At 42.3% G+C, this 72089-nt stretch overlaps 2 protein-coding genes across 3 annotated transcripts; one reads left to right on the top strand and one right to left on the bottom strand.

Moving 5' to 3' along the window:
* Positions 1-35392: 35392 nt before the first annotated feature.
* Positions 35393-40098, bottom strand: LOC133899531 (uncharacterized). 2 transcript variants are annotated; one of them, XM_062340520.1, is made up of 6 exons: positions 39777-40098; positions 39639-39694; positions 38499-38553; positions 38325-38405; positions 38010-38248; positions 35393-35790 (listed from the first exon to the last, which is right to left on the bottom strand). In XM_062340520.1, exons 1-5 carry the CDS (start codon positions 39991-39993, stop codon positions 38040-38042), a joined length of 618 nt encoding a protein of 205 aa, XP_062196504.1. In that variant the 5' UTR covers positions 39994-40098; the 3' UTR covers positions 35393-35790; positions 38010-38039. The 2 variants fall into 2 exon arrangements, with proteins under 2 accessions (XP_062196504.1, XP_062196506.1); XM_062340522.1 differs by having other exon boundaries at positions 38499-38550.
* Positions 40099-57499: 17401 nt separating this feature from the next.
* LOC133898712 (F-box protein SKIP1-like) lies at positions 57500-69098 on the top strand. The gene is made up of 2 exons (XM_062339388.1): positions 57500-57949; positions 68291-69098. Exons 1-2 carry the CDS (start codon positions 57570-57572, stop codon positions 68862-68864), a joined length of 954 nt encoding a protein of 317 aa, XP_062195372.1. The 5' UTR covers positions 57500-57569; the 3' UTR covers positions 68865-69098.
* Positions 69099-72089: the final 2991 nt, after the last annotated feature.

Raw genomic sequence — 72089 nt, 5'->3', positions numbered from 1 at the left:
CCTTTTCCCCTGTGATTTGCGTACGGATTCGAACCCGCCACCGTCTTTGCCATTGCCGCCGGTAAGATCTCGCCGCCGCCCAAAATTCTCCCTTGCTGAACCTCTTGTGACCTCATTTTTCCCTCCTACGGTGTCGCAGGACCTCGAGCTTCGCATCATGACACCTCTTGGAGCTCCTTCAGCTGCCGGACGCCATCCCCGCTGAGACCGAGCATCACCACCCGCCGCTCTCCATCGCCGGCCACCTTCAGAGCTCCTCCACCGCCGTGAGACCCATTGTGAGAACCCGTGTCCCCTCCTCTCTCTTTTGTGCCAAGCCCCGTCGAGTTTCATGGCCGGTGGCGCGTTTTTGCTCCACGCTGGTGAGGCTCCGGCCGCTCGCTGCCGTTAGCCACCGTTTCTCCCATCCCGCGCCGCCGCCCACCAGTCTTGTTTAATTCCAGCCACCCGATCCAAACCGATGGCTCGGATTAGACCGAGCTTACCCCTATGAGCCTCGGTCTACCGTGAACCATGGACCGGCCATAAGGCCGTGGTCCACGGGGCCCATTAACCTATTCCATGGATTTTCCAGTAGCAAAATAATTCAGCAAATGCTTTATTGCATCATAAATTGAATTTCCAGTATAAAATTAATTTGGGTTTTCTCTGAAAATCAACTAAAACTTGCAGTTTAGCCCCTGGAACTTCAAAAGCTCAATACTTTTTGCTCGTAGCTCCGATTTGGGTGATTTTTGCGCCCAAATGTTCGTAGCGATGTGTATTTATAGGGTTTTTATCTAGATTTAGCATTGTTTGGTGTACTGTACTTAGAGTTTTGTTTTGTGTGCTTTTTCCGGTATGTTGAATTAGGAGCTGAGCAGTCCGGTAATCTCCAAGACCAAGTTTTCGAGGAATTTGAGCAACACTCCGTCGAAGGCAAGTGTCCTTGAGCATCTTACACCTAGTTTTAGGATATTTATGTAGATGTTTTATCTACGATGCATGCTTGTCTAAATATGAAATCCCATGTTAGGGTTTATTAGTTTTGAATAAATATTCCTTATCGTCGTTGTTTTATCATGTTATAAAATGGGTAGATATGCTAGTGCAGTCAGGGTTGGGAGAAATGTTAACATTGAGTAATGAACAAAGCAACAATATTTGGGAAATGGTAATTTTGTAGCAAACTTGGTATAGGGATCCCAACAGAATGGTTGGTTTGAGGTGGTTCTGGACAGCAGGCTTGTGTTTGTTTCTGTATGGGGTCCTAAGGACCGGTTCTTGAAGCATGTAACCCGGCTAAACCGCACAACCACGAGGCCTATATGGGTATGGCCTGGCCAACTAATTAGCCACCCCTCTGGCTCTGTGGGCACCATTGGACGGTTAAGTGGCACAAGAGGGGGCTTCTGCGGCGATGGAATCATCTGTTAGCGGTGAAACCTCAGTGAGTGCCTGCAAGCTAGTGGGATATTTGTAAAGGTCTTGTAGTGAGACCCCGACTCCACACCCCAGAAGTATGGAGCAACATGGGAATCACGATTCATGGGGAATGCTGTGCAAACTCTCAGAGTATCAAACTGATCGATCAGCCGTGCTCACGGTCAAGAGCAGGCTTGGACTTCTTCAGGATTAGTTGGGATCTGGGTTTGGTATGGTTGGTTCGGTAGCTGGGTAATGGAATTACCTGGTTTGTCTTGGTAGTCGGATGGAATCCAATGAGTCAATCCTTTTGATATAGCAGTGTCCTCATACTTAGTAAATAGGATGCCTAATGTTGGAATCTTAGGATAAGTTGCTTAGTGCAGTTATCCGTGTTTAGCCGTTCCTTGACTTAAGCCCCATATCATGTTTTCCCTCCACTTGCAGAGTACATCTTTGTAATCACCCTTGTTATCCCCTTCCTTACATTCTTTCGCTGTTTAGAAGCCGTCTATGAAGCTGCAACCTTCAACGAGGACGACTTCGACCCGGAGCTGCTGTTCTAGGCTGGTCTGCCCCCGGTTGACGCCTGTGGAAGATGGAAGCCCCGCTGGCACTGAAGACCTCTTTTTAGTTCCACTGTGTTTTCTTTTAGACCCTCGGGTCCTTTTGTAGTAAGTTAATTAACGTTGTAATAATGGCACTGTGATGATACACTAATGATGTAAGCACATGTATGAAACTTGATCCTGGCATACATGTGTTGTGCCCGATTTTGTTTGTTTAAAACTGGGTGTTACAAATTTTGCGGACCATTTGTTGATGACCAACACATTCACCACACAACTCACAGTACAACATGCTTGGATCACGGGGTACCCATCCACCTCAGCCACCACGACCTCCACAGCTTCTACTGCTTCGGCCGCCGCAGGCTCCCCCACCTTGGGCTTACACAGACATGGTTAACCCTTTGCACTTATTCTTTTCGCTGCCTCTTAGACTCTGTTTCCTGATTAGAGCCACTAGTAATTGCCAAAACTATGTTTAAATCGTGGGTTACTGTGTTCACCAATCTGCTGATTTCTATGGGAGCTTCGATTGCAGACCTTGGCAGAGGGGGTGGGAGCGCTACTTGAAAAGCCGCCAACTGACCATAGGTTTGGTCCAGTGGGGCCGAAGGTGCTGGAACATATGGCTGCATCAAAGCCATTGATCACCATTGAGAGGTGAATGCCGAAGGGTTCAGCACGTGTGCTTGACCCTGGGTCTGCTGAAACTACCACGCGCTGCCCGTCTTGTATGGTGCGTCGTGATGCACTACCCTGGCCGGATCGAAGAGTTGCTTGCCTAGGCTTTTCTTCATGGCAACAACATGCGAACATTGCTTAGTTGTATGACCAACACCTTCGCCATACAACTCATAGTACAACGTGCTTGGATCACTGGGTGCTCATCCACATCGGCCACCACGACCTTCGTGGCCTCTACTGCTTCGACCGTCGTGGGCTCCCCCACCTTAGGCTTCGACGAACTCATGCAAGACACCGTCAGGTCTGGATTCTATGTGGTTGACTTATTTTTGCTTCAAGTTGTATCCGAAGGCCTTGCTTTTCTTCGAGTGCTTCAGCCTGTCTTTCTATGGGCCAAAGTTTGTTTCCTTGTTTGAGGGATAGGACTTCGATGTTTTTGACGCTGCCATTTCGCTCTTCCTTTGATGATGGTCCACCTCAGACCTTGTGTATTCCTCCATTTTATTGAATAATTCATGGACACTCTGCGGCCTTTCATAGCAGCTTTCCTGCCAGTAACCCTCCTCTTATGCCCTGGATAGCGACATCGATGATTGTGTCCTCACTTAAGCCCTTCGCCTGACAGCGCACATGTACAAAGAGGCACATGTACTCTTTTAGTGACTCTACCAGTTAGTTTTTTTACTGCAAAGAGGTTGTCGGCTGTGACTTTCTTGGCCCAATTGCCTTGGAAATTGCAAAAAAGGGTATCGCACAACTGGTCCCATGAGTAGATGAACCCTGGAGGTAAGGCGGAGTACCAGGATCTAGCTATCCCTTTTAACACCAACACAAAGGCCTTTGCCCATGTTATATCATCTCCACCAGCAGATTCAACTGCTGCCTTGAAGCTCATGATGAATTTCCTCGGATGTGATTCTCCATCAAACATCACAACCCTCGGCATTTTGAAACCCAAAGGCATGGCTGGCTTTGCAAGCCGGTGGAGAGCGATGAGTCTGGATCGCTTGAGCGTGGCCTATGCCGAAGATCTAGCACATACCATGTTGTAAATGACGATGAAGGGGTGATAATGTTCCATGTCTCTTCGCCCTCTAACTGCAGTATGTTGATTTGCTATTGCATTTGTTCCAGAGTTCTTCTGGCTTCGACCGCTCACCAGTGATATTCAGCCACCTTCCGACTTGCTGCCAAGCTCTCTCGCATACACTTCCTCTGTGCAATTTGCCTTTCTAGATCTTCAGCTTCTAGCCACGTTGCTCTTTCTGCTTAGGTTTCTTCTTCTTCATCTTCATAGTCTCAAAAATGCTTGAAGGTTTCATGTTCCTCAACACGAGGGGTTTTTTCTCTTGCAGCTGTTGAAACTTCGAAATGAGTGCGAAGGCCTTCTTCAACCCTTCTCACCGAAGCATCTGCATCTTCCTGATGAACTTGCTCTCGCGAACCCGACCGTCTCCATTGGCCAGCACAGCCACAACATTTTCTTCTTCTTGAACTTCCTCGGCTGCCTCAGACGAGGTGATGCTTGGAACCACCGTGGCTAAAGCGTTGGCCATGACTGCAGCCCCCTCCGAAAGCTGTGTTTGATGTGCCGCTGATTCATTAGTGGCCGTCGTCTTCTTTTTGGGTGGTATGGCTTCATGAGGTGTCGTTCCCCACGGATGGTGCCAACTATTGGAAACTTGCGTAATCGAACAAAGTGGTGGGCCTTCGGAACCCGAATGAGATCCAAAGGCTTAGTGGAAAACACACACACGCTAGGGAACTGTGCACTGTAATTAAAGTCCTTCCCTTTTTATTACAGTGCCGCCCTATTTATAGGCCGTACCCGACCGTTCTCCGTCACTATGTTCAATAATACGCCTCTAACTGCCACATTTCTAGCATATTCATGGGTATTTTGGTACTATCCTAAGCTCGTGTTTCCTATTTACAATCATGCCCTTCTCGGTCTTCAGTTGCCAGCGACGGTCCTCCCTTCGTCTGGGCTCCTGAAGGTCTATAGCCGATGGCACCTTTGGCACACCTTCACTCGACTTCCTCGTGGCATCTTGTGATGGTCCTTGACCGACTTCCAAAGGCCTGTCGAATGCTTCGCCTACAATGACACCTTCGGCACCCCTTCGGTCATTCCCCCACGTGAAAGCTCAACGAAGATCTTCGATCACCTTCCGATGGCTTGACACAGGCTTCACCGATCCCAGCACCCGTACATGCACCGGTGGTGTCGAGCGTTTGCAAGATACCTACAAAGTCCAAAGGGTTCCTACAACATCACAAATCCACAAAAGTCATACTCTTGTCATTAAACACTGCCACAGAGGCCTTCGACCCTACATCCAAATGGGCATGTGAGGCCATCCCCCAACAATATCCAAAATACCTCCCTCCTATGTAAGTGACTATACAAGCTACTGACGGAGGAGGAGAGAACTATTTTGAAATAAATATATGGGAACATAACCACTTTTGCAAGTTGAAGAAAAACCAGTGACTCGCACTTCTAGGCTGGATTAATGAAATTTAAAAGTATCTTATTCTGATATGGTACTTTCGGCATAAAGGATAGTTCTGAAATTAGATTTTAGGAGGACATTTGGTTGGGCAACTCACCATTGAGAGATCAATTTCCTTTACTTTATAATATCAATCGAAATAAACAAGACTCGGTAGCAAAGGTGATGTAGTCATTTCCCACAAATATTTCTTTTAGGCGGGACCTAACTAGCACGAAATTGGTCACGTTGAATGAATTGATGGCATGACTCACCAACATCACTTTATCCGGTGACCGAGATGAGCTCAAATGGAGTTTAAACCAAACTGAAAGGTTCACAATTAGCTCTCTATACAGGGCCCTAGTTTAAGAGGATGAACCAATCCATAATAGTCAAATGTGGAAATTAAAACTACCATTAAAAATTAAAATCTTCCTTTGGTATTTACACAAGGATGTTCTATTAACAAAGGATAGCCTAAGCAAAAGACAATGATTTAGAGATCAGAAGTGTTACTTTTGCCAAAATCTGAGACAATTAAGCACCTCTTTTTTTATTGCAGTTTCGCACGTTCTGCACGGCTAATAATTTAGGTAGCATCGAATATTTACTAACCGCGAAGTGTCCAAAACATGTTTGGGAATTGGCTGCGGGGTCTTAGTGAAAAATTGAAAGGATATATACTACTGGCGGCATCCATATTTTGTTGGTCTCTATGACTATGCAGGAATGACATTGTCTTTAACAAGAGGAAATATGTTTCTCCTTTACATCTTATTTTTACTTGTACACACTAGCTCTATTCGTGGTCTATACTACATTGGCAGGAGCATCGCAAAATGGTTACTATGGCATGTAGGCGACTGGAGCAAGCGGCCAGGGAGCTATTTACTTGGTTTGGATGGCAATCTAGACTCTGGATCCAAGACTAAGCAGAATAACCTCAGCTAAGGAGATATCAAGAATATCAAATGTTTGTGCAAAGACGCGGAGAATTTTTTGATGCTATGTTTGCTAGGTTTGATGAAATTGTTAGTAACCTCAGATCCATTGGTGTTTTATCCTACTCTGATCATGAGAGGGTGATCAAGCTTCTTTATGCTCTTGACCGTAGCATATGGGAAGTGAAGATCTTTAGCATTGAAGAGTTATCAAATTATTACACATTGACTTGTGATGAACTCTTCAGCAAGCTCAAATCCATCGAGATAGCCAAGGCAGCTAGAATAGGCCTAGGAAAACCCTTCTCTCAAAACATAGTGTTGGTTTCAGGACTAAGTGGTGGTAGTTAGGTTAGAGTTAGTTTCTCTTGTGCTAACCTTTCACCTAGCGGATTTGCTTTGTCCTCTTTGGTCTCCATCACAGAGGAGTAGGTGGATGCATTATATGTTGAAGATTTGGCTTTGATAATGAAGAACTTCACCTTCTTCTACAACAATAGAAGATACTGGAGGAGAGGCGGTTCTCGAGCTAGTTTTGAGTGTGATGACACCACTCACTTCAAGGAAGATTTCCCATGGCTCAATAAGAAGGAAGATCACGGCCCCGACCATGACAAGCACAAGAAGAACAAAAGCCCTTCTTCAAGAACCATGACAAAATGGCCAAGAAGGTGGCCAAGGTGGCATCTTGAGTTTTTGTGGTGGTGCTCAGCGACATTGACACCTCCTCAAGTGAGAAGGAGAGCTCAGAGGAGGAGCAGCCATCCATGAAGAACAAGAAGAAAAACAAGAACTTCACTGGCATTTGCTTCATGGCGGACGACAATGACAGTGACCTCAAGCTTGACTCTTTCAAGGTATCACCTTCCTACAACCAGCTCTCTATTCAAGTCGATATCTTGAATGATGCTCTTGTTAGCTAGGATAGATTGCTCAAGAAGATGGTTAGGGAGGTTAAGGAACTCGAGTCTAGGCTAGAATGTTCACCTTCTAAGCTTGAGTTGCTTAAGTCTAGGGTCAATGATGAGAAGTGTGATAGTTTCCTTGTGATCATGAGTGATCTTGCTGAGCTTCAGGCTTTGCACGCTCAAGTCGTCAGTTAGCTTGAGACTACCGAGAAGAAGCTCTATGAGGAGAAGGCTAGACCTACTCTCTTAGGCGCTTGTAAGCATTGCCCTTTGCTCTTAAAGGATGTTGATGTGAAAGCTATGCACATGAAAGATCCAAGGTCTAGATTGGAGAGTGCCGAGAGTTCTAAGGATGTGCAACCAAATTGTCCCACTTTCATAATCCTTATGGACAAGCTCAGTTGGGTTAGAGGGCAGGTTTAAAAGCTTATGGCCGAGAATGAGTATCTCCTTTCTCTTGTGGAGAAGTGCTCAGAAGGCAAGAGCAAAATGGATTTGATTTTTTCCAAGTCCAAGATGTGTGCCGATAAGGCGGGTTTAGCCTTGGGTTTGGGTTTTGAGAGGGTGGCTTACAATGAGGTGGGTAAGACTATTTTCACCTCATCTACTACCCTAGAAGCCGCGAAGTCCAAAATCAATACCACACCACAACTCACCAAGAAACCCACTCCACAACCCACAAAGAAGAAAGCCACATCACAACCCAAGAGAGCTCCACAGCCAAGATGAGAGCCCCTATGAGGGAGCCTAGAGTGACCGGCAGTCGAGTTCTTGAGAGATGCTACCATTGCACCTACTGTCGGAGAGTGGGTTACCTTGTTGGGTTTTGCTTTCGCCGTACAAGAGATGAGCAGCGTGAGTGGGAGTGGGTACTCAGGACATGTATCACCCCACTTTTGGTATACATGACCTTTTTCTCACTCTCGCTCATGAGTTTCTGATGTTCTTCCGTTCTCCTTTAAAGGTGTTGCCCGATGTGGAATATACCATGGCTCATATGATTCTGATCCACGTGAGAGAGGCTTTGTGTCACAGCGCTTTGGCGGACCACATTTTTCTCATTATGGTGCTCGCCCTAGTGTACTAGAGCTGTTTTGCCTCCACCTATTTTCACAACTTCTCCTCAAGCGACTCGGTGTTGGATACCTAAGAAGTTTTTTACTTACCCCACCACTAAGCACTCGTGTTCCTCTTACTTGATGTAGGTGGCAGGAGGAGGCCTGGAGAACAAGTGGCTCATTAACTTTGCTTATTCACGCCATATGACCGGAGATTCATCAGGGTTCTCCAACCTCCCCCAATGAAACAACACGAGTACATCACTTTCGGGGATGATCAAAAAGGAAGGGTGAAAGCTAAAGGTATGGTAAAGGTGAATGAGAGTTTCACTCTCAAAGATGTTGCTTTGGTAGAGCATCTGGAATACAATTTACTTTATGTATCTCAGTTGTTGGATAAGGACTTGGAAGTTCGTTTCAAACACGATACTTCTCGAGTTCTTGATTCTTCGAATGCTTTGATTTGTCAGATTTCCAGAGTTGGGAGAGGTTTTAGAGCTGATTTCTTTGAGTCTATTGGTTCTTCTCATTGTTTGATTGCTCAACCTTTTTCTGAGCTTTGGATATGGCATAAGAGACTAGAGCACATGAGCTTTGATTTGCTTACTCGTTTGAGTGCCTTAGGCTTGATCTGAGGATTGCCCAAGCTTAAGTTTGAGAAGAACCTAGTTTGTACTCTTTGTCAGCATGGCAAGATGGTTGTCGTCTCCCACCCATTAGTCAACCTGGTGATGACTGAACGACTAGGAGAACTTCTCCATATGGACACTATTGGTCCTTCCCGGGTTTGTTCGATGGGTTGGAAGTGGTATGTACTTGTCATTGTTGATGATTTCTCTCGCTACTCTTTAGTCTTCTTTTTGTGAGCAAGGATTAAGTGTTGTCACACTTTTGGAGCTTAGCTTTGTGATTGTTCAAGAAACTCACTAGTGCATTGAAAGCAATTCACAGTGATAATGGCACCTAGTCAAGAACTATCTCTTTAATGCTTTCTATCTTGAACATACCATTGAGCATCAATTTTTTACCCCCGTGTTCCTCAACAGAATGGCGTAGTTGAGAGAAAAATTGCACTTTGGTGGAGATGACTATGATGATGCTTGATGAGCATAGGACTTCCTAGGAAGTTTTGGGCATAGGCTATTAGCACAGCTTGCTATACTTCCAATTGGATTTTCTTGCACTCAATTTTGAATTTGACATCTTATGAGTTGCACTTTGGGAAGAAGTTGAAGATTTCTCATTTTAGAGTTTTTGGCTATCGACGCTTTATCCTAAAGTGTGGCATCTTGATAAGTTCGAGTCGTATTTTTCCGATGAATTTTCTTGGGTTATTCTCTCCATGGTCATTCTTATAGAGTCTTTAATCTTGACACTAACAACATCATGGAGTCCTGTGATGTGACCTTTGATGAATCAACCCCTTATGCTAGCCCTATTCCTGAGTGTGCAGGTGATCAGGAGATGAGTGAAAGCATCTTTGTAGATAGCGACCTTCCAGTTCTCAGTGAGGATGAGGATGATCCACTACTTCCTTTCGTCACACCTGCTCCCAAGTTGGCTCCTACTTCTTCTACACCGGTAAAGGGTCCTGTAGCATCTACTTCTACTTCAGCTGTTTTCGAGCCTGCACCAGCTACACCGGTAGGTGATGCATGCAACTTGGTGGTCGATGGCGGGATGACCGGAGCCAAGCGGGGTGCTTGGTGTTGGACGATCAAGGAGACTGGGCAGGGTTAAGAGTGATCCTAACTGTGCACATGAAGGCCAAGAAAAGCATGTGAAGATGGATGGAGACGGCGTGTTGACAAACTCAAGCGAAGAGGATGCTGGTACAAGTGACAAGCTGGTCTGAGGAATCGGGAGCGGGAGAGACTTGTAGGCAGTTAAGATCACAAGACGAAGTACATGCATCGACATCGGGATACTTGCTTGAGGTGATAGCAAGTAGCTATGAGTCACGCTTTGAGAAGCATGCGAGGTAGTTATGCTGCTTGGCCTCAAAACCGTGGAAGGATGGAGTGCACGTGGCATCATCACGAAGCTTGCATTGAGGTGAAGCTAACTCATGAAGAAGCTACGTCTATTCAATGGACAGAGCGAAAAATAGACCAAAATACCTCGGTGGTAGGTAGGAGGCCATTGAAAGAGATGGGTATTTTGGAAACAAGAAAACTTAAGAGGTAAGTTACCTCCCTAGGCCTATAAATAGAGGGGTCAGAATGTGTGGGATGTTTTGAGCTAGCCATTGGGGCCTTGAGTGCTAGGTTTTAGAGGAAAGGAGAGAGGTGAGAGTTTTTTGTGAGAAAATACCTTATAATCTATCGAAAAGAGGGCTAATCTTTGCAAGAAATGAAGTACACGTTTCCTCCGATGCTTGTATTCATCTCCTTCTAGTTTCCTTCTATTGGCTCCCTTGTTTTGTTACGAGATTTTTCTTTTTGGTTGTGATTTTCGTTTTAGTTTGAAGGCTGAAATTTTTTCACCTTGGGAGGTTGTTCTTCTTATTACTAGAGGCATAAAATTCACATACAAATGCGTATAAGTGGGTCTTGAATTCTCTTACCTCTAGATCATCAACTTGGAGAATCTCTTCTTCCAGTGATCTGTCTTTGGATCAAAGGCTTCTTCCTTCAAGTTGCTATCTTTTGTTGAGTTGAGTTGACTCATGTGATGAATTTCAATGGAACCTAGGTTCATATATACCCACAAGAGCCATGTGTTTTTCTAGACATTTTCATAACAACTTGATTCTCTTCGGTTTTGCTTTTGCTTTTGTATTTTAGGTGCGTTAGGTGATAAAATAAAAGAAGGCCATTTGTTTCAAAAGAAATTGGTAAGGCACATATTCACCCCCTCTAGTCACCATTCTCGGTCCTACACTTCTGCTCCGAGAAGGGCCGGAGAGCTAGTCGTGACGAACATCCGGCAGATCTGCAAAAACTTCATCACGTTTAGCTTTCTTGCCCTTACCTCCCTTGACGTTCTTCTTGCACTCTCCTCACTGCCCCCGGGTTGAGGACGCTTTATGCCCAGAGTCTTTTCCTTGGCGTAGAGGAACACATCCTCGGACTTGGCAGACTTATCAACAATTTGCATGAGCTCCTTAACAGTTTTGAGCTCTTTTCTACTGATGTCTTCAACGTAGCACCGGCTCTAGACCCCATGAGTGAACGCCTGGATGACATCGTAGTCACTAATCTTGAGGATAGTGTTCCGGGTGTTGCTGGAGATCGTTCTTCTTGCTGGGACGAACATATGTACCCTGGAAGTTAGCTCGAAATACGTCGCAGAGCTGCTCCCACGAGTAGATTGTCCCTGGCATTAGATTGGTCAACGGTCCTGGCTGCCCCTTCTAGGGCCGTGGGGAGGTAATTCGCCATTACCTTCTTGTTCTCACTAGCTGCTTGCATGACCGTGGTATAGATCTGAAAAACTCAACGGAATTTGTGCTTCCATCATATTTCTCGATCATCCAGGGGCGGAACCTTGCCCGCCAGCTTAAGTTCCGTAGATCTGGAGAGAAGGTCAGGAATCAATTTATGGTGTTTTGCTTGGTTCCAATGCCCCTGGGAGTCTTCTCCACGGCAATCAAAGATTGGTCTTGATTTGATCGATGTCGGGACATTTCCCGATTAAATTGATGGGGGTATAAGAAGCTTATTCAGAAGCACCAAGCATCTTCACCAGTTGTCGATGAACTGATACAAGTCATTGATTGGATAACCTTTGACCGGTGAGGTACGATGGTGATTGTTTGCCCGATTGTCATCCCGGGAAGTCATGTTCCTAGGGTTATGCCTCTCTAGGTTAGATGAAGGTGATATGCCCTAGAGGCAATCATAAAGATGATTATATCACACGTCTATGTTAATGTACTTTTGAATAATATGTTATTCGAAGAATGACTATATTTTACATTGATTGGCAAGTATGTGACTTGTTCATGAAACTCTTTGTTTATATCATTATGTTATTCTTAGTCAATCCCTTATCGCATATCATTGTGATGATACATACGACCAGCACATGTATTGATTGATGATCACATTTCAAGGATCATAGGTATAGAGATACCGAATCAATAATGTGGAAATTTATGTTAGACAACATGATATTGGATAGACTCACCTTGACATACTGATGGGATTGTTATTTATGATGTACCATCAGTTGTTATCTCAGATGGTGTACCAATAGAATCCTTAGACCTGAGATCGTCATTGATTCATAGAATGTGTAGTGATATACTTTGAGGCTGTCAAACGCTATTCCGTAACTGGGTAGTCATAAAGGTAGTTTTTGGGTTTGTCATGAAATATGTCGTGGGGTGTGAGCGATCAAGATGGAATTTGCCCCTCCTTAATAACGGGAGAGATATCTCTAGCCCCTCAAGGTAGTTGGATCGAGAAAGTGCATGGCCATGCCAATATGATTAAAGAGTTAGTCATGATGAATCCACTACTTGATCGAGTGAATGGTTGAGCTATCATAATGATTGCATGTCTCTTGCCTTTACCTTGACTAGTATTGTGAGGCAAAGGGATCGGTGCATGTGTATATCAAGGTTCAGCCGATATGATCTTTGTGTATACTCGAGAGTCAACATCTCCTGCTAGGGATCGCTATTGACTTCGGATTGGAAAGCATTTCTAAGTCATAGCCATTTGTATGTGAACATAACAGGTCACACACTTAATGTGTTGGAACAAAACATATGAATTGGATTCGTATATGGGTTTGATTGGATTGTGATCCATGAGGAATTAGAGTCCTAAAGGGCTTCCAACGTGGGAGCCCATTAGCAAGCTCTATATAAGGAGAGACATGGAGTGGGGTATGTAGAGGTGAGCCACTCCAAAACCCTAGCCGCAACTCTCCACATGATCTCCCAAAACCCTAGCAGCGCGCCGTGCTAGCACATTGGTGCTCAGCAATCCTACCTAGTATGTGTGGATACCATAGAGGCGATGCTGCTATTGCGGCACTGATCTCCTCGGCGTGAAGGATGCGATAGACCTGCTCGAGGAACTAGTCGAGGAACTGGTCGAGAAGTATGACCACCTACTCAGAGTTGGTCGAGGACAGGACAGACCTGCTCGAGGGAACTGGTCAAGGAACACAACCACCTGCTCAGAGCTGGTCGAGGAGTATCATCACCTACATGGGGTTGGTCGCGGATCTGATCGAGAAGCTACTTGAGGAGTTTGACGCGCACGATATTGGATCAGTCTACTCCAACTCTTCTTCCGTTGCACTGCGCGTTAAGTGGTAACGATCTATGTTCTCCTACTTGCATGGTTTCCTGGGTGAATACGGTAGAAATTTTTTGTTTTAGGCTAGCGTAGCCAACCCGTTCCCCAATAGCCATGAGGTCATCGAACTAGGCTATGAAGTCTAGGTACACCCCGTGCGTCTAGGCACTGGTCCATGTCAGCTACATAGAGAAGGCTCGTTAGACTCACAAATTAATAGATTCAACATAGGCATGATAGATACCTTACCCGTCATCGGCACCACACTGAACCCATGGTGGGTTCGTCCACATCGTCTGGCTCCATGTCATAGGAGTTGTGGTTCACTACCGGTCACCCATTGGAAAACCGCTCCCAGTCCAGCATTGGCTATCTGCATGGTGTATGGGATCAAGATCTTCGAGACCAAGTTGTTGTGAGTGATGGTGAACATGATCCACCTGAATAGCCACAACAAGTAGGCCTCCAAGTGCCTAACAACCGCGTTGTCATCCACCTCGGGGTGGATGTAATCCGCCTATCAGTTACAAAATAAAAAACATTAAGTATGTAGAGGCAAAACATTAAGCACAAGAAGAAACGTTAGATACGTGACATACCACAAACTAAAGTAGAAACCCCTTCGTAGGTCTATATGTCTCAAACCCAAGTAACATCCTGTACGGTGGCGCTGTCCCTCAGGACAACTGCACCGAACCATGCCAAGAAGTCATCACGCCAGAAGGGGCCAAGGTCCCCACCACTTGGCCTGCACAAGGTAGGCCAAGTTGGAGCAAGATGTCCACAAGTGTAGGCACCATATCCCCACACAGAGAGATGGAACATGTACGTCTCTGGACTCCACCTATCCACTAGCTCAGTGAGCAAGGTGCGGTCAAAACTGAATCACCATGTAGACTCTACTCGCCCAATCCCCGCATCTACCTTGACAAGCTTGTAGAGCAGGAGAAGTCGAGCCCCGCGTAACTTGCAAAAAAAATATAAAGTAAGTCAGAGTACCTCACGAACACCTGAAGTACGTGAAGGGAATGAATTGCAAACCTGGGGATCCAATGCTCATCTGACCTCATGAGCTCGTCCAGAACCCGCGATCGAAGTATCAGGAGCTCAACCGCTTTAACGGTAATGAGGTACAGGACTGCAGTAGCCAAAGCATGACAAAGGAATGCCCTTCCAATTAAACACTTGGTGACTTTTAACCATGGAATAGTGCAAGGCTATATATAATTTAGAGAATAAAATTAAACAATAGAAATCTTATGATGAAATTGTTGCAACAATTGACAACTCCCGTTATAGCCTTCTTTTTAATCCTCTGGCAGACCAATCTTCAGCGGGAAACCACACAAAATCTAAGTGTTAAGGAAAGAAATTTGTGGATTTAGTTTTCTTTAGTGCAGAAGGTGGGTACAGGTGTAGAGCTCTATTCAACTTTGAATCAACCAAAATTTTGCAATAGCACTGCATATGCAACAATTATTTGAGAAAAATTGGCATAAAATTGTCACAAGATGAAGGAAATGAAGACATGTGGGTAGTAATATGTGTGTTTGGGGTATCCTCTTGCATTTGGAGGAAGGGAGAAGGGGGATTGAGGGGATTAGACCACTCCCAACGGCTTCCCTTCGGGGATGAAATTTTCATCGTGAAGGGATTTTCGTTCCCTTCAGCGCTCCAACGGTTTCCCTTCACGGTTCCCATCACGAAGGGATTCCTAAGGTCATTCCCTTCGAGACGGGATTCTCTCCTTTACCTTCGCGATTTCCCTCGAAAGGAAGCTGTTGGAGATGAGAGAAAATAAAAGGAATGAGAACGGGGAAGGGAATCGGGAAGGGAACGAAATAAATGGAATATAGTTGGAGATGGTCTTAGGAAACAACAAATGTTTCCCTTGGTGAAAATTTCCTAGAGAAATTCTGATAGATAACACAATTATTATTTATCATTAATTTCTGATAGAGGTGACAATGGACCGACTTATTACATTTTTTGAACCATACAAAATCACAGGAATGGGCTAGTCTCAGGACAGATGGTCCATTCATCAAACAAGAACCCCATTAATTAGTAGACGTATGCCTGCACTTATGCTACCAAACTAGGGAGACACGCTCACACACATCTACTATAACAGAAATAGTTTTGCTAGATATCAGGTGACTGAGATCTTGCAAATGAAAGTCATCAAAATTTTAAAAGAAGTTGAGATTAGGGTTTGGGTATAGGTATGGGAATTAGGGTTTTGTGTAGGGATTTACATCATTCCAGCGGGATGACATGGGCACCGGCTTTGGTGGTGGAAGACTGGCAATGAGGAGGGTCGGAGCAGGGGCAATTGATGACAGCCCATCGAAGATAGGTTAGCGTGAGGAAGGAACCACTAGAGATGGATAAGGAGGGGAGTAGCTCCAATGCCAACGAGGAATGGTGGGTTAGGAAGCGACGTCAGGAGGGAGAGGCGGTCAGGTGTAGCGTGGGGAGGGATAGGAAGCAGGGTTGAATATGAGAGAGAGGGAGCATACGGCTAAGGAACATGGAGTAACTGTTTGATATAAATCCAACAGCTTAAAAAGTGAATGAGAGATAAGAAAAATCTAAGTTCCGGGGTACATCCGACACAACTGATGGACTACTCAACGAGGAGGTAATCCTCTGTGTCCCGCAGAACAAAACCACGCGCCTCGCCTGGCCGTGCTCATATAGTCACATGCAGGCCCTGGTGCTGTGTCCATGTCCGCGAGCTCCACCGAGCTCCGCCCATGCTGGGCGTACTCTGCAACCTCCATGACGACGACCACGCTTGCTTCGTCCCCATGTCATACTTTTGCCCAACCTATTAGTTAAAAAAAAAGATAAAAGAGATACTAAATAAGTGAGGGATCCGTCACTTAAGAGTCATAAGTGACAAGTCTTGTTTTGACTCGTCCCTTATGTAGCCTCGAGTCAGAGTCAGGGTCGGATCATACCCCGTCACTTGTGATAGGTCATCAGTGACGAGTCATAAAGTTACCTGTCACTGATGACATTAGTGACAGGTGAAGTTATGACCTATTACTAATAATCAACTTATCAGTGAATGGTCATCCTAGGCTAGTCATCAGTAACGGATTACGTTATGATCCGTCATTTATAACTTGTCATCAGTGATGAGTCTTTCTAGGCTAGTCATAAGTAATGGATCGTAATATAATCTGTCACTGATATCTTATCTCTATTATTAGAGCTAGTCAGGTACTGTCTTTTCTTACTTAATTTGTCTAACTAAAAACTAAATGTATTGTGCAGATTTAAATAGATATTGTGCAGAAAGGTTACAACCATGCTATAGCTGAATATTTACGTATAAAAGCACAAATATAAACACTATAAAAAAAACATCAACAAGTTACAACTTATATTTAGCCTATTTCATGAATTCCCATTCACACCTTGAACAAAACTGGCGTAGGGTATAACGGCGTAGTAGGCACAAATATTTTTTTATTTTTCTGTTATTTTTTCTCACCTCTGCACCACTAGAATAGGAACTATTGTATATTTCAGCTTAATTTTTTATGTAAGGGATGATGGCTATAAACACAAACGCATATTTCATAAACGGTGCAGAAACTTTAAGAGCCGAGAACTCAATCTTTCAAGTCTTAACCTCAAAAACTTTGTCAAACCTGATGAAGTGGGGAGAAATAGATGTAATTTTTTCTGTAGATGTTCGTAGAGTAAAAAAAAACGTTGAAATTTGAGTTCATATAAAAAATTATGCCTATTTTACCGAAAGCACTTCAGATCACCTATTAGCAAAAACAATCATTGGTAACGGGTCAAAGATTACGACTCGTCACTGTTGTACAGTCATTAGTGACGGATCACGATTATAATGTATCACTAATAACCTTCGGCAAAAAAGTTAAAAGGATAAATGATCCGACTTTATCAAAATACATGCGATGATGTGGTGATAAAGGGGCTACGCGCACGAGGGGAGGTCGCGGATTCGATTCCCACATAACACACAGTATAAAAACATTGTGAAAAGTAGCAAATGACCTATAGCGAGTAGTGATAGCTCCTATGTTGAGATGACTCAGGTAAAAAAATAATTTTTTTGACTTTTTTATGTAAAAAACGTTAATTAATCATTAATAATGGGTCATAACTATGACCTATCTCTGATGACTTTTATAAATAACGAGTTACTATTATAGTTCGTTATTTATAAAGGTTATCAGTGACAATTCATAACTCGTCATTTATAAATAGTCAATAGTAACATGTTCGAGATAAAAAAACTTACCATGTATGACGGTTATCATCTTTTACCGAAAGCATTTTTTTCACATAATGGGTCACGCCGGTGGCTGTGGCTGGCGCACGCTCGACTCCCGCCAGGGCCGCGTCGTCCTCGTCAAGGACGGTCCCGTCGAGAACACCCTCGTCCTATAGGACCCCATCACTGGTGAGAAGCAGGAGTTGCCCGATCTGCCAAGGCACTCGGAGATGTTTCCGTGACTGCTGGAATGCGGGGTGCTCTGTGCTACCGCTGCTGGCGTGCGACCACCTCGACTGCCCCCGCGGACCCTTCCTCATGGGCTCATGGCCCTAGTGGGGCAGTAGCCTTGATTCTGTGGAGCCAACCGACCACCTCTTTCCGCAAGACTATTTGGATAACTTGGCGCGCAGTGCCCTTGCTGGAAATGCGATCTACTTCAAGCTTTATATAAGCAACAAAATCCTCAAGCATGATTTGAGCGCAGGGGAAATGTCTGATCCACCCACCACCATGCCAGAGCATTCCGTTCATGACCATACATGGAGGACGGCAGTGGGCTGGGATGGGATTCGCCACCGTGCATCGCACCAAGATATGCTGCTCCCTGCTAATGCCCTCTCCATTTCACCTAGTGGTTGGCTTTGCGGATGGCGTTGGAGTTCTTTTTGTGCTGACAGCGAATGGGTTATTCACTTCAGTATCAGTCTCAAGTCCGGCCATGTGAGGAAGGTACACGGGGGCAGCCACATTCGCAACGTAGTTCCATACATGAGCTTCTGCACTCCAGGTACATCTCTTCTTAATTCATGGTTTGCCAATTCTAGAAACTGTAAGGTTTCAGTTAGTAACATGTAAATACGGACGATGGTGTATTTGTGCTCGTGAGTCGTGATATTGTGAAAGTGGAATATTTGTAGACAATGTTGCTCCTACCTAAACTTGTTGTTATGGAGTCCTTGAAACTGGATAGATATGCCCAGGAATTTATTCATTTATTATACATGTTATGGACGGATGATGCCTTCTTGACAATTGATGGAAATTTAGGCTTAGCCAAGATGATATAAAGTTGGAGAAAAACAAAAAAAAGTCATTAACTACAGGAGCTTCTACTCTCTAGATATTGGCACTTCAGTATGTCCCGCCCCTTGCACTTCGCTATGACTTTCTTAGATGCAATAAGCAATCTGAGTTACACAATAAACGTGATCTGACCTATCAGGTTATGTACATAAGTTTATATAGCCCCTAGGATATTTGGGACCGAATTAGACTCTATTATGAAAGAAACATGAAACCTAAGTTACAACTGATGTATTTTTTTGATGATTGATATTGAATCACGATGAATCTAACAATGGGGCTAGATGCGTCAGAATTACTTGGAATTAGCTTCCCAATGAGTACTCATACACCTCAGACTAACTTTGTACGTAGCAGATACGGTCGTTTTATTCCAGGTTCCAGCTCAGCCAGGGTAGCCTGAAACCGAGTCTGAAACGAAATAAATCTTTCCTATCTTCTTTTTCCTTAATTGGAACGATTTGAGTCCGTGTAGAACATGAAAAGAAGGTTTCCTAATGAATTTGGAATCCTTAGATCAGCTGGATGGCATCCCATAATTTTCTTGTAAGCCTAGGACTCCTCATGTTTAGCTATCTTCACGCGTCATCGTGATAGTCTGTACAGCACGCACTGAAATTATCATAACTTTCGATAGAAACCTCCAAATCTTATGACATTTGATCTGTTAGAAAGTAGATTTTATATCCTTTCCAAATGTCAACTTTGTAAGCATTGGAATTGTACAGCTGCGTACAACTTCAGAAAGTTGACTAACAGAACTGCAAACAATCTAACAAGAACATGACTGCCTTATCCTCATCCGTGTTTCCCTAAAGTTTGAATCTATAATTAGTGATTTTGTTCAAGTGTGGCTGTTAACTGGTGGAGCCGTGGGTAACAAGTAGTTTCGAAGAAAATAAAAACAGGTAGTCAGCCATTAGCGGCTTAGGTAAAAGGGTTCAACCCCTGGTTTCCTTTCCTGATGAAAGATCAGCAGCATTATAGGACCACCATTTTTCAATATGAAAAGGGTTTTTTTTTTCTATCTATATTCTGGCCAAGATCCATCAATAAAGGTTTTTGGTCACTGACATCTCTGGGAAGAGCTTTAACAGAGTAAAAAGGATATTTACTCTCCCTGGAAGCAGAAACAAAGACTATCTGTGGCAACCATAATAGATTCTCTATTGGTTATTTGCCCATGTATGCTCTACTAGAGGGTTTAAGCTCAAGTAAACCTCAAGCATTAACCTAATCATTAGACAGTAAAGTTCAAAGGTTAATAGTAACCCAATTCTGTTTCCTTCTTCATAAAGTGAGAGATAAATGACCGCCATTCTTCACACAAAACCATCTATTTTATTTCTGACCATAGCAACAACAGCGTGATTCTTGTTTTTCCAACTTAGTATTTCATTGTCGGCAACTTTTTGGTGGTTGTAGTTGGTGAGTAACAAATGTTCATCAAGGCGAATCGATTCCTCAATCCGCTGATGCTATTGTCGATATTTGTGGTCTCTTCTGTAGCACTGGGAGTAATCTGGACAGGTGAGGGACCAGGAACTGGTGCTTGAAGTGGATGGAGGACTCAAGGTGCTGGTGAAAGAACTTCTATATCAAGAAATTTCGTGTGGTGATCGTAGATGGTATAACTGGGGTTTTGAAGGTGATATTTTCTAGAGGTATTTTTAGATATGATTGTATCACATGTCTATGTTTATGTACTTCTAAATAATATGTTATTTCAATAATAACTATCGTTTACTTTAATAGTCAAGTATGTGACTTGTTCATGAAACTCTTTATTTATATCATGATATTATTTTTAGTCGATCCGTGGTCGCATATTATTATGTACATAAGACTAGCACATGTATTGATTGATGATCATATTTCATGGATTATAAGTATAGATATACCAGGTCAATAATGTGAATATTTATGTTAGAGAACATAATGTTGGATAGACACACCTTGAGATACTGTTGGGATTGTTATAATGTGCTATCAGTTGTTATCTCAAATGATGTACTTACAGGATCCTTAGACCTGAGATCGTCATTGATTTCCAAAATGTGTAGTGACATACTTTGGGGCTGTCAAACGCTATTCCGTAGCTGGGTAGTCATAAAGGTAGTTTTTGGGTTTGTCATGAAACATGTCGTGGAGTGTGAGTGATCAAGATGGAATTTGCCCCTCCTTGATAATAGGAGAGATATCTCTGGGCCCCTCGAGATAGGTAGATTGAGAAAGTGCATGGTCATGCCAATATGATTAAAAAGTAAATCATGATGAATCCACTACTTCATCGAGTGAATGGTCGAGCTATCACAAGGGTGGCACGTATCTCGTCTTAAGCTTGACTGGTATCGTGAGGTGAAGGGATCGGTGCATGTGTATATCAAGGTTCAGCCAATATGATCTTTTATGTATACTCGGGAGTCTACATGTCCTGCTAGGGACAGCTATTGATTTCGGTTTGAAAAGGGTTTCTGAGTTATAGTCGTATGTACATGAACCTAACAAATCACACACTTAATGGGTTGGAACAAAACATGCGAATTGGATTCGCATATGGGTTTGATTGGATTGTGATCTATGAGGTGTTAGAGTCCTAAAGGGCTTCTACGTGGGAGCCCATTAGCGAGCTCTATATAAGGAGAGGCGTGGGGTGGGGCGTGTAGAGGTAGAGCCATTCTAAAACCCTAGCCGCAGCCTTCCACATGATCTCCCAAAACTCTAGCCGCGCACGAGGTGCTAGCACATCGACGCTCGGTGTTTCTGTCCAGTACGTGTGGATAATGTAGAGGCGTTGCTGCTATTGCAGTGCTGATCTTCTCGATGAGTTGATCACGACGCGTTCAGGACTGGTTGCGAAGCACAATGCAACCACTCGGATCTGGTCGGAGTGCACAACACGACCATTCGGATCTGGTCAAATGGCATGACACGACCACTCAGAACTAGTCGAGGTCGCGACAAACCTGATCGGGAGCTGGTCGAGGAACTGGTCGAGCAGCACGACCACCTGATCGGAATTTGTTGAGGAGCATGACCATCTGCGCGGGGCTGGTCACGGTTCTGATCGAGAAGCTATTCAAGGAATTTGACGCGCACGACGTTGGATCGGTCTACTCCAACTCTTCTTCCGCTACACTGCACGTCGAGTGGTAACGATCTATGATCTCCTACTAGCATAATTTCCTGGGTGAATGTGGTACAAATTTTTTGTTTTAGGCTAGCGTAGCCTACCCATTTTCCAACAGTGTTATCAAAGCCATCCTGCATAGTTTTTAATCTAGATCAGTCACGTATAGATGATATGTGGTAGTAAAAGATTGGATCTTGATCGGTTCATGTGATGAATCGGTTATTGCACTGTTTGTTGTAATAGGGGTCGGATGAGGTGTGAGTCAATGGAATCATATGACCAAAGGATTAGCTCGCTTACCCACCTGGCCATGTGTGCAACTTGCTCCTACCGACTGGAATCACCATTGGGGCTAACAGCATGCACCGCTGCATGTTGAAAGAACAGCAAATCGAGGCTATGTGTGTTGTCATCGATTCCAAAAAACTTCACACGATGATCAATATGATTGATCCAATAGAAATTGAGGCATTGTGAATGACGCGGAATCAGCTTGATATGATCAATCCAATGAGATTTTCACAGCGATTTCATAGATATGATCTATGTATTACCAAGAGGTTTTCAGGGCACTACCCTGAAACCCATGGGGGGGGCTTCGCCTTCGCCCTCGACCCCCCGCCCACTAACCGGCTAGTGGAACTGTCGTGCTATCCGAGCCTAGGGCTTTTAAGAATAACATGTTTTCATCATCCCGTTAGAATTCAATTATGTGCTTAACTTGTTTTTGCAAGGAATGATGTGAATAGTATGGCCTTTATGTGTATATGATGCATGCGTGTAATTTTCAGCCAAATGCTATCATGTTATTGTATAACAGCCTACATGTCGACTTGTGATGCTTCATGTTCTCATGTAATTTCTCTAGTACTATTAGATGTAGTAGACTAGCACATAACCATGGAGACTCGAAGCATGATAACCCGGAGGAAAGGGACCGTGGCGATGGAGATCACCATGTAAAGGGGCCATACTATATCACAGTTAATACGATTGCCTGTGATGCTTATGTATGTTCATGTCATGCTATTTTATTCATGTTTCTATGAGATGGATATGTTTACATAATAGAATAGCCTCCCTCAGAAAAATTAAGAGTAATTGATGTCCTTCCAATAGCTGCACCTATATAGGTTGTGATCATTATTTGGTAGGTCTGCCAAAGCATGGTGACATCTTTTATGTTAACCAGTTAGGGTGGATGTCGGATATTCACACGTATAGTGTTGGTTTACTTAACAAAGCTATCAAAACGGTTTTGGGCTTTGAGGCATAGAGTTAGGCGCCAGTGCATTCAATGCCACCCAACAAACAAGAGTCACATAGGGATGTGATTAACAAGATGTTGCTTACCTATGTCACCTAAGTTTCTAGCAGTGATGCCAAAGCTCACTAGAACCTAATCAAATATGGATCTTGTTCCACTATATGTCGTTAGAGGGAAACGGTTTTAAAACATATAGTGGGAGTATATTTTGTTAAATTGTTTAATGAAAGGTTTACATAAATATAGTGCTAAACTTTGCATATTTATTTCTGTTGTAGATCATGGCACCTACTGTTAACGCCATTCCAGTTTTAATTTGCATTCGATTCTTGAAAAGGAAAAGATATCTGGAACAAACTTTATTTATTAGTATAGAAATTTGATAATTGTTCTCAAACAAGAGAAAAAGGAGTATGTTCTAGAGGTTCCCTATCCTAATGAACGAGCTGATAATGCATATGTCGCTGATCAGAGGGCTTACGAGAAGCATACCAACGATTCACTTGATGTTAGCTATCTCATGCTTGCCACTATGTCCTCTGAGCTTCAGAAGCAATATGAAAACGTAGATGCTCACGATATGATTGTGCGACTCCGAGGCATGTTTGAGAACCAAGCTAGGGCCGAGAGGTTCAACACCTCCAAGTCTTTGTTTGCGTGCAGGTTGACAGAAGGCAATCCAGTTAGTTCTCATATGATCAAGATGATTGGTTACATTGAGAGCCTAAAAAAACTTGGTTTTCCCCTTAGTCCTGAGTTGGCTACTAATGTGATTCTCCAGTCACTCCCTGCAAGCTTTGAGCCGTTCATTTTGAGTTTTCATATGAATAGCATAGAGAAGAGCATAGCTAAATTGCATGGGATGCTTAAGACTGCTGAGGAAAGCATTAAGAAAAGCTCTAGTCATGTGATGATGGTTCAGAAGGATAGAAAAAGACAAAGCGCAAGGCCAGGGCTAAAGCATCAGATGAGATCTCGAGCTCAAAGCCTAAACCTGTTGGAAAGTCCAAGGCTGGCCCTGTTGCTTTTGATGCTTGCCACCACTGCCATAAGCCTGGCCATTGACGGAGGAACTGCATGCTTGAAGGTTGGGTTAATGGCTAGTGCGTGGAAAAAGGCTGTGGTGAAAATAGCCCTATTGGGCTATGATTATGATTTTAGTAATTAATGACAACATAGTCAATATGACTAACATATTTGTCAAGAATATACGTTAGTATGTCTCATGGATGCAATACATGAAGAAGCCACCGCAGTCAGGATAAAGTTTGACTAAATTGGAAAAATCCCATGAAGATTTGTCTCACCGGATGGTCCGGTGCTTTCGGTGTTGAACTCACTGGAGCATATTTGACAAAGGGGAGAGAGGCCTAAAGACCCACCGAAAGGTCTGGCGATCAGAGAAGATACACACCAGAGCATTTTGTCCCGAGAAGGTTGTAGCCATTGAAGTTGAAGATCAAAGCACCGGATGGTCCGGTGATCAATATGTTGCACACACCCGACAATAAATAGTGCAAAGAGGTAGAACGAAGATCAACGCATCGAATAGTCCTGTGATGAAGTGATGTACATCGGATGCCTTCACCGGAACAATTTACACAGAGAAGAAGGAAAGGCTCGGATGGCTCAGGATAACTCATCGGATAGTCCGGTGATTGAGATTAAGTGTACACTGGAGTGTCCAGTTTTCACAGAGGCTTGAGTGAGGTTCCAACAGCTAGTTTGTGAGAGTGTACTCACCGGATGATTTAGCGTTAGTACTAATATTCTCACCGAATCATCCGGTGTTAACAACTTTTTTGAGCCGTTGGGTTAATAGCTAGTACGTGGGTTTGGGGCTATAAATACCCCTCCACTCAGTCATTTGAAGGTTTGAAGTGCTGGTGGAGTCTAGAGAAGTTCATGTACACCTGAGAAGACATCCAAACCATCAAAGTGTTTAAAGTGATTATCCAAGTCGATTAAGCATAAGATTAGTAAGTGATTAGTACTTATAGGCCTAGAGAGTGGATCAAAGAGTGATCCAACCTTGTACCAAGTGGTACACTGGTATCTTAGAGTCTTGGTGACTCATCGGCAAGCTTGTTGACCCTCCGACTTGGTGTGGTGCGGTGGCAAGGCGATTATGCGAGGACGTGGAGACCCTTGCCTTGGTAGCTCAAGCTCCGAAGTGATCACGGCGGCAAGGAACCGAAAGAGAGGCTAGTTGTGAGACCTTGTCTTGGTAGCTTGGTGGCTCATCCGGGTGGAGACCTTATCTTTGTGACTTGGTGGCTCAAGAGCCGTAACCGGGTGCCGATCAGGAGCATATCCTTTGTGGAGCTCTACCGTGAACTAGGGGTGGCATTCATGCCATCGATACCACGGGAAAAAATCCCTTATGCCGAGTTTACTCTCTCTACCTTATTTACATTTTCGCATTTACATTCTTGCAATTTTTCTTCTTAGATATGTTGCAAGTGCTTAGATCGGTAGAGTAGACACACTAGATAAACCTAGAGTACATCTAGATAGAATTTTATATAGGTTTATCTTGTGTTATTTTTGGAGCCAAAATAGTTCTAAGTGTCCTAATTCACCGCCCCCTCTCTTAGGATGTCACTGATCCCTTTAATTGGTATCAGAGATATGGCTCACATCTAGCTCTACAATTTGTGTTAGAGCCTCATACCTTTCACAAGGTTTTGCCAATTCAAGTGACATTTGAGCCTTATTCTCATTGTGATCGGTTAGGCTTCACTGTCTAGTGAGTTGTGACTTTCGGGGTTAGGATGGATTCCTATAGTGCTCTACTTTTCGATGGTACAAGTTTTCCCTGGTGGAAAATTCTAATAACTTATTATTTGCAAGCCCGAGGGTTGGATGTTTGGAGAGTCACCGAGGATGGGATGAGACCTCGCATCACCAACTAGGAGAGAAAATTAGATGCATCGGCCAAGAGTATTCTTTTATCATTTATATGTGTTGATGCATTTAATCGTGCTTATTCTCTCACCAATGTATATGATATTTGGACTAGTCTCATTGAAATACATGAAGACACAAAGGATGTGCGTAATGAGAAATATCATGTGCTCAATGGCATCAAGCAACTACCCTATGAAAGTGCTAATGATATGTATTCTCATTTGAACATTCTTGTTAATGAGATCAATGGGTTAGGTTTCACGTCAATTGAAGATGATCAAGTGGTGAGAAGAATACGTCAAGCTCTTCTTCTAAAGTACAAGTTGATAGTGTCCATCATCTACGACATCAATGACATCAAGAAGATGACTCTAAGTCAAGTGCTCGGCAAGATCACCGCTCATAAGATGACAATGAACATGGGGGTGGAAGATTCTTCCTCATCCAACACCAAGAACCTTATTCTCACAAGCAAGCAAGCTCAATGCCAACACATGAAGGTAAGGATGAGGAGACAAAAGCAAGATTCAAGCTCAAGCGAAGATGATGGTGATCAAGATTAAGAGAGCTATGAAGAAGATGATCAAAGCACATAAAATGATGAAAAAATTGATCCTAAGATGGCCAAGCTCTTTTCAAAGCTAGAGAAGAACATGGAGAGTATCAATGCCAAGATTGATCATCCTATCTCCATTGAAGACTTGGTCAACACAATTGATCATATCAAGAAGGAGAAGAAGAAGACTAAGAACAAGAGAGAGAAAAGGGGAAGAGCCAAGGCATTCGCAAGCATAGGAAGATGGGTAAACGACAATGAAAAGTCAAGCTCAAGTGATGAAAGCTTCACCATCCCCCCATCCAAGAAAAGCTCTTCATCAAGGTCGTCATCACTCAAGTCATCTCACAAGTGTCTTATGACCAAAGGTATAGATAGCAATGTAAGTGATGATGAATTCGATGAGGATTCTCCCTCATATGATGAACTCCTTCATTTGATCAATGAGAAACAAAGGGCCCTTAAAAAAACAATCTAAAGAGCTTAAGAAATTCAATGCACTCAATGACATTCATGCTACATTTGTCTCTAATTATGAACAATTATTGAGCAAATTCAATTTTCTAAACAAGGAACATGATGATCTTAAGGCTAAATTTGAGTGCATTGAATCTTAAACTAAGATCCCTTTGAAGCAATCTACCTCTCAATTTAATTTCAATCCTAAGATAGATGCTTCTACTTCTTGTGATGATTTTATTGTTTTATCTAGCTCACACTTTTGCAATGAGATTTGTGTTGAGAATGTTATTGTAAAATCATCTAACAACCTCATTGCACAAGAGAATGATGAGCTTAAGCAAGAAATGGAGAAGCTTAAGAAGGACTTAGCAAGTTTAAAGGGCAAAGGATATGTCCAACCTCCTCAAGATAATCATGCTTTCATGGCGAAGAAGCTTGCGGAGGGGTCTACCGTGAAATACTTCAAATACCATCAAGAAGGCCACAAGTCCTTCCAATGCAAACAAGTGAAGAAGGAGACCAAGGAGAAGAAGAAGATGAAAAACCTCTCCAACTAGACCTCTAACCTCTACACCAAACCCAACTACAAGATCAAGACCAAGAGCAACCACTACAAGCTCAAGAAGAAGGACAATAGCAAGATGGTTGCACACATAGTTGGGAGAAAGGATTGGAGGTGGAACCAACCTATTTGGGTGCCCGAGGAAGTCATCACCAACATGAAGGGGCCCCAATCGGTTTGGATTCCAAAGAAGACTTGAAGCCCGAAGCGGCTATGTGGATTTGGAGACTTGGCTCACAAGATGAAGTGAAAGTTCAAGCAAAGAAGCCAAGTATACAAGATGGGCGTATTGATAAAAATCATGATCATCACATACCCAAATCCTCATCCAAAGGTAAAAGAGGTAAATAGTAGCTAGACTTATGTTCATGTATTTTGTTTCTTACTTCTAGCTTATTTGCCTCATCTAGGATTGCATATCCTTATTTCAATTTATTGCAATGCCTAGTGTCGGTTTTTTATTTCAATTTATTGCAATGCCTAGTGTCGGTTTTTTATTTCAATTTATTGCAATGCCTAGCGTAGGTTTTCATATGGTAGGTTGCTTGTGTTTATCTCTAATCCATGAGCAACCTACATTGTTTATTAGTTATAGGTTCTTTTCTTGTGTTTCTAGTGACATCTTTTGTAGTCTCATGGAGCAATCAACATGTCTTCAGAGGTATGCAATACTTAAATGCTTCAATTGGTATCTTTGTCAAATCTTTTATTCATGTAAGCTGCCTCCATGCATAATATAGCTTAAGTTTCCTATCTTGACATATTATTAGTTGTGCATATATTTCTTCCTCATCATATGTATGCACACATATAGGAAGAGTTTAGACTATATTATGTGAGTTTCATAAATTATGATTCATGTGCTTTCATAGTCTACAATTAGTATCATTCATTTGTAGTGATATTCATATAATTGATATCCTTTTATTGGATCATGATCTGTGAAGCTCTCTCCCATGTACTCTAATATTTTTTCACTTGAGTTCAACATATATTTATAGACTTTTTTGGGAGATTGTTGATAAAGGGAGAGAAGTTTGACGATGAAACCAAGATGAACAAAGCGAGGATATTGTAGAAACAAGCAAAACATCTAGGAATACTGAAGTTGACAAAGGGGGAGAAGAAAAAATGCTAGGCGCCTAGATTGACAAAAGAGAAGCTCTTGCATAGGTCGTTCAAGGGAGATAGTGGCAATGGAGAAAGGGAGAGTCACAATAAAGGGGGACTAAGTGGTAAGATCATGCATCCAAGCAATATGGTAAGACTTTGTGCTCGTTTATGATCTTTACATTTAGTATCATTTATTATTTGCCACTTGTTTTAGTTGTGTTGTCATCAATCACCAAAAAAGGGGAGATTGTAGCAAAATGGCCCTATTAGGTCATAATTGTGATTTTAGTGATTAATGACAATAAAGTTAATGGGACTAACATGTTTGTCAAGAATATATGTTAGTAGGTCTTATGAATACAATACATGAAGAAGCCACCGTAGCCGGGACAAAATTGGACTGAATTGTAGAAATCCCAGGAAGATTTGCCTCACCGGATGGTCCGATGCTCTAGGTGTTGAACTCACCAGAGCATATTTGACAAAGGGGAGAGAGGCCTGAAGATCTCACCGGAAGGTCCTGTGATCAGAGAAGATACACACCGGAGCATTTTGTCTAGAGAAGGTTGCAGCCATTCAAGTTGAAGATCAAAGCCAAAGATGGTCCGGTGATCAATGTGTTGCACACACCAGACAATAAACAGTGCAAAGATGCAGCAAAAAGATCAAAGCATCGGATAGTCCAGTGATGAAGTGATATGCACCGGATGCCTTCACCGGAGCAATTTACACGTAGAAGAAGGAAAGGCTCGGATGGCTCAGGATAACTTATCAAATAGTCCGGTGATAGAGATGAAGTATACACCGGAGTGTCCGGTATTCACAAAGGCTTGAGTGGGGTTTCAACAGCTAGTTTGTGAGAGTGCACTCACCGTATGATCCGATGTTAGTACTAGTGTTCTCACTGAATCATTTGGTGTTAACAACTTTTCTGAGCCATTGGGTTAACGGCTAGTGCACGAGTTTGAGGCTATAAATACCCCTCCACTCAGTCATTTGAAGGTATGGCATGGTGCTAGAGTCTAGAGAAGTTCGTGTACATCTGAGAAGACATCTAAGCCACCAAAGTATTTAAAATGATTATGTAAGGTGATTAAGCACAAGATTAGTGCTTATAGGCCTAAAGAGAGTGTTGCTAGGTGATTGCTGCCTAGAGAGTGGATCAAGGAGTGATCCAACCTTATACCAAGTGGTACGCCAGTATCTTGGAGTCTTGGTGACTCGTCGGCAAGCTTGTTGACCCTCCGACTTGGTGTGGAGCGACGGCAAGGCGATTGTGCAGGGACGCGGAGACTCTTGCCTTAATGGCTCAAGCTTCAAAGTGATCACGACGGTAAGGAACCGGAAGAGAGGCTAGGGGTGAGACCTTGCCTTGGTGGCTTGGTGGCTCATCCAGGTGGAGGCCTTGCCGTTGTGACTTGGTGGCTCAAGAGCCGTGACCGGGAGCATATCCTTTATGGAGCTCCAACGTCGACTAGGGGTGACATTCATGCCATCGGTACCACAGGAAAAAATCTCTTGTGCCGAATTTGCTCTCTCTACCTTATTTACATTTCCGCATTTACATTCTTGCAATTTGCCTTCTTAGATAGGTTGCAAGTGCTTTGATCGGTTGACTAGACACACTAGATAAACCTAGAGTACATCTAGATAGAATTTGATATAAGTTTATCTTGTGTTATTTTTGGAGCCAAAATAGTTCTAAGTGTCCTAATTCACCCCTTTCTTAGGACGTCACCGATCCCTTTAAAGGCAAAGTGTTTAATTTGTCGCCCGAAATGGTGTTTTTCTAGAGAAAGAGTTTCTCTCAAAGAAAGTTAGTGGGAGCACGGTGCAACTCGAAGAAATTTAGGAACCATCAGAAAATGTTTCGACCCCTACTGAACCACAATTGAATATTGCAGAACATGTTGTGGAGACATCAACCCCACGTCGGTCGGAAAGGGTCAATCGCGCACCTAAGAGGTTTATGTTCCTAATCACGGAGCAACGCGATATATTATTGTTGGATAATGATGATTCTAAGACCTACTCGGAAGTGGTGGTGAGACCAAACTCTGAAAGATGGCTTGGAGCCATGAGATCAGAGATAGAATCCATGCACGATAATCAAGTTTGGAACTTGGCTGATCCACCCGATGGTGTTAAAGCAGTTGAGTGCAAATGGGTTTTTAAGAAAAAGATAGACCTTGATGGAAATGTTCACATCTATAAGGCACGATTGGTGGCGAAAGGTTTTAGGCAAATTCAAGGTGTTGATTATGATGAAATATTTTTGTTCGTCGTAATGCTAAAGTCTATCCAGATCATCCTACCAATTGCTGCATATTATAACTATGAGATATGGCAGATGGATGTTAAAACGGCTTTCCTTAATGGAAACCTAAGTGAGGATGTGTACATGACATAGCCTAAAGATTTTGTCGATCCAAAAAATGCTAGGAAGATATGCAAGGTGCAAAAGTCCATCTATGGGCTGAAGCAAGTTTCTCAGAGTTGAAATCTTCGTTTTGATGAAGTGATCAAAGAGTTAGATTTCATCAAGAATGAAGAAGAGTCTTGTGTTTACAAAAAGTCTAGTGGGAGCGATCTTATGCCTCTGGTCTTATATGTAGATGACATATTATTGATCGGGAATGATATTCTAATGCTTGATGTTATTAAATCTTCGTTATGAAACAGTTTCTCAATGAAAGATCTAGGAGAGGCATCATACATATTGGGAATAAAGATCTATAGAGATGGATCGAGAAGGCTGGTCGGATTAAGCCAGAGTACATACATCGACAAGGTATTGAAAAGGTTCAATATGCAGGATTCTAAAAAAGGTTTCTTGCCAATGTCACATAGTATCACTCTCAACAAGAGTCAATGTCCTTCTTACCACTGATGAGCTCATGAGGATGAGTGTGATCCAGTATGCTTCCGCTATCGGGTCAATCATATATGCCATGCTTTGTACACGCCTAGATGTTTCCTATGCTCTAAATGTTACAAGTAGATACCAATCAAACCTAGGTGAAGCTCACTAAATAACAGTAAAGAATATCCTCAAGTACTTGAGAAGAACTATGGATATGTTCCTAGTCTGTGGAGGTGAGGAGGAGCTCATTGTAAATGGTTACACCGATACTAGCTTCCAAACTGACAAGGATGATTCGAGATCGTAATCTGGTTTTGTATTTTGCCTCAATGGAGGAGCAATGAGTTGGAAGAGTTCCAAGCAAGAAATGGTGGCCGATTCCACGACGGAGGTCGAGTATATTGCAGCTTCTGAAGCTGCAAAGGAGGTTTGGATCAGAAAGTTTGTTACTGAGTTAGGTGTGGTGCCTAGTGCTTCTAGTCCAATGAATCTTTATTGTGATAATAATGGAGTCATTGTGCAAGCAAAAGAACCTAGGTCGCATCAGAAGTCCAAACACATACTGCGGCACTATCACCTTATTCGAGAGATTTTAGATCGGGGTGACGTGAAGATATTCAAGGTGCACACGGATTTGAATATTTCTGATCCATTGACAAAGACACTCCCGCGGCCAAAGCATGAGGCGCACATGAGAGCTATGGGTATTAGATACTTATATGATTGACTCTAGTGCAAGTGAGAGATTGAAGGTGATATACCCTAGAGGCAATCATAGAGATGATTGTATCACACGTCTGTGTTCATGTACTTCTGAATAATGTGTTATTCCAAGAATGACTATCGTTTACTTTGATTGACAAGTATGTGACTTGTTTATAAAACTCTTTGTTTATATCATGATGTTATTCTTAGTCAATCCCTGGTCGCATATCATTGTGATGATACATAAGATCAACACATGTATTGATTGATGATCACGTTTCATGGATCATAGGTATAGAGATACAAGTCAATAATACGGACATTTATGTTGGAGAACATAATGTTGGATAGACCCACCTTGAGATATTGTTGGGATTGTTATTATGATATGCCATCAGTTGTTATCTCAAATGATGTACATGTAGGATTGTTAGACCTAAGATCGTCATTGATTCCCGGAATGTGTAGTGATATACTTTGGGGCTGTCAAACGTTATTCCGTAACTAGGTAGTCATAAAGGTAGTTTACGGGTTTGTCATAAAATATGTCGTGGAATGTGAGCAATCAAGATGGAATTTGTCCCTCCTTGATAACAAGAGAGATATCTCTAGGCTCCTTGAGGTAGGTGGATTAAAAAAGTGCATGGCCATGCCAATATGATTAAAGAGTTAATCATGATTAATCCACTACTTAATCGAGTGAATGGTCGAGCTATCACAAGGGTGACACGTATCTCGCCCTAAGCTTGATTGGTATCGTGAGACGAAGGGATCGGTGCATGTGTATATCAAGGTTCAGCCGATATGATCTTTTGTGTATACTCGGGAGTCAACATGTCCTACTAAGGTCCACTATTGATTTCGGTTTGGAAAGGGTTTCCGAGTTATAGCCATATGTACATGAACCTAACAGGTCACACACTTAATGGGTTGGAACAAAATATGCGAATTGGATTCGTATATGGGTTTTATTGGATTGTGATCCATGAGATGTTAGAGTCCTAAAGGGCTTTCAACGTGGGAGCCCATTAGTGAGCTCTATATAAGGAGAGACGTAGGGTGGGGTATGCAGAGGTTGAGCCATTCCAAAACCCTAGTCATAGCCTTTCACACGATCTCCTTAAAACCCTAGTCGCGCGCGAGGTTTTAGCACATCGGCGCTCGGCGTTTCTACCCAGTACGTGTGGATACTGTAGAGGCATTGCTGCTATTGCGGCACTGATCTTCTCGACTAGTTGATCGTGACGTGTTCGGGACTGGTCGCGAAGCACAACACGACCACTCAGATCTGGTCGGAGTGCACAACACGATCATTCGGATCTGGTCGGATAACACGACACGACCACTCAGAACTGGTCGAGGTCGCGACAGACCGGGAGCTAGTCGATGAACTGGTCAAGGAGCACGACCATCTGCTCGGAGTTGGTCGAGGAGCGTGACCATCTGCGCAGGGCTGGTCGAGGTTCTGATCGAGAAGCTGTTCAAGGAGTTTGATGTGCATGACGTTGGATCGGTGTACTCCAACTCTTCTTCCGCTGCACTGCGCGTCGAGTGGTAACGATCCATGGTTTCCTACTAGTATGGTTTCCTGAGTGAATGCGGTAGAAATTTTTTATTTTAGACTAGCGTAGCCTATCTGTTTCCTAACAGGCTTATAGTGGGCTAACTCTTTTATGCTCTGTGATTGTGCTGCTGGTTTTGCTCGGCTGGCCTTCATGCTTTCAGGATCCTTGTGTAACGGATAGTTAGTAGTTGGATTTCCTGAGTATTTCTTGTTAGCTCTAAAGTTAGTAGCTTGCTAGTTGGTGTAAGGTTTTCTTGGGTTTATTCTGTAAGATGGTTACCAAAGTGGTATCCTACTACTCACTGTGTGCTTCGGAACTCCGGTTTGCAATCAGAGCCCGGAGTGAATGTAATTCCTTTTGTTAGAAAGTACTTGTGCTCAGGAGAATGCGTATATGAAACTGAAACACATACAAGCCATGTTATGCCTACTTTCTTTGAGTTTGGTTCTGCTTCCTTTGACTTTAAATTGGTTAAATAATTATTGAAAATTATTTACTAAACGTGCACTTTGTTGTGGAAATTTTATTCCCCTCTTGTACTTTAGCATGGAAATTTTTTATTATCAATAATGGAATGGAAATGTTTGAAAGAAAGTTGTAGCAAATTAGCTAACTATGGTTTTATGCACAATTGTAACAATACTTGATTAATACTTTAATAATCTTTTACAAATATGCAATAGGTTTCCAGATGCACGATATGTGTTTCCTTATATAATTGTGAAAGTTGAAACCACAACACCGGGTATAAGATCACTGAACACCACTGAGCTTGAGCACGAGGCCTTGTCCCCAGGCCAATACAAGAACAAGGATACTGACTCCATTGAAAAATAGTAGCACATCGGTCTTAGCTGCAGCGCTCCAGAAAGGTAACTCCTATCCTGATTTCAGCTTTAGCAGTATGATTTTATTTTGTTCGACATATTCCGGCAAACAACCAATGTTCAGAATTCAGAGCATGTTCTTAAAGAATCTGGTTACAGCTGAATTGTAATGACTTCTAGCGCATCTACCAAGTTGTAGTTTCATCGCCCATGGCCTTACAATGGCAAACCTCGAAGCCCTGTAAGCGTTGGCAGTAGGCAAAACAACTTGTTCAGCATCCTTCTCAAGATGAAGCATCTCCTTGTACACTGTAGAAGCATCATCCCATTCGGCAGGTATTTTCACCAGCTATCACCATCGCCTGAAGCGAAAATGACAGCCATCAGCTGCATTTTCTAATCGATCAGGAGCAAATATCCAAAGGTACATCTGAAATGTCGATCAAATCTTCGGCATAGGAAACAAAAACTTAACATAGAAGATCTACTCAGCAAACGGAAGGAGCTGAACAAAATAACAGATACATACATATAGATCCAGACTATAGGAGGATTTGGCAAAGAGTTGTATGGAAAGCAATTTGCCCATATTAGGATCAATGCACATACATAGATCCAGACTGCACAAAATAACAGAATGTTGTGATCTGCGACTCCACCATACTATAACGAATAATTAATATGATGCGGAAAGTGTAGAGCATATGAACCCTACCGTATAAGAATCGGTACACATATTTGAGCACTCAGGCACACCCAGTCTGCAAAAGCTGCTCATCAATTAACATTAATATAGCAGACGTCTGAGTACCCCAAAAATTGCAGGTTCAAAATTTTTGGCAAATCTAGTTGCCATTCGAGAAGTAATATAGACAACACCCATTATTAAGGGTATTGCACAACACTCACCATATAGTTACTCCAGCTCCACTAATAAAAAGAAGTCAAAATTTTCTCTGGAAAGAAATTAAGATAAACAGCACTAATAGATTTGAAGCCAATTGCTTCCGCAACATAGGAAGCAAGCAAGCCTCTGCTCCATTCCCTGTTCCCATTTACAACACAGCACTGTAGGTAAATTTATCTTCATCATCCAGAACTGTATCTTGCTTTTCACAGCCGCTGAAGCAGGCATGTCACCTGCCAAGCATCCATTTTTGCTGCATAGAAACAGAACAAATAGTCAGGGGTCAAAAGGGGACTGCAATAGAATGCAAGCCAAGTGCGCTCGTTCTGAAGTACATGGTTCAAAAAGAACAACTCTTGCCAAGTCTGTAAATTGCAATGGCATACATTTTGATGATCACATGTTGGGCAGAAATGCTCAGATAGCAAAAGATTGCCATGATGGGGAGCTGATTGGGCTAAAACATTTGACTAGGGTTCCAAAAGGTGGAGAACTAATTTCCATTGGCTGAAAATTGCTAATTTTAAACTGGTTAATCGAGGACCATTCTGGAGCTAGCTGGATTCTACATCAAACTGAGAAATGCATATGGCACTACAACATATCATGACAAATTTTCACTCCAATGAAATAACGCAATCGCAAGAACCTCGATATTTCTGCTACTCTAGTTCATCAACTAAAAGAAGAGAATATTTTCCTCCCCCCCCCCCCCCCCTCTTGAAAACCCAGTTTACTTTTCTCCCCTAAAAAAAAAGGTCACCTGTTTCCCCAAATGCCACATGTTTGGTGTTCCTCCCCATCTGATCACACATCGATATTGGTGTGCTTAAACTTGCAAGAAAAACTGAGGCTTGGTGGGTAGGTGAAGCTAGAGTATCTCAAGTACTCAAGTAAACTTTTGTTGATTGCTTCTACACCAACCAATACCAGGTTGTGTACTGAGTATTGCTCACAAATGCAACACAGGATAAGAACTACAGTACACACGTGATTGTGGTACAACAGCATAAACAATTCTTTCACCAAAACCAATGCCCTGCTGCTGTCAATCTCTAAAGCTATGTATTAGAAATAGCATGACAAAAAAAATTGTGTTCACAAACTATACATGGTCCTATCCTATTAATAAAAATATGCCATCTATTAACAATTCTTTCAACAGAATACTAAAGTTCAATATGAAACACACACTTGGAGACAAGAAAGATTATTGTATCTACCAGTCAACACCAATAGATTCTGCTAGCCAAGCCTAAACTAATTATCACAAGCCCATGTGCATTTCAATGATGCATCTCTTGGAAGAACTGAGATGTACTTGAATGTACAAAAACTGTGCATATGGGTGTTGCATATGAGAAATAATAGACCCTCCAAAGCATATGTAAACTCCCTTACGCCTTATGTAGAACGGAGAGCCAGGTGAACTACATATTACAATATTAGGTACTACAATTGTCATGGCGCCCAGCCAGCCGCTCGTGTGGGGCGGTAGGCCCAAGGATCATCATGGCAGCAGCAGGAGATAAATCTTACCTTTTAATTAGGAGATAAGTTTGATATATTAGGATTCGAGCTGATTTATTTAGAGATAAGTTTGGAGTTGGAATTGATTTAGGATTGTAATTTTCCCTCTCTATATAAAGGGAGTATCCACCCGACTATCCCCAATCTATATCAGCCGATCTATAGTTTAATTCCTCCCCTAGCAGCAGCCACTGCCTAGCTATCCTCCTGGCGGATGTTTATCTCCCTAATGATCCTAGGATCATAACAACAATTTACCATCATGAGATAAAATGTAGTCAACTCATTCTACGCGTTCCAAGATCTAGTACTGCTAGCAAGGCAAAACATAAGAAACAGGCAAAAATATGCCTTCACTTGAAACTGTGAAATTGTCTGGACAGAGTAATTTACAACTTGGCCATACTCCGAGCTGAAAATCATCACTACAAGACATAACCTGACATCTGTATTCCCTCTTCAATTTTCCAGACCCTGGCAGTGACAGCTAGGCAACTGGCTAAAGGGCTAAAACAGCATGTGTTTAAACTAACTGCACTATACATGTCAGCATAGAATACTGCAGAAGCTAAAAGTTGATCTGGGGGTGCACTTTGGACTAAACCCCATAGTAGGTAACAAACATGGACTTATCCGATTTAAAAAAATATATGTACCTAAATTACATTGCATCAGTAGAGTACAAGAAAGAACTATCTAAAACTGAAACCTGAAGATATTTGTATTAGGTAGTTGAATAGTAGAAAATCAAGAAACTAAATATTAAGTCTACTAATGTCAATAATCTATAAAAGGCATCTAATGTTAGTATCGCATACATGGATTATGATTTACATCATGTAGTGAGATCCTGTGAACCGTGATTTTGTTGCCATATATACCCTTATGTCAGATCTATTTTCAATAACAAAGCTATGTAAGCATACCAGCAACAATTAATACCTGATATCTTGACAAAACTAACATACTGATCTAGTCCTCATCTTCATCAGGAACGAGTCTAACAGGGCCCTTCACCCTGCTATCACTATGCCCAATAAGTTCCTGAGCAGCCTTTGCAAGGAACTCTTCTGCAGCAGCACGAACAGATTTCTTCTCTGGTGCGGGCTCTGGCTTTCTCTTGTGCCCAGACCAGCCTCTTCCTCCTCCTCTACTGATTGCCTGCATGCTCCTCTTCTGATCTGAAACAACAAGAATAAAACCTCATCTCCATCCAACAAAAACCCAAGCACCCACACAAAATAGCCGATTATGTACCAGATGTCAAATGGGGCAGTGAGCGTCCAATGAACCTTGCTGCTGCTTGTGTATTCAGTGTAGTAGTAGGGCGAAGTGGTGCTGCAATTCAATTCAGGCAGTAAGTAGGTACCAGCGTTGCATATACATGAATAAACTAGAAATGAATCAAGCGTGAAATACACAGTAAATTACCCTTATCCCAGTCCTCAAATCGATTTAACTTCTCCTGCCACAGGCTTAACCTCTCCTAGAAAGAAAAGAACGAGGCCTCAGAAAATGAAACTTCCAACTGAAGTGCCAGACTAGTTGACAAAAATACAAAGACTGCATTTTCACTGCAAATACTGGCCACATAGACTCCACCCAACAATAAAAAATATCAAAACTTTCTCCCAGCTCAAGTAGCAGAATAGTTGAAAATTTATAAAGATTGAATTTCCATGTGGCTACATAGGACTCTCCATTCAAGGATTACAAAATATCAAAACCTTCTTCTAAAATATAACTTCCAAGAAGTAGCAGAATAGCTAACAAAATACAAAGATTGAATTTTCCAATTCATGATGTGCACACATCGAACTCTTCACCCAAGAACTGTCAATATCCAAACTTTCTCATTATATTGAACTTAAAACAAATTTAGCACAAATGTTGACAGAAATAAACATATAGTTTTCTATTTAAGATATCCCCACACGGTGCAATCCTTAGCGACAGAAAAGATTGCAGTCGGGTTGATAATAATCGAGTGCCATTACTTTGTCGGTCCGAACCAAGGAATCCATTAGAAATGTTTTGAAATGGATATTGTTCTCTCTTTGATCAGGGATTGCTATATAAAATGGGTAAGTCACCAACCGAATCCCTTTGATAAATCGGGTGTCATATTAGATACCATATTCTATATATATAGAAATATCATAGAATAGACATATAACCCCAAGAATCACAAATACTAAAATTTTCTGGCACCCAAATCTATCTCCCAAACAGACTCTCTGCTCCACATGGGCAACAACAGCACACAAAGCTAAACACTAAACCATGTCAAAGGTGATATTACAAACCTAGACGCTCTGTTCTGATCCACGAAACATACAGTACATTGTAAACCATGTCCACATTCAACAAGCCTAGTTTGCCCACACAGCAATCGCGTGCAATACTCCCAGGTGAACATATACTCGCATCAAGTACATATAATAAACGGAAATACACCATCTTTGTTCCAGCTAATAACATTGAAATCTAACTTCTACTCCAAGGACATCAGAAACAAAGATAATTCAAATTTCCAAGGAACGAGGATTCTCAGAGCTGAGAGGAGCTTACAAACTCCTTTCTGATAGTGTGCTCGTTAGGGTCAATTCCCGAACACCTTAGCCGCACTGCGAAAAAAACCCAAAAGGAGACGCTTAATCAGAAGAAAGGTAAAGACAATGCAACGAGAAGGGGAAGCGCGAGCAATGCCTGAAAAGAGGGAGGTCGCGGCCTGCGCCACGGCAAGGAAGGCGCGCGCCCGGAGCAGGGGCGGGAGCTCGGCCACGGCGTCGGGGTCCTCGGCCGCCGCCGCGAGCAGCTGGGAGAGGTGGTCCCCGACGGACTCGGCGGCCGCGAGCGTCTCTTCGGCGGCGGAGACCACCGACGGGGGCACCGCGGAGGGGGCTTCGGCGGCGTTGGCGGCCATGGGTGGGTGGGTGGGTTGAGACGGCGGCGAGGAATTCAGGGAGTCGGGTTGTTTCGGGTGCACGGTTAAAGGGCTGTTTTTAGGGTTTTCATTGAACCGTCCTAGTCCATGTTTTTTTTTTTTACTCTTCACCACTAAATACAGCTATACTATCTAAATATGAACACACACATTCACTCCACACATACCTAACGCACGCACATACTAACCCTATAACTACACACAGCTTAAAGAAAACGTTTATCCAAAAATCATCAGAACTCATTGAGAATCCCGTAGACAACAAGAACATCGTAATCTCTTCTGTAACGTCACGCCAAAAAACTGTGAAAACCGAAATAAATCAGAACCACTACGTCACCAGGCTTCGAATCCAAATAAATTCGGCTCACCACGGAGCCTTACCACCGTGCCGGGCACGTTCGCCGTCCTAGTCCATATTGAACTGAAGAGAGCACAGGTACTACGGTGGGTGGTGTTAATTTGGGTTTTTAGTTGATGTGACGGTTGCTGGGTATCTAAAATGCGCGGACCTTTTTTTTTCTAAAGAAACGCGGAGCTTATTTTTCCAATTGTAAGGTATTCACACGCGCTTTATTTTATCCTAGCATAGTTGACAATAGTAAGATATTCTCACATATTGTCTCATATAATGTTATATAGGATTTTTAAATAATGTAGAGGAGAAAGAGGGAGGCGAGAGAAATATATTGTTGTTCCATGAAGCGAACCATTTATAAACTAAAATTTAGGACTATGATTTATCATTGTTTCATTTCTTTCATTCACAACCTAATGTAGAGATTGATTAAAATATTTTAAGATTATATATCAATATACAAGATAATCTATAAAACTGTACCGATATACTTGCCTTAAAAAAACAAAAACTTTGTTACACGGACGCCCACTAGAAACTTATGCTGAACAAAAAGTATGTACCGGCTTTCGTTCTTGCAGAAACACGAGATACCTTCCCAACGAAACAAACATGTCTCTTGTTGAGCAAATCCTATAAATATGAGAAAATAAAATATTTGCCACTAAATAGTTGTTGTTTCTACCATTTATCATCCAATAAATATAGCAAAAATAGTCTTATTAGATTATGATTGTGATTAATAATAATATAGGTATTAGGACTAACATGTTTATCAAAAATATATAATAGTAGGTCTTATGGATGCAATACATCAAGAAGTCACCACAGCCGGAATAAGGTTTGATTGAATTGAAGAAGTCCCAGAAGAATTGACCTTACCGGATCGTCCGGTGCAGTAGAGTTTACACTCATCGAAGCATTATGCACAGATGTTGATAGCCTCACCAGATAGTCTGGTGCTCTATGTATTGAACTCACAGAAGTATTTCTGACAAAGGAGGAGAATGCTGAGTACCTCACCGTATAGTCTGGTGATCTACACTAGGTAACACCGGAGTATTTCTTGCAAAGAAGAATAACAGTGCAGAAGACTGAAGACTAACCCACAGGAAGGTCCGATGCTTGGTTTGTGTACACCAGAGCATTACTTGCAAAGGTGACTGCAAGTGTTGAATAACGAAGAACAACCCACTGAAAGGTCCGACGTTCTGAAGATCAATGCACCAAAGCATTTTACACTGAGAAGAAGTAGCGCGATCTAGTTCAAGATAACTCACCGGAAGGTCCGTTAATGAATTTGAATGCACATCAAAATGTTCGGTGTCCACGGAGGCTTTGAGTGGAGTTCCAACGGCTAGTTTCTGAGTTTGTACTCATCGGATAATTCGGTGTTAGTACTATTGTTCTCAACGAATTATCCGGTGCTAACAGCTTTTCTGAGCCGTTGGGAAAATAGCTAGTTGACGGGTTTGAGACTATAAATACCCCTCAACTCAATCATTTAATGTGTGGCATGCTGTTATAGTCTAGAGGAAGCTCATATATACTTAAGAAGATATCCAAGCCACCAATGTGCTTAATGTGATCATCCAAGATAATTAAGCACAAGATTAGATAAGTGCTTAGCGCTTATAGGCCTAGAGTGAGTTGTAGTTAGGTGCTGCAACTTGAAAAAGGGATCAAGGAGTGATCCTAGCATGTACCGAGAGGTACACCAATACCTTATAGTCTTGGTGACTCGCCGGCATCTTAGGTCTTGATGGCCCAAACTTGTTGACCCTCTGACTTGGTGTGGAGCGACGGCAAGATACGTGTACGGGGATGCGGAGACCTTTGCCTTGGTGACTGAAGCTGTGAAGTGATCATGACAACAAGTGATCGAAAGTGTCACATCCCAAATTTTGTAATCTTGTGATTAAGCTTAATCATGTGTCATTAGCATCATAATTAAATTAGAGGGGAATTATTTTGCCATATTATAGCAATTTGTTTAAAATCATTTGGATAAGGGAAAGAAAATTAGGAGAGAAAAGAATAGAAATCGCATTGAAAACACCTCATTTCTCTAACATGTGGGCCCCACCATCCCAACTACTCAAGTGGGTAACCCCACCTGCTCTCTCTCTCCTCCCTCACTCCCCACGCCCCCACCGTGCAGCCAGCAGCTGCAGCAGCCCCCTCCCTCTCTCCCCTCTCAAGCTCTCTCACTCTCCCTTGGATTTCTCTCTCTAGGAGTAAGGCCAAGGTATGCATGTGGTACCATTGCATTTTCTAGCTCATGAGCTGCTCATCTATCCAATTCATTTTCGTTTTTATGGGAGAATCAAGTAGTTCTTAGCATCCTTGAGCTTTTTGGAGCAAAATTATAGTTTTGGACGAATATGAGCTCTAGAATCGTGTTGCTAGTTGATGAGTAAGTTCCAGAACCCTTGGACTATCCCTAACATGTTCCCTTTAGACGTGGAAAAGATCGTAACTTGAATCGACCCAAAAATCCACTCGAGAGAAGTTTTCTGGGCTAACCCGGATATTCCAGCCTCACCCGGATACTCCGAGTTCAGCAAAAATCGTCCGTCGAATTGTGTTCAAATTTGGTTAGAGTTTAGAGTGCAAGATGGGTTTAGAATTCTTTGGATAGGGCATATACACGTTTGTGTAGCATAGATTTGTAAAGTGAGTCGAATCACTCGGGGGGAAAGTTGTGAAAGAACCCAAGTCTGTATGACCCGAATAATCCGGGTAAGCCCGAAGACTCCGGGTAGCTGCGTTAATGAATAACCGAGAGCCTCTCCTGTAGCCTCATCCGGAGTGTTCGGCACATCCCGGATAGTCTGGACCAGCCCAGAGGTTTCGGGTTGAGTTAGAATAGTGGCTAACCGAGCGCCTTCACCGTAGGATGGCCCGGAGGCTCCGGAACCCGGATATTCTGGATTCACCCTGATACTCCAGGTCAAACAAGCAAAAGGCAGTAACCGAGCGCCTCTTCCGAAGGTTCACCCGGAGGGTCCGGACCCGAACACCCGGAACCAACCTGGATATTCCGGATGGCTGTTATTTTCCAGATTTTATTTAGATCATTTAGTATTGCATTGATTCGCATGTTTTATACTTCTAGCATGTTGTTTAGTATTGTGGCATACCTTGTTGCATTTATTCATGCTCATCATTGCACGCGTTCTTGTTTAGCGAACAAGGAGCCGGAGCGGGAGACGACCGTGGTCAAAGACAACTTCAATTTTCTGGATTTCTGCGAGTGTTGCGTGGGTAACTATAGGTAGCCACCTGAGCAGCAAGGCAAGCAACTAAGTATATTGCACCCTTTTTCAATTGAATGAAGTTTAAAATTAATAAATTATGCTTATGTATGTTTGCATGTGTCGAGTTAAGATTGGGTACAAATGGGTAGATCCTATGTTGAATGCATTACCTCTACCTTGAATTGTTGTTCATCATTTCTTTGTCGTCTTGAGTATGTTGTTGGTGTCTAGATTACAAGTTAAATCGAAATGCTTAGCAATACATAGGTCATTCGTAGAAGTCGAGCGGTGAATTGTTTCATCGTTCATGAGCATAGGCGTTATTTACTTTCATAATGATCAAAATGTTGGTTATGGGTTAATGATGTTAGACGAGTGATGAGTATGAGACGATATGTGGGCGGTGCTAGGGGTGTTATCTGCTCCGGAGGAAAGTCCTGGGGACAGGTTGGGATAGGATCCTGGATACTGTAGACCGCTTGCATCATTTAAGCACCGATCGTCAGTGTAGTCGGCTTTAGCACTTACCTTACTCACCACATGTCGATCTAATGGTAAGGCGAGCTGAATACCTCTGTAGCTATGATCATTTAGGCGTGAACATCGACGGTGTGAGCGGGCAAGCTTGTAAGAGGTGCTAGTTTGCTCCGGGAGTAGTTTTAGTACCTCCGCATCAAGCGATGCATGATCCAAATGGTTGAGGCTTATTGGGAAAGGTTGACATGAGTACCTCCTTGTATGGATCTATGTGGTCATGCAAGCCGTATAGTTCTCAAGTCGTGTGGGTCCAAGAATATCCCTTGCAGGGTATAAAAACATTTCAAAATGCCGCACTCTCGGTCATGAGCATGCTTCTGTCCATCTGCATCGGTCGTAGAGTTTTTGCTTGTGGTTGATAGTTGGATATGTGTGAGATTGTTGAGTTGGTCTTTGTTACATGTATGTTCTTATGGTTCCAGTTTTGTATGTTCAGTTGGTTATGGTAGGGTAGAATTATGTTGTTGTTGGTTAAGTTAGTTGCTCACACATATATGTCTAGATTGCTTACCGCTTATGTTTAACTTAACCATGTGGCTTTTCCTTACTAATGGCTCAACGCATAATTCTTAGAGTCGAGCTATGTATATGTGCTCTATATGGTTTAAGTCTTGCAAGTACCTTCGTACTCATGCTTGCGTTTTTAGATACTGCTGGTGAGGAAGAGACGGTGTTTGGCTACTTCGTGCCTGCCGATCAGGGTGGTGGGCAAGAGTAGTGCATCTTACTCTCGAAGGTCGTGCTTTTGATGTGGAGCCTAAGGGCATGTGGCTCCACTCTCTTTTGTTATATATGTTTATGTTTCCGCTGCGTAGTTGTTATTATCTTTTGTTGTAAATTATCGAAATGGTTGAATGTTAAAGACTTGTAATATAAAGGTTAATTACTTGCTCTTTCTTAAGTTATATTGTGATGCTAGATGTTGGAAGACATGTGTTCCAATCTTGGGCACAAAACACGCATTTGGACTATCGGGATGATATTCTATTTAATCATCAAGGTTGTGATTATGAATAATGATCCTCCTGGTGATTAATTAGAATATTATTTGGACGATTTCCCACAGGAAGAGAGGCTAGTGGTGAGACCTTGTCTTGGTGGCTTGGTGGCTCATCGTGTTTGAGAACTTGTCTTGGTAACTTAGTAGCTCAAGAGTCAAGACCGAAAGAGGCTTATCCTTTGTGGAGCTCTAACATAGACTAGGGGTGGCATTCATGCCATCGATACCATAGGATAAAAATCTCTTATGCTGAATTTATCTCTCTACATTATTTATATTTTTGCATTTACGTACTTAGAATTTACCTTCCTAGAGTATGTTACAATCATCTTAAATGGTAGGATAGACACACTAGATAAATTTAGAGCATATTTAGATAAAAATTGAGATAAATTTATCTTGTGAATTTTTCTAAGCCAAATAGTTTTTAAGTGTTCTAATTCACCCCCTCTTAGGACGTTAAAGCCACGTGTTGTTATTGGTATCAGAGCCACGTGCTTTTAATAGGCTTAACATTCTAGAGTTGTGACATCCAGGGTTGAGATTAATACCCATAGTGCTCCACTTTTCAATGGCACTCCGTTGGAAAATTCTAATATCTTATTATTTGCAAGCCAAAAGTCTAGATGTTTGGAGAGTCACCGAGGAAGAGATAAGATCTCGCATCACCAACAAGGAGAGGCAATTAGATGCATTGGTGAAGAGTATTCTTTTATCATCTTTAAATGTTGACGTATTTAATCATGTTTATTCTCTCACCAATGCATATGATATTTGGAATGGTCTAATTGAAATACATGAAGGCACAAAAAATATGTGCAATAAGAAATATCATGTGCTTGTTACTAAGCTTAATAGTATCAAATAATTTACCCATGAAAGTGCTAATGATATGTACTCATGTTTGAACATTCTTGTCAATGAGATAAATGGGCTAGGTTGACGTCAATTGACGATGATCAAGTGGTGATAAGAATACTTTAAGCTTTTCTTCCGAAGTACTAGTGATAGTCTCCATCATCTACGACAAAAATGACATCAAGAAGATGACTCCAACTCAAGTACTCGGCAAAATCACCGCCCATGAGATAACCATAAACATGGGGTGGAAGCCACTTCCTCATTCGACACCATGGACCTTGCTCTTACAAGCAAACAAACACCATGTGTACAATCAAGGAGGCCGACTAGAGGGGGTGAATAGGCGGTTCTAAAAACTATCTATCAATTTAACCGATAAAGATATAAAATTAAAATGATCGGTTACAACACATAAAAAAACCCTAAGCTCTATGTCGCAACAAAGTGACCAATTCTATATCTATGTCTATGTCAAGATTTACAACATAGGGTGACATGTAAGCAATTATTATTCTAGGAATATAAATTGCACAAGGTAAATTACATGAAAATAAATATCACAACATAGAAGTAAATAGCACGAGAGATGACACCCGAAGTTTATCCCGTGGTATCGGTGATTTACCGATCACCCCTAATCCATGTTGAGGTGGGTTCAAGCCTTTAACCACTCCTCTATCAAATATGAAATTCTCACCATGAGAAGAGGTTCTCCACGAGTAACTTGATCTTGAGCCGATTAATCCAATGAATCACCCACTACCTCGATTCCACTAGCGTAGCACTTTGCCTCTCTGGCAAGGCATGCTCAAAGCCTCTCACGATCACCACCATGGCTCCTTCACAAGCTTCTTTGAAGGGCTCAACGGCGCAACCAGCTCTAAGCCGTCTAGGAGGTGGCAATCTCCAAGAGTAACAAGCCAAGATGGACTTGATTCTCACAAAGTGCCTAAAGCTCAATCACTAATGCAAATGCAGTTCATTCTTGCCTCATAACCCTCTCTATGTGCAACATATGCACAATGTGGGGAGGACTTTACTTAGCTCAAGTATGCTTAATGGGGGCAACAACAGCCCTACAAGCCGCTAGACATGGAGTATATATAGGCTACAACCCGAAATATAGCCGTTGCCCAAAGACTGACTTTTCTACGCATCTGGCGGTTAGACCGCAATACAACAGGCGATCAGATTACCACTGGACAAACGGCTCTAAAACTAGCCGTTACTGACTTTTCAGGCCTCTAGCGGTCAGACCGACCCTTTTGACGGTCAGACCGTGAGCCTCGAATAGAGGTCAAAAACTCTCTGTTCTCTGGCGATCAAACCGGCAACCCCTGGCGGTCAGACCAGCCACCTTGGCGATTAGACCACCACCTGTTCCAGAGAGATGAAATTTCTCTGCAAATTTCAGGAGTCTGACTGCCCACCTTGGTGGTCAGACCGTCACCCTAACGGTCAGACCGGAGTTCCTAGCGGTCAGACCGCCACTCCTTGACCAGCACAACTAACACTTAGAGAAACGACGATAACTTTCTAATCCGATGTCCGATTTAGGTGATCTTAGACTCTACGAAAAGTTTATTCAGAGGGCTACAGATCCCAACTGATTTTTTGACCTCAAACCCATTGGATCAAACATAAAACATAGTCCAAAGATCCATCATAATAAAAACTACATGAACCTTAAACTTTTGTAAAACAAATTTGCAACCTAAAGGTTCCATGTGACCAAGGGTTAATACATTTACTATGTCAACTTGCAAACCACCTTTGCAAACTTAGTGACATGCCACACAGAGTAGAAACATGAACTTGAGCTATTTGCAAAACCCATTTGCAAACAATAGCATCATACCAAAGAGAGTATACATATGCAAGATTGAGCTTATCAACACATGGTAAAACTCAACCAATCGTCAAGACCCCTCTTAATAGTACGATATTTATCCTATCAATCTGATCATTCCTCTTTTCTAATTACCATTGACCGGTAAAAGAAAATGCCCTATATGTTATATCTTTGCCTTGAACTAGTCATTCCGTTGGACTTGACGAACACATCATCCGAGTCCCAATATTTTCTCTAGGTTGTCATCAACTTTTCACTTGAGCTTGATGACGATGTTCGTCCTCACTTCCCATCTCAACCATCTCTTGATCTTCCAGAAGCTTGATGAAGTTTACTTAATTGCTTCATATGCAACAAGCATGGAAGACTTTTCTTTTCACATCATCTTCATCCGGTTCACCACCGAGGTATGAACCGCAAGCATCAAGCACACAAGTTGTTCACTAAGCTCGTCTTCATCTTGCTCTTACAACTCGGCACATTGAATATCTCAATTGAATATTTGCCTTCATATGGAACCTAACCCCAACTGACTCTCAATCACATTGAACATGAGTTAGTCCATAAAACTCAATTGATAATTTCATACTTTTAGTTACTTGATCTCCACAAGCAGCTATGGTCTTCACGCTTATTGTCAATATTCTTAATACCATCCTCAAACTCCGAGGTCTCTTCCTCTTTAGCTTCTTCTTCTTCACATGAGCATCACTTAGAGCTCAATGATCTTGATGCATATCTTTTGATCCCATGGCATTCCTCAACGAATCCATGCTTTATCACTTTATGCATCTCCTATGAAATATCCTATAAATAATTCTCAACATAATTGTTAGTTCATAGGTATTACCACAACTTAGCCGAGCATTACCTAGAGCTCATTCATCTTGATGCATTTATCTTGATCACATAACATTTCTCAATGAATTCATGCTTAATCCTCCATGCATCACCTATGAAAATAACCTACTAACAATTCTCAATACAATTGTTAGTCCATAGATATTATCATTAATTACCAAAACCACACTTAGGGGCTCAATGCACCTTCAATCTCCTCTATTTTGGTAATTGATGATAATCTCACTAAATGATTATATTTGAAAGATGAAGTTCTTAATATACATATAATCCGAAGATACAATGTATATTAAGATCAAGTTTTGGTAGCATCAATCACCACTAAGTTATTTGAGATTACCAACACCCGCTTTATTAGCATCAAACATCACTAAGATTTTGATGTTAGCAAAACTAACTTATGTATAGAGCAAACTCCCCCACAATCTATACATGTGTGAATGAATATTGAATATCATTGCATATATTGTCTATCTCAAATTTTGGACGGAGTTTTCTTTACACACAAGAACTATTAAGGCATGCTTGCTAAATATATGAACTTTGGAGAACTTGCCATCAATGCCCAAATATAAGAACTTTGGAGAACTTGCCAAATAAAGAGAGCTTGCCAAAAAGAAATTATCCCCAAAGCACATTAGCCTTATACCAGAAAGGAATCATCGAAAGCTAATGCACTACCACTTATAGTATGAGCTCTCCAAAAAAGTGTGCATTTCTCATAGATTGAGTGAAATCAATTGCACTTATCCAATTACGAACAATTTAGGAGATCATACCATGCAATGGATCAAAAATGGTGAAAAGAGATTCCAAATGAAAATCCAAGCCATACTAATTGAAAGAGATGTCAATCAAAATAAATTCAATTGAAAGCAAGTCAAGCATGAGTTCCAAAATAATATCAAAAACACAAAAACAATGTATTAGGCTCAAATTGAATATAGCAAAAAATTTGATATTATAACAAGTATTTTGTTTATCACAAAGTGTCAACATCTTATAAGCTTATATATTTAATAATGCCATTCAAAACGGATTAAGATGAAAGAATTCAACACAACCAGACTTAACAAGCAAACGTTGAGATGTTTTCTAACCAAAGCCAATAAATCTCAAGCAAAAGGATAAATTTTACAATTTTCATCAATATTGCATATAAGAGCTACTAAAACATTTGATATGAATTCTTTTGCATATTTGGGATTGGATGAATCATAAAGATAATTATAGAGTTCTCACAAAAATATGCTACTTCAAATTGCTCATATTTGTAATAAAGAAGTTTTTAGTCACTTGCAAGAAAAATAAATTTCCGCAAGTTAATTTCATGCTATGATGTAACCTACATAAGGTTGAACCTTCGACATTGGACACATAAATTAAGAACAATTTACCTAAAAGCATTAGTTGATGTAGTAAGTTATTGCTTATTCTTGCTTAGCTTTACTTTGATATGGTCCTTATTTATGATTCCAATTAAAGTTGAAGGAAATGATCTTCTTTATATATATCAATTGAAAGATGAAGTCCTTCTTTATGAATTCCAATTGAAAAGATTTTCCTTTTAAAAAGACCTTGTCTATGAATGAGTCAAGCATCCAATGTATCTCCGTTGTACCTAAAATTTATTCAAGTACAATTTGGTCCCCAAATTCATTGGGTCCGTAAAGGTTAGCAAAAATCTTAGCACATAGAGTAAACTCTATCATAAATGGTGCATATGAATATGAATTAGATATCAATTGAAGTCAATATACACCTTTTAGCTATTAAGAATTTTTGAGAGAGGCTTACTCTCTATGTTGGATCAAGGAAAGCAAACATCCTATAGATAATAAATTTAAACAATCATGCACATCACTTCTAAGATTCAATAAAGATATAATTTGGACAAAAAACATATAAATCATAAAAGGTGTCTAAAATACATCTAAGAAACAAGATCAACAAATGATCATTCACAAAGTTCAATAAATAAACTAAGCAATAAGATTGTGCATATAATATAATGAAAGAATTGCATTCATGCTCAAAAGCTTATCTCAACCAAGTATATTGAAAATGATACAAGCGGTGAGATAGCAAAATCTTAGCTTCTATAAACAAGTTTCACAAAAGAAACCAATAATTAGAAGCACGAGGTTGAAAGGAAGATGATCAACAAATATTACCACTTTTATAATTATCAATTGTAAGTAAATATAATGCATATTAAGATATCTCAAAATGGTAATTGCAAGATAACATAGATCAACCTTCTTTCAACAAAGCATGCAATGAACGTTTACAATTAAGCACCATACCTCAAGTCACATTCTTCACAAGATTAACTAGCATAAATAAATTGTCATAAGGCTATTAGTTGCTTTGATCCGAATGAGAAAATAATTCCAATTAAATCTTGAGATAAAAAGAGAAGCATAAAGCATAACAAAGATCTAAAGTTTCAATTAAAACCACATAAGGATCAATTAATAGATATATTGAGACATTGAGTCTTAAATGAGCTTGATATACCATATAGATACTAGATAAGTAATAATATCAATCCTAAGTGGTATTCCTCGATTATTCACAATGCATGAGTAAGTAATATGTACAAAACATAATACTCTCCCATAATATAATAATCTATTAATTTCTCCAAAGAGTCAAATAGAATTAAAGTAAAGACAAGTTACATTAAATAAGAGCTCTGATGGTCAGACCGGGAGAATGTGTGGTCATACCGCTAGAAGTAGAAGGCTCAAAAACTTCTCTGTATAATTCTAGCGGTCAAACTGACAACCTAGCGGTCAGACCGTTGAAAGCAGATTTTCTAGAACTTGAAATAAGATTTGGAGATTAAGACAATTCTAAATAGATGATTTTTGACAACTCCACTAGCAACTCAAATCAAACATAACCATAGATGGAGTATCTCGATTCAAAAGTTTGCATCAACTTGTTATGATCATGAGAATAGCATATAAAAATATGAGGGTGTAAATCATGATGTGATGCTAGATAAGCAAAAAGCACAAACTATTATTCATACATATATACAAAAACCTACACATGTAAAGGGCTAGGAACCTTCAATAATTTCCTGGACAATCGGATATTGTAATTTTTCAATTGAAAGTTCTGGTATATGAAAAGTTACAGAAATCCTATTGGACTATGTATCTATTATAAAGATATGAATTTTAAGAACACTTATCTCTTTAAAGATATTGTGGTAGAGTGTTACCTATGAAGTAACATTGAATAGATGATAATTGTTTTTCTCCACATGACTTATCACTTTTGGCAATATGATAAATCTTCAAACAATTAGCTAAGTCTCCAATACATTCCTTTTTGCCTTGGGGACATGATGAAGATAAATGTCCATTATTGTGGCATGTATAATATATTTTGGCACCAACACCCTTCACTAAAGGCTTCTCACCTTGATGACCATTTGATTTGCCCCTTGTCATATATGTTCTTGATTTGCTTGAGGTCTCTTCTTTTGTTATTTGTCAACTTGATCTTATCCTAGGTAGAGCCTTTTTCTTGACTTTCTTTATGGCTTCTCCACATAAGCTTTGTCTTTCATTTGTTTCCATTTCCTTCAAAAACTTAGTCTCACGAGTACTAATGGAAATAGATATATCACTATGAGAATAATTAATCATATCATCATAATAAATAGGTAATTAATCATTGGTTATAAATTTCGCATCAAATGAATTGTTAGGACTAGCACATGTTAAATCTATGTTATGCAAAGAAAATTGCTATTGTCCATACGAGGTTCATATGATGTTACCGTTGTGAGAATTACATCATAAGCTATTTCTAGCTTGGTATGAGAAGCTACAAGATTTTCATGAATGCATGAAAGCTCATTGTGATTTTCTTGTAGTAAAACATACTTACTAGTTAGCTTCTCAAGTTGAGCCTTTAGCTTAACATTTTCTTTCTCCAAAGACGTTATATAAGAAATAGATTTAGAGGCACAAACATCATTACTAGTAGAGCCTCAAATGAAGGCGGCTCAACGGCGGCGGCTGGCATGCAGAGGAGGTGAAGGCAGCGGGAGCTGGGCGGATGGAAAGGTGGACCAGCGGTGTGAGGGAACGGCGCGGCGGCACGGGCCAACAGCACGACGGGGATGATGTGAGCGACAACATGCATGGGATAGCGAAGGGCACACGAGCGGCTACGCATGGTGGCAGCGCACATGGTGGCGATGCGGAGTGTGCGGCTACGCGCAGGGATGGTGGCGGTGTGGCGTGATGGAGGAGTGCGCGGGACAACGCACGAGCAGGCGGCACGGCACGGCCGAGCAGTGGCGCTCGTGAGGATGGTGCAGCCTCGGGTTGTCGAGACGGTGCGACCTCGGGATGGCAGCTCAGCTAGGAAGGGGCGGAGATGTGCTCAGCCGAGGTGAGAAGCTTGTCGTCGGCATCTCACCTATCACGCAAGGAGTAGGGAGTGACGTTGGAGGGGAGCCGGCCAAAGAGGGGAGGGGTGTGCTCACCAAGGACATAGGACGAGGTGGCGACGGTGCAGCACAACGGCAGCACGCACGGCTACATGCACGGCAGCGGCAGGAGGACATGCAAGGGTGCGAAGAGGAGCAGAGGTCGGTGCTGGTGTTTCTACTGTGTGTGATGCTTGAGTGTATGGCGTGAGTATCTACTCGGTATTGTGGAATGTTTGTGTGTGTGCAGGTGAAGGGAGAGGAGACGAGCAAAGGAGATGAAGTTGGCTTTTGCTGTCCATGAGAAGATCAAAGAGAGGCAGGGCGAGTGTGAGAATTTGATCTTCCAAGCCATTTTTGGCCAAAAAATTCTCTGAACCCGACAAAGTCGGAGAGAAACAGATGTAACTTTTTTTAAATGTTCATAGAGTCAAAAAATGTCGAAATCGGAGTCTCTATGTAAAAGTTATACCTGTTTTACCGAATGCACTCTGAATTACCTATCAAATTATAACCCTCGATGAAATTTGATAAAATTAGTCATTAGTGACGAGTTATGGTTATAACGCGTCACTAATGACCTTCAACTAAGAAGATTAAAATGATAAAATATCCAATTTCTATCATAACTACATGATAGCAGAGGTGGTAAGATGACAACACACGCGGGAAAGAGGTCGCGGGTTCGATTTCCATGGAACGCAAATTTGAAAACAATGTGAAAAAGTGTGGCTTGTGAGGTATATGGGATGAGCATACGTTGAGATAGCTCGGGTGAAAAAATATTTTTTTGATTTTTTTGTCTAAAAAATATTAAAAATATTCGTCGGTATTAGTGAAGGGTTAAGATTACAACCCGTCACTAATATTCAGTCAGTAGTAGTTGATCACGATTGCAATCCATCACTAATGACCTAACATTAGGTCATTAGTGACGCGATAAAAGTGATAGGTACAAAACCCATCACTAATACCAGTTATCATCCGTCACTAATGACTTTTTTTCGTAGGATTGCACAAGTTATGAAACATTACGATGCATAGTGTGGTATGCCACAAAATTTATGTTAGCCACAAGTTTAGAAAAACGTAGCAAGAATACGTGTCAATGATACGTGGAGCACATGTCTAAAAAAAGTGTGGTATGCCGCAAGTGTAGCAAGTGTGGCAAACGTGTGTACAAACTAAACACCCCCTTATTACTGTAACATGTGCTGATTAATACACACTAAGTGTGAGATATTGCTTAAGCGACTAGCGGTGTTGGTGACACGGTTTCAGTCCCCATCAGATTCCCATGATGACTTAAATAATCAAAGAAATATTGTGTACATATGTTTATTTCTCAAACAAAGGTAAAAAACTTAAAGTTTTGTACAAATACACATATTTACACAAATATGTAAAAAAAATATGTACATACCATGTTAGAATTATATTATATATAAACAAAACCATATTTTTCTTAATTCATAGAAACCATATTTTTCTTAATTCATAGCGAGTCGCACGGATACCATTTGACAAGTTTGCCCAGTTACCAACCACATATGTGCTATCCTTGCGGATAGAGCGGATCTAGGTGGGTCACCGGGTGGGCCGAGACACAACAAAAATAAATCAGTAGAGTACTCTGAACCTAGCCCAATTCGTCATCTCAGGACCGAAGCTCCCAAGCCCAACAATCCACTTCTGCTCAGCCGAGTTCCAAACATCCGACGCCCAGACCCCTGTCACCCTAGCCCGCTAGCCGTGAGCCGTCCAGGGGCATGGGCAGGGGCAGAGGCGGATCTAAGACACCACATCACGCCATCATCGCCGGCCATCAGGGCACGGAGCCGCCGCTCTTGCCGTGCTTGCCACCAACCTGCAACGTCGTGCTCACACCCTCAAGGCTCTAGAGCTCGTCTGCTCCCGTGCTTCGCCGACCGCCAGCCCGCTGCAGTCTCGTGCTCCCTTGCTCAAGTCTGAAGGCCCTGAAGTAGGTACGCTAGCATCTGCCAGCCACCCAGCTCACCAGACGCCAAGTCGCCTGCTCTATGCTATGTGGTTGTCCATGTCTCTACTCGTTTGACTCTTTGATTCAGTTTTGTTGAGTGGATGTGGCGCTGAATCAGAGCAAATTGAGAGCCTATGTGTCATGGAATCAAACACTAGTCTCTCATGCCCTGGTGTTGGTTTGGCCTGCTGTTGGGTCATGTTCATGAATTTGTGATGCTACCGTGAACAGAGCTAGGAATTTTTCGTTGGGTGTGCGCTCTAAAATTTTTATAACACTACAAATTTGATATACGAGTATAAAATTTACTAAAAATACAATATAAATATATTAAAAAGTCTTATTACATCATAATTACAACAAATAAGTTCCAAGTTTGCAAAAAAACATAAATAGTTCAAATATAAAATAAATTCTTACATAAATTTGTGTTAAAAAGAAAAATTACACTGGCAATGGTATGGAACAATGACAGGTGGGCCTAAAAAGAAAGGTCCTACTACTTATATACACCACCGGTACCTGGCTTCCAACTTCCTAACTGCTGTCATCTACTAGTCATCATTCTTATCCTTTCGTTCTCCTCGCTGTTCTCTCTCCCTTCGTTGTCTCCAGTCCAACACGATCTTAGGCCAAGGCCGGCACCATCCTTCACACCTGTGACACGTAGGGGTCATCCACGACACACATGCTCTAGGAGGTGATCCTAGACCAAGCACCAACAGATGTAGATTGAGGCGCCACTATAGCGGATGTTCAATTGAGCTCCCCTGATTTCGTCTGTGGTGTGGTGTTGGTTCCATGGTGTGGTAGCAAGCTACTCCCCAAAATCTATAGTAGTTTTGGACCTACCTAGACTACCTCGTCTCTGACCATGATCGTTAACATGGTTGCACTTGACAATGCTCACTCTGTATAATGTTGGAGTGAAAATGTTAAGCTACTAGAATTTTGTGCTGTAGTTGTATTGAATCTAGTAAATAGACGAATAGTGATGTACATGTATTCTTCAGTCTTGTACTCTTGTTTGATAGTTCATACTTTGATTTTTAGATCTCAAAATTGATACTTCATACTTTGATGTAGGTTGACTTTAGTGAATTTTGTTTGAATGTTTGATACTTCATACTACTACATACTGTCTTACTTTGATACTTCATACTTGATGCTGTTAACTCTCAAATTGATCCATAAAACCAACTGGTACATTTTTAACAATTTGTATTGCATTTTGCTTAATTTGAACTTTAATTTTTATTAAACTTGTGATATAGTGCATATGATACATGATATATCATGTTAGAAAGGACGCACTCTTTCAAAATTTTCTAGATCCACGCTCGCGGATCCTAGCCCCACTAGGAAAACCGTAACCCCTATGAGTAACCAAAGCACTTGCTCCAAGCCTCACTATCAATATTCTAAAGACATCTTTGATGACCGGTCAAAATAGGTCAATTTAATTTACATTATGTACTTAAATAACCCCACTAAAATCATTAATAAACTATACCACGTGGGAATTAACACGTATAAGTCTTTCTAGACGTCGAGAAGTTATCGAGTAACAGCTGTCACATGATTTGAGGTCGGTTCTACACCATCTCAGAGACATCAACATCTTCCACACAGGGACACGAACGCTTCGCCAAAGGACACCTCGACCATGATCAAGACCGCAAGTATAAATATGTGACCTGCGCGCCAACAGAGGATCCACACTTCATTCCCACATTCATGCCCAACTTCTACGAGTCATTTTACTCATTCATTCACAACTTATGTAAGAAGCATCCCATGCTTTTGTGAACATTACTCCATCGTACATATGTCGGAGTAACACGGCGTATGAGAAGCATCCCCTTTTATTTTCTCTTCATACATTCTATCTTGTTTACCGTGAGACCCATAGTTCTAATCCTCGACAATGTTCAACAATATACCTCAGCTAGATATAAACCAGTCTACATCTGCTTTTGCCTACGCAGGCTAAACCCCAAGATCTTTCGTTGTTAAGCGGGGAAAAAAAGAACACTAGGTGAGATAAAAAAGGTTGACGAAGGACTAGTATCGAAGTTTTTTTAAGCAGATTTTTTAAAGGTCTTTTTTGGAATCAGATGAATCTCAAAGCTGAGGCGCCTCCGCGTTAAGCATGGGCTTTGATAGCAGAAAACCATGGACTTACCAGGCCGGGCTAAATTGCTGGCTCACAGGCCACACAGTACTCGTGAGACCATGAACGCCACCAAGCTCTTGCGGCCCGCCACGTGTCGCACTACTGCAGATCGCTCCTTCCACTCGCTCGATCCTCACACCGAAATCAAAACGCAAAACAGTGAAGGGGAAAAATCAGCGAACCCTAGCTACACAGATGGCGACCGGCGACGTGGCAGGCGGGGAGGCGGAGTCTGTGCCGGCGGCGGAGGAGCGGGACTGGTCGGAGCTGACGCAGGTGTGCCTGGCGGAGGCGTTCTCGCGGCTGTCGCTGGAGGACCTGTGGCGCGGCGCCATGGCGTGCTGCCGCTCCTGGCGGGACGCTGCGCGGTCCCGCCCCGGGCTCTTCGCGGCGCTCGACCTCGAGCCCGGGTTCGCGTCGACCGTCGGCGCTGACGCCGCCGCGTGGTGGACGCCCGCGTTCCAGCGCCGCGTCGACGCCATGCTCCGCTCAGCCGCGGCGCTCGCGGCCGGGGAGCTCCGGGAGGTACGCGTCCGATACTGCTCCGACGACGCGCTCGCCTTCGCTGCCGAGAGGTGCGTGGGATCTTTGATGGCCGGTGTGTCCTAATGTGCCCAAATGGTTGAGCAAGATTGGGCCTTGCGTATCCGGTCGGAGTTTAATCTCCTCTGAAATTGGAAGAGGTCCATATATTCTTTGATTAGGTCATATAAAAAAAGATTTTTTTGATTAGTTTGAAGCTAATGTTGTCCCGTGTGGTGCATATGCTATTCATTTCGCGTTTCCAACTATAGAGTATTCATAAATGATATACTTTTCCCAAGTTATCATGGTTAACGCGCTGATAATAAATTAATAAGTAACGGTGTGAATAATCTTTTACACGTCAGATCAAAGACCATGGCAATATTCTATAATTTCTTTTTTCTGGTTATGTTGTTGCATTTTTTTTTGGAGAATGAAGCTTTATTAAACTCTCATCATTACATCAAGCAAGCTGATACAAACGTACAAGAGTTTACCTTTGATCTCTGCATAACTACGATGTACACATCCACAAACTAATTAACGACAAAAAGATACATGAGACATAAAACAATCAATCAAAAGTCTAGCAAGACTACATCTCCTCAGCGGAGGTTATTCTGCTTAGCCTTGGATCCAGAGTCTAGATTGCCATCCAAACCGAGTAAAGAGTTCTCTAGTTGCTTTACCCAGTCGCTTACATGTCATAGTAACCATTTCGCGATGCTCCTGCCGATGTAGTTCAGACCACGAATAAAGCTAGTGTGTACAAGTAAAATTAACATGTGAAGGAGAAACATATTTCCTCTAGTTAAAGACAATGCCATTCCTGCATAGTCATAGAGACCAACAAAATATAGATGTTGTCGCTAGTATATATCCTTTCAAACTTTTATTAAGACCCTGCAGCCAATTCCCAAATATGTTTTGGAAACTTCATGGTTGGTAAATATTCAATGCTACCTGAATTATTAGTCATGTAGAACGTGCGAAACTGCAATAAAAAAGAGGTGCTTAATTGTCTCAGATTTGTGGCAAAAGTAACACTTCTGATCTCTAAGTCATTGTCTTTTGCTTAGGCTATCCTTTGTCAATAGAACATCCTTGTGTAAATACCAAAGGAAGATTTTAATTTTTAATGGTAGTTTTAATTTCCATATTTGACTATTCTTGATTGGTTCATCCTCTTAAACCAGGGCCCTGTACAGAGAGCTAATTGTGAACCGTTCAGTTTAGTTTAAACTCCATTTGAACTCATCTCACTCCCTGGATAAAGTGATGTTGGTAAGTCGTGCCGTCAATTCATTCCACGCGACCAATTTCGTGCCAGTCAGGTCTCGCCTAAAAGAAATATTTGTGGGAAATGACCCATTGCCTTTGCTACCGAGTCTGTTTATTTTGAACGATATTATAAAGTAAAGGAAATTGGACTCTTAGTGGTGAGTTGCCAAACCAAATGTCCTCCTAAAATCTAATTTCAGAACTATCCTTTATGTCAAAAGTACCATATCGGAATAAGATACTTTTAACTTTCATTAGTCTGGCCCAGAAGTGCGAGTCACTTGGTTTTTCTTCAACTTGCGAAAGTGGTTTTGTTCTCATATATTTATTTCGGAGTAATTCTTGCCAAGTCCCCTCCTCCATCAGTAGCTTATATAGCTACTCACAGGTGTTGTACTCTTTTCCTCACAGGGGGAATCTTTCACTAGGGTGTGAGGTTTTTAACGAGGCAGTTAGCTTTGTAAACCCTTGTGATTATAAAAAGTTACCCCATAGAAAGCATATGCTTTGATAGAATTACTGCGCAATTCATCGTCGAAGTGGTATAGGCCTTCGATTGAAGGATGCACACCAATCGACAAAGCAAGGCGAGCCGCAACTATCCAAAGAAAAGTCAAGGTAAGGAATGTCAGTGTGCCTGACAACTTACCCATCGACTTAAAAGACGGGCACACATTCGTAGGAAAAAGCCAAAGTGTTGCTTGATCTTAAACAGAGGTAGTGCAACTCTCGGCTAAAAATAAAAGACGAGGGCTAAGAGTGCTTGCCCTCGCTCCGAAGTATCAATTAAAACTTCGGATTATAAACAAGACGGGAGCTAAGAGTACCAGCCCTGCACCGAAGTCAACACAAACTTTTGGAAAGATAAAAGACGAAGTGTTCATAAACCAGGTATAGGCTAAGCATCTTCTTAGGAAAAAAGCCGAAGTGTTGCTAGACCTTAAATGAAGGTAGCCACCTCTCGAATCAAAACAAAAGATAAGGGCTAAGAGTGCCTGTCCTCGCTTCGAAAACTTAATCGAACCTTCAGATCATAAGCAAGACGGGAGCTAAGAATACTAGTCCCACACCAAAGTCAAAACAGACTTCCCGAGAATTAAAAACTGAATGAAAAAGAATATTTCCTATATGCATGTGTTGAAGTTTTACTTTCCACGTGCATTATATCAACGCATCGGGGCATTCATCCTCATGTATACACGTTGAAGTGTACATTGATTGTTATGTGATTTCATTTTCTGGAAGGCCAAGCACCTTTTAAGTTGCTTGTTTGAGATGTCGTGCATCTCTAGAGTTAAAAATAAAAAGCCGAAGTGTCCCCCAATCTTGAGGCGAAGGCTGAATGGCTATGGAGCCAAACCCAAGCGGGGGCTATGAGCTTCGATTTAAACGAAGTCAAAATGTTACCGAGTCATTATGAGTACTATGCAAAGAAAAAATTCAACTTTGATAGCAATTGCGATGTTAAGCGCACCCTTTCGGCTAGTTGGTTCACGCTGAGGCAACGGTCCACTAGACATGATCGAAATACATCACAAATATGTCGAAGCAACTCTCAGCTACACAATTAAAGCCGAAGGTCCCTACGGCTTTAAAAGTTGGGAGGACGTTGCAGCTGAAGGTTCCTACGGCTAAAAATTCTGGTCGAAGGCACATAGAAAAAGAACAACAAATATTGACAAAAATTATTCGGCAAATTCATCGATGTCAGGATCTACAATGTCTTTGTACATTTGACTACGGGCAAATTGGAAAGCAATACATTGACTTGCAACAAAAGGTTTTGTTAGGTCCAGCGGAGACTCGACATAGCTATCTAAAGAAGTATCGGCCGAAAATGCATGCTGATCACTCTCACCTTCGACAAATATAACCACTTGTGATGGTTGAACTCGTCGCTGGTAACAAAAATGCCGAAGCAAAGCGGTGTCATACGTTTCTTCAAAAGGCTCAGGCTTCGGCTCGAGAAGACCTATTGGAGGGGCAAATTCTCCGCGCTCTATCCTACGTATTTCCCTTTCGGCTCTTCAAATCTCTAGGTTCGAAGGGAAAAATGACTCCCAAAACGCTTTTGAACAAGCGTTTCTTGCGTCATAGATCTTGGCCTTCGCTCGCCAATACTGCTCAAATTGAATGTGAGGATGGTGAAGACGGAATGATTCCCAGGGAGGACCTGCACAGTAAGCGAAGATTGTCAAAATGTTTAAAGGAGAAATTAAGCGTAGATATATTACAAAGTTCTGAAATGTTTCAATCACAACTAAGTAAACCCTCGCTCATGCCTACTTCGGACATACATCTGGAGCTTCATTCGCCTCTCGCAAAGGGGTAGACGCCGGAGTGGGCTGTGTAGAGCTTCCTGCGATGGCCGAAGCGTTCATGGCCTTCGCTTCAGCCTACAGCAAAAAGAAGTTACGGTTAAATAAAAAATGATGATGAAAAGATGCTAAAGCATAGCAAGGAGTAACTCACTTTTCAGCGGTTGTTCTCTGCCTCCTGAAGAGCGAGGCCACGCTCGTACTTGAACCAGTAGTTGTTGGTGAAGGCTTTGGCGGAGGCCTTCGACGCTTTCGACACTGTCGCGGTACTCACATTCGGCGAGTAGCAGAACGAAGAGCTTTGTAGTGCTTTATGGTGGTCAGACCCTATCAGTTCCAAAGACTGGATAAGGCTTCGACTTGTGGGTCAATCCACTTTGACTCGTTTTTATAGATCATGGCGCAGAAGTTGCCATACAGGTGAGTTGCTTGCTGAAGACTTCCATAAGACTTGCAATCCACCCGAGAAGACCATCTAGCTTAGCTTGCTCGAGGATAGGAGGAACAACCGAAGCACCCAGGCCTTCAAGAGTCTTGCCGATAGCTTCATTGGCCATGGTTGCCTTCGGCTCCAGAACTTGTACTTTCTCCCAAACAGCATCGCAAGCAAATTGTTTCGTCTCGAGCAACACCTTGGTGAGGCGTTCATTTTCAGTCTGAAGTTCTAACACATTGGCGAAGGGTCACCTCCTTTTCCAGATCTTGTGTGCTCGAGCGAAGGGTTGCCACCTCTTTTTCCAGATCTTGTGACCTCTGTTCGACATCTCTTGCCTGTCGGAGAAATTCTCTCGTATTGGCTTTGGCCTTTTCAGCTCTTTGTTCTAGCAGGACCCGCAGTTCCTCAGCCCCTTTGGCGCGAGCTTCGAATTGCTCGGCGTGTCTGTGCAGGGCACGCGAGATAAGCATACATGCGAAGCGTAAATCATTATAAACAGTGGGCCCAAAAAGATCAAGTCGAAGGGAAATTTAATAATAACTCAAAGTTCCTTGGCGGTCGTGAAGTCGAAGGCGTCTAGAAGGTCGGAGGTTGTTTTCCCAGATAGCTGAATTTCGAGCTCGGGAAGGACAAAGCTGTCGGATATGCTCTTTGCATCCTTAACCTCTCCGAAGCTCGGCTCAAACGAAGTCACCCACAATGCTTCGGCATTGATAACCCTGGCATTGCTAGAGGTGCCAAGGGACATAAGTTTTTTGCCTCCATCGTAACGTGGGTGCGGTGAGGCATTTTCCTCCTCTTTGGGCAGACTTTTGGAGGAGTTGGAGTACGAGCTTGAGGTGTTGGACGACTCTGTGTCTTTGGTCTGCCGAGCTGGCCCCTTCGCCCGTCCTTGTGTCCTGGAGCTTGGCCTCTGGAGAATTTTCGTCGTCATCGGTGTCGAAGAGAGGGGCAAGCACGACTGTCGCGGTAGATATGGCCTGTCTTGGGGAGGCGATGGCCAGCTCCATCGCACCCTTCGAAGGCGCTTGCCAGAGAGGTGTCTCTATTGCGACTATAGCGTTAGGGCCTCCAGGACTCTTGGCCTCCATCGCGGCATCGAGGTCTTCCATTGCGCCACCGCAAGCAAACTTCTTTGGTACACCGATCTTCAACTTTTTGGTCCCGCTGGCTAGAGGGTTCGCGCGGGCCAAAGGGCTCCTAGCTTTCCTCTTTCCCTTGCCTCGGGCATCATTCGCCCCATCAACAGCTTCAGTCGATTGATCGTAGGCCTTCAGCCTATCTCCATAGCTGAGGCCTTGAAACTCAAAGACCCTATTGAGCTGATGACCAAGGCCTAGTTCAGCACAGGCTTGGCCTTTGGCCACGGTAACATTTCCTAGGAGGAAGCGTGTTTCGGCTTCCACCTCGGTAATTGTTACAGCTGTTGCAAACCACAAGCGAATAAGGAAAAATAACAAAGTGAAGGCCAAGGAAAAACAGGCTAGGGTACATACCAAGTTTTCCCGTGAAATCAAACTGGGGATGGCAAAGTCCTTCTGGTCCTTTCGGCCCGAATGACGGGATCCACCCTTCGCTGAGCAACCAGATACTTGCGGCAAGGAACTCAACAAAATCACGGGTGCTCAGATGCTTTGAACACCTTGTGAAGGCTTTGAAGGCCTCCTACCGGGCGCCCTTAATCATCACGTCCGGGGCGCGATTTACCTTGAGCTCCTGGCACTTCAACACAAGGTAGTCCTTGTTGTCTACCTTATGGTAGAACCACCACTGCATCCAATCCTTCGGCCGTTTGTTCTTATAAGCTACAACAGGCGTGGCCAGACCTCCTCGGTAGGTAAAGTTCGCACAACCGTAGTGAGATTCGGACTGCATGTTGTCAACAAAGACATGCTTCAGCTGATGGTGAACCTGGTGAGCAGCAACGAAGGCCCTTGCCGATGCCTTCACTCCTTTTGACTTCGTTGCCCATGCAAAGAGACTGAGCCGAACGATGGCGGTTGGTGTCATGGAGAAAACCCTCAAAAATTTTGAGGACCTTCGCCACCATCTCGTCCCATGGTAGGCGAAGTCCAACTCTGAAATAATCCGCGAAGACAATCGCCTCATTATCTCCTAGCTCCAGAGTCTCTTGATCTTTAAGAAGCTTGACCTTTGACACGTCGCTTATCAGGCCTTATCTCTTTAAATCGGCCAAAACTTCTTTGTCAACCTTTGACTTACCAATCCAGTATGTCTTTAGCTTGCCAGGCTTGCTCTTGGGAGCCATCAGGTTAGGCTGTCTGGCTTTTTTCCTGAAGGGTCAAGACTGCGAAGGTTAAGTATGCCTTCGTACAAAGCGTGAAAAGCTGTGGGCGCAGGCTTGAAGTAGGAGAGTTTACGGTGAAAATGACCCGCGGGGTGATATATATAGCGGTTGAAACTTTGAAGTCAGTTGAAGAGACGTCAATTCGGGATCCAAACTGTCTCCTTTATGGCAGTTAAGACAAGAGTCGTAACCGAAAAAAAAACTTTTAAGTTAGTTGAAGAGGCAAGCGATGGTGACACCAATGATTTTCCAATTAGAATAGGACTGCACCAAGGGTCAGCTTTGAGCCCTTATCTTTTTGCTTTGGTGATGGATGAGGTCACAAGGGATATACAAGGTGATATCCCATGGTGTATGCTCTTTGCAGATGATGTGGTGCTAGTCGACGATAGTCGGACGTGGGTAAATGGAAAGTTGGAGCTGTGGAGACAGACCTTGGAGTCGAAGGGTTTTAGGCTTAGTAGAACTAAACTGAGTACATGAGGTGCGATTTTAGTACTACTATTTTAGTACTACTAGGCACGAGGAGGATGAGGTTTGCCTTGACGGGCAGGTGATACCTCAGAAGGATACCTTTCGATATTTGGGGTCGATGCTGCAGAAGGATGGTGAAATCGATGAAGATGTGAGCCATCGAATCAAAGCCGGATGGATGAAGTGGCGTCAAGCTTCCGGCGTCCTCTGCGACAAGAGTACCACAGAAGTTAAAAGGCAGGTTCTATAGGTCGGCAATTAGACCTGCGATGTTGTATGGCGCAGAATGTTGGCCAACTAAAAGTCAACATGTCCAACGGTTGAGTGTAGTGGAGATGCGCATGCTGAGATGGATGTGTGCCCACACAAGAAAGGATCGGGTTCGGAATGATGACATACGTGATAGAGTTGGTGTAGCACCAATTGAAGAGAAGCTTGTCCAACATCGTTTGAGATGGTTTGGGTATATACAACGCAGGACCTCAGAAGCGCCTGTACATAGCGGAAGAATAAAGCATGCGGATAATGTCAAGAGAGGTCGAGGTAGACCAAACTTGACATGGGAGGAGTCTGTAAAGAGGGATCTGAAAGACTGGAATATCACCAAAGAACTAGCCATGGACAGGGGTGCGTGGAAGTTAGCTATCCACGTGCCAGAGTCATGACTAGACTTGCAAGATCTTATGGGTTTCATCTCTAGCCTACCCCAACTTGTTTGGGACTGAAAGGCTTTGTTGTTGTTGTTGTTGTTAGTTGAAGAGGCGTCGGTTCAGGATCCGAACCGTGAACTTTATGGTAGTTAAGAAAAGAGTCATAACCAACACCTCGAGATTTGAACCGTTACGAAAAAGTTAGACCCTCCGAGTGTGCAAGATGGTCTCCTGGGCCGAAGGTAAACCGTAGGGCACGAGTCCTTTGACAGGCAGAAGGGGATTGCGCTCGTTGGTACCATCTAGTTCACTTGTTCGGCCCATAGAATAAGAGTCTTGCTCGTGGGGGGCTACTGTTGGGGGATGGTCTCATAGGCCCCTTAGGATGCAAGGTCGAAGGCCTCTGCGGTAGTGTTTACTGACAAGAGTATGACTGTTGTGGATTTGTGATGTTGCAGTAACCCTTTGGACTCTACAGGTACCTTGCGGACGCTCGGCGATCGGGGATGCCTGTGTCGAGCCTTCGAAAGGTGATCGAAGGTCTTCGTTGAGCTTCGTGTGGGGGGGGAATGACCGCAGGGGCGTCGAAGGTGTCGTCGTAGGCGAAGCATTCGGCAGGTCTTCGGAAGTCGATCGAGGACCATCGCAAGGTGCCATGAGGAAGTCGATCGAAGGTGTGCCGAAGGTGCCATCAGCCATGGACCTTCGGGGAGCCCAGGCGAAGGGAGGATCGTCGCTAGCAACTGAAGACCGAGAATGGCATGATTGTAAATAGGACAGACGTGCTTAAGATAGTACCAAAATACCCGCGAATATCTAGGAATGTGGCAGTTAGAGGAGTATTATTGTATATAGTGACGGAGAATGGTCGGGTACGACCTATAAATAAGGGTGGCGCTGTAATAAAAAAGGAGAGGACATTAATTACAGTGCACAGTTCCCTAGCTTATGTGTATTTCCACTAAGCCTTTGGATCTCATCCGGGTTCCGAAGGCCCACCATTTTGTTCGGTTACGCAAGTTTCCATCAGATATTAAGGTCCTTTATCACTGGTCCACCTATGTCTTTGGGTTTACACAGGATTTTCCATTTTGCTAAGCAGTGCTTTTTGTAACTATCATTTTGCGAATAGAATCTTGATCGCAGATAATTGATCTTTTTTAGAACCCTACGTGGGATTTGGAAAAAGGGCATATATAGGTGGGTAGGCTACTAAATACTGAATTAAGAAGTACCAGTCTGCCAACCGTAGTTAAGTACTTAGCCTTCTAGCTGCTCAGTTTTTTTTTATTCATTCTTCTACTCCTTTTCAATCAGAGTGTCTGAGTTTTGGATAGTGAATTGGGATTCCTAGGTACCGCAAGGGTAACTCACCCATTGCATCTCCAAATATTTTAGCATATTGATTGGTCTTGTCTTGAGCCGCTCCAAAGCAAAATATTTAACTTTTATGGAAGTCTATTTTAACCCTGAGAGTTGCTCAAATGCACAAAGCAAGAGCTTCGTGTTCTTAGCCTTTTCCAGATCATCATCTATGAATAGCCCACTTTCGACCGAATGGAGTACAACTTCTTTGACTTGGCCTGCATTTTTAGCCCTCTCAATCAGTACTGCTAACATATTTGTCACAATGTTAAACATAATCGGAGAGAGAGGGTCGCCTTGACCTTTTTTTGTTTGGAAGTAATGGCCCGTTTCTTCATTGACTTTTATTGCTACGCTCTCCCTGGAAATGAAGCTTTCAACCCATATGCACTATTTAGGTGAGAAGCCTTTCACTATAGCAAGAATGACCATTTTACTTTGTCGCAGGCTTTCTCAAAGTTAATTTTGAGTATTACATTGTTCATCATTTTTCGATGGAGTTCGTGTAATGTCTCGTGAAGAATGATCACCCCTTCTAGGATATTTCTTCCATGTGTGAACGTCGTTTGTGTGGGACGGATTATATGGTCCGTATCACTATTGATTCTGTTGGTGACCACCTTAGTGAACACTTTGAAGCTGACATTTAGTAGACAGATCGATCTATACTGTTGGATGCGACAAGCTTCATTAATTTTTGGCAGCAGCGTAATTACACTGAAATTTAGGCTATATATCGGGAGGTTCCCAGCATGCATTTCATGAAACATTTCCATCAGGTCTTTCTTGATGCTATCCAAAAAGGCTTGGTAGAACTCAGCTGGGAAGCTATCCGGATCCGGTGTTTTATTACGTTCCATTTGGAATATGGTGTGCTTTACTTTTATTTGTGCATCCCTTATCCTCCTTCACCTTTTCAATACACAGAAAAGTACCTAGATTTACCACATAAAATTGTTATTACTGATTCACAATGAAACGAACAGCATATAAATATGTTATTCAGCTTATCGTGTAAATGCAGTGGTATCTGTTTCCGTGCATGTTTTGCCTTATCTTTCTTTAATAAGATGTTCATCAAACATTTGTAATGGATGCACTTACTATGTTGTTTGAATATTGGTCTTGTGTTTTTTTTTTTAATTACTAACCTGATATTGCCTTAGCTGACAGAAAATATTCTCTTAACCTTGCCTGAGCTGTTGTGTTTTGTGAGAAGCATCATACACCCTTTTATTTGATTTCTACGTTAGGTAGCTCAAATTATGCTTCACTAGCTATTTTAGATTGACTGTTCTCAGTTTAACATATGTCCTAGTTTGTTTACTATTGTTGTTGGGAAAGTTGCGTCAGTAACATTGAACGAAAGATGCTGTTCAGGTCCATATATCTAAATTAATTCTTAGTGCCATCTATTTGTATGGAATTTAAATGACATCATTAGTGAGTCACTCTGGTGCTATCTCTTTGCTTGGTATTTGCATGTCATTATGAGTCAGTAACTCTGGCTCCATCTCTTCATTTGGATTAGAAGTATCACTGAGAGAGTTATTGTGCAGGTCTAAAAACCTCAGTATACTTTCCATCAAAACTAGCCCGGGTGTAACTGATCGATCGATGATTACTGTTGGAGCATGCTGCCCTATGCTTACAGAATTGGACATCAGCAACTGCTATGAGGTTTCATACAAGTCACTAGAGGTGATTGGTCAGAGCTGCCAGAACCTCATGGTCTTCAAGCGGAACATATTCAACTGGATCGACCCATCCGAGCATGTTGGTATAGTTCCCGAGGATTATCTAAGAGAATGTCCCCAGGATGGTGACAGGGAAGCCATTACGATATCCAAGTTCATGCCAAAGCTGAAACATCTCGAGCTAAGGTTCTCGAAGCTTACTGCTGTTGGCCTCAACTCAATCCCAGGAGGATGCAAGGAACTGGAGGTTCTGGACCTGTTTGGCTGCGCAAATTTGACGAGCAGGGGAATAGATCAAGCTGCTGCTAACTTGAAGAATCTGGAGAAGCTAGTGAAGCCCAACATCTACATACCTAGGTCCTCCTTCCACATGGGTAGGTACGGGCACTGGCAATTATACGACGAAAGGTTCCAGACTAATGTATTTCAGATATAAAGTAGCCTCAAGGGTCACCTCAGGTGCTCCCTATGAACCATGACTAGTACTATTTATTATAAATTGTGCGTATGTGCGTACAAATAATAACAATAACTGTAAATGCTTTGTACTGTTTTATTTGTTTCATTCGCAAATATAAAATACCGTTGATTCTGCTCCAGCTATTTGTAAAGCTATTCACAATAAGCTATGGCTTTGTTTAATTCATTGTATATGGATACTTGCGAGAAATCTGGTGCCTCTCTACGCTCCTCTCTTTGGTTCTGAGAACATAGCTGATGTTTTGATCCCTGTGTCTGAAACTAAATGGATGTTTTGTATGAGGACTTATGTGTGCGAAACTTATGGTCCATTTGTCTTATTGTTAGACCTCTGTGCCTTGGTTGATCCTGGAATAATGGCATAAACTGTTCTCACGTACCATGGTTTGCTTATTCGATGCTGATTCAAGGCATCTATGGATCATGGGTGTCATCTTTCTGGCCTTTTACTGCAACTGTTTGTGATCACTCGTTGCCGTTACCTATCATGTTCATGTGCACAAGATATGGTGCGTACTTTTGTGGATAGATCTCACATTACCTTTCAGTCCGTTGGGATTTGTCTGTCTGTTTACAATCTTTTATGTTTTTTTCTGAGCACATATAGTTTGTAACAGAAATGATTTGAGGACCCTGTGGAGTGCTTCACAATATATTTTATGGACTAGGTAGGCGATGGAGAGCTTAAATTTCAGTCCACAAAAAACTTTTTTTATTGTTTTTTTGCATCAAGCTGTCAATTATTCCGAACCTGGACCACCCAAATTTTCTTGTATGCTTCCTGGAAAATATGTATTATAGGCATGTGGTCTCCTTTTATTTCTGTTCTCGATCTGCATTACTATCCAGTGAACACTACATGTCCCAAGAAAAAAAACTGGACAGTGTTTCTCCTGTTTGGATTTTGGACTTGTCACTGAAAAAAGATGAAAACCTGTTGGCTGACTTTAAAGGTTACAGCTGCCATATTGTGGACGAGATCCGGCAAAGGGCCATGGTCCATGGAGCACTATGAAAAATCTGCACCCAACAAATGCATAAAAGCCAGCAAATCTGCTCATTGCAATGCCATATGTCCCTCTGAAACGATGAGTGACATCCCAAAAGAGGATATATTATGACACTTAAAATAATCGGCTTAAAAAAATTTACAAGATAAATATATATCAAATTCTATCTAAATATGTTTTAGCTTAATCTAATGTGTCTATTCTAACGTTCAAATGTTTACAACCTATAGTCAATCATAGCAAACTACTCTATAAATGTAAAAATACAAAGATAAATTACAAAAAGGTAATATGAAAACGTAAAGATGATAGAGAGAGCAAACTTGGCACAAGAGATTTTTATCTTGTGGCATTTATACTATAAATGACACCCCTAATTCAGTTGGAGCATTCACCTAGACTATAGCTCCTGGACGGCACCTGATCGTAACCCTTAAGCCACCAAAATCTCAAATGGATAAAGCCACCAAACTAAGGTCTCACTACAAGCCTCTCTTCCGGTCACTTTCCTCTGGGAGAACGCGGACGACTTTTCGTGGAGTCCGTCTGTTATGCCCGGAGTCCCTAGGGATATGATCGAGCCCAAGTTGTTGGTGCGACCAGTAAAGCAAAAGGCTCGTTGGTTCGCACCCGACCAAAAAGAAGCACTTCGTGAGGAGATCAATAAGCTCTTGGACGTAGGCTTTATCCGAGAGGTGTAGTACCTAGAGTGGTTGGCTAACTTAGTCGTGGTCCGAAAACCCAATGGTAAGTGGAGGATGTGTGTCGACTTCACCGACCTCAACAAGGCATGTCCAAAAGATCTCTTCTCTCTACCCTGGATAGACCAAATTGTTGACTCAACCACATGCAGCAACCTGTTAAGATTCTTATATACCCATTCGGGGTACATCAGATCTTTTTTTGAATAAAAAGGATAGACCAGACGGAGTCCAATCGGAAAGTTGTGCTTTTGAGAAACGGACGTGGCCAAAACATATAAAAAAAGATCGGCCTAGTCGCTCATAGGACATATCTATTAGCATGTATACAGAAGATGAGGAGAACATGGCTTTTGTAACACCTTTCAAGGTCTTTTGCTATGTGAAAATGCCTTTTCGTTTGAAAAGCGTCGATGCCAGTTACTAGCGTTGTATTTAGCTTGTTCTACGACCATAGCTCGGTAGGAATGTCAAGGTATATGTTGATGATGTGGTCGTGAAAAGTAGGACCAAGGACGACCTGGTCACGGACCTCAAGGGAACGTTTGACAACCTTTGGAAATATTGCATGAAGCTGAACCTGAACCTGAAGGAATGCACATTTGGAGTCTCATCAGGGAAGTTGCTCGGGTTTCTCGTGTCTAACCGAGGAATGGAGGCAAACCCTGGTAAGATCAGAGCCATCGACCAGATGAGATCCCCGAACAGGTTAAAGGAAATCCAGAAACTAACAGGGTGTGTGACGGCTTTGAGCAAGTTCATCTCGAGGCTGGGAGAAAAAGGGATAATGCTCTTCAAGCTCTTGAAGAAAAGCGACCACTTCTTGTGAACGACAGAAGCAGAAACGACCTTCCAGGACCTCAAAAGGTACATCTCTTCCCCTCCTGTACTGACCGCTCCTTGACCAGACGAGGAGCTCTTGCTCTATGTTGCAGCTACCCCATAGGTCGTGAGCGCAATCCTCAAACGAGAAGGTCTTCAGTGACCAGTATACTATGTCAGTGAGGTCCTACACGATGCGAAAGCTCGGTATCCATAGGCTCAGAAGTTACATGCGTCGTGTTGATGGCTTCTCGCAAGCTCGGACACTACTTTTAGGCCCACAAAATCAAGGTAATCTCCTTCCTCATGATTAGATAAATTCTCCACAATAGGGATGCGGTAGTAATAACAGCAAAGTGGGCAATAGAGCTTAGGGAGTTCGATATTCTTTTTGTCCCCCGAATGGCTATCAAGTCCCAGACGCTGGTTGATTTTGTGGCTAAATGGTCGTTCTTTGAGCCTGAGAAAGAACAACGACCAGAGACGGATGGGCACTGGAGCATGCACTTTGATGGGTCATTCACGCTAAAGAGAGCGTGGGCTGGAGTGGTCCTGACCTCACCGACTGGCAACATCCTCAGGTACATAGTTCAATTATGTTTTCCAAACACTAACAATATCGCGGAATATGAGGGCCTCTTGTCCTAA

Source organism: Phragmites australis, chromosome 18 (genome assembly GCF_958298935.1).
Source record: "Phragmites australis chromosome 18, lpPhrAust1.1, whole genome shotgun sequence".
In the NCBI taxonomy this organism is placed as follows: Eukaryota; Viridiplantae; Streptophyta; class Magnoliopsida; order Poales; family Poaceae; genus Phragmites; species Phragmites australis.
The sequence above is the reverse complement of the archived record's forward strand: the minus strand, read 5'-3'. Positions and strand labels throughout refer to the sequence as shown.

Excerpts from the sequence above, each read along its gene's own strand:
- LOC133898712 (XM_062339388.1), top strand. The coding sequence starts at position 57,570 with ATGGCGACCGGCGACGTGGCAGGCGGGGAGGCGGAGTCTGTGCCGGCG. Across the intron at positions 57,950-68,290 it reads CTCGCCTTCGCTGCCGAGAG|GTCTAAAAACCTCAGTATAC; the intron begins GTGCGTGGGATC and ends GTTATTGTGCAG.
- LOC133899531 (XM_062340520.1), bottom strand. The coding sequence starts at position 39,993 with ATGGCCGCCAACGCCGCCGAAGCCCCCTCCGCGGTGCCCCCGTCGGTG. Across the intron at positions 39,695-39,776 it reads CGCGACCTCCCTCTTTTCAG|TGCGGCTAAGGTGTTCGGGA; the intron begins GCATTGCTCGCG and ends TTTTTTTCGCAG. Across the intron at positions 38,554-39,638 it reads ACACTATCAGAAAGGAGTTT|GAGAGGTTAAGCCTGTGGCA; the intron begins GTAAGCTCCTCT and ends TTTTCTTTCTAG.